The 70,843-nt window shown below is 46.1% G+C and overlaps 2 protein-coding genes across 8 annotated transcripts; one reads left to right on the top strand and one right to left on the bottom strand.

Moving 5' to 3' along the window:
* Positions 1 to 19,412: 19,412 nt before the first annotated feature.
* Positions 19,413 to 21,040, bottom strand: LOC105738931. The gene is made up of 3 exons (XM_030828719.1): positions 21,033 to 21,040; positions 20,627 to 20,980; positions 19,413 to 19,672 (listed from the first exon to the last, which is right to left on the bottom strand). Exons 1-3 carry the CDS (start codon positions 21,038 to 21,040, stop codon positions 19,474 to 19,476), a joined length of 561 nt encoding a protein of 186 aa, XP_030684579.1. The 3' UTR covers positions 19,413 to 19,473.
* Positions 20,940 to 68,698, top strand: WT1 (WT1 transcription factor). 7 transcript variants are annotated; one of them, XM_030828883.1, is made up of 10 exons: positions 20,940 to 21,773; positions 27,776 to 27,898; positions 28,338 to 28,440; positions 38,738 to 38,815; positions 39,851 to 39,901; positions 56,400 to 56,496; positions 60,026 to 60,176; positions 63,689 to 63,778; positions 64,381 to 64,464; positions 67,281 to 68,698. In XM_030828883.1, the coding sequence occupies exons 1-10, from the start codon at positions 21,332 to 21,334 to the stop codon at positions 67,400 to 67,402; spliced, it is 1,341 nt and encodes a 446-aa protein (XP_030684743.1). In that variant the 5' UTR covers positions 20,940 to 21,331; the 3' UTR covers positions 67,403 to 68,698. The 7 variants fall into 7 exon arrangements, with proteins under 7 accessions (XP_030684743.1, XP_030684742.1, XP_030684744.1 ...); XM_030828882.1 differs by having other exon boundaries at positions 64,381 to 64,473; XM_003254374.3 differs by lacking the exon at positions 20,940 to 21,773 and adding an exon at positions 25,640 to 25,927.
* The last annotated feature ends 2,145 nt before the right edge of the window (positions 68,699 to 70,843 follow it).

Here is a 70,843-nt window from a genome sequence, read left to right as displayed (position 1 = left end):
CCGCCACTGCACTCCAGCCTGGATGACAGAGTGAGACCCGTCTCAGAAAACAAAAAATAAATAAAAGAACTCTTGTGATTGCACTGGGCTCACTCAGGTAATCCAGGATAATCTCCCCATCTCAAAGCCCATGCCATATTCATACCTGCAAAGTCCCTTTCACCATGTAAAGTAACATATTCACGGGTTCCGGGGATTATGGCATGGATCTCTTGGCAGGGGACATTATTCTGCCTACCCCAGGGTCTAATGGCATCATGTGATGCGAGTGCTCATCTGGAACCAGGCTCTGTCTAGCCCTGAGAGCACAGGGACCCCAGTCTTACTTACTTTGGTATGTTTCATGTCTGCCATAATACATGTGCAAATCTTTGATGAATGAATGAATGAAAGAACTGATAAAGCAAATACACAGAGTAATAGGATATCTGTCTTGGGAATGTAAGAAAAAACTGCCACTTTTAACATGGAAAGTTGGAGAGGATCTTTTTTTAAATTTTAATGGGGATCCCATAGTTTGGGCAGTGCCAAAATTAATGGTGGTAACTGAGATTAATATATATATTGTTTTTTTAAGACACAGTCTCGCTCTGTCACCCAGGCTGGAGTACAGTGGCATGATTTCGGCTCACTGCAACTTCTGCCTCCCGAGTTCAAGCGATTCTCCTGCCTCAGCCTCCCAAGTAGCTGGGATTACAAGCACGTGCCACCACACCCGTCTGATTTTTATATTTTTAGTAGAGACAGCGTTTCACCATGTTAGCCAGGCTGGTCTCAAACTCCTGACCTCAGGTGATCCACCTGCCTCGGCCTCCCAAAGTGTTGGGATTACAGGTGTGAGCCACCACAGCCGGCCACTGAGATTAATATTAAGCAGATCTCAGTGCTGAATGAACTTCTGCATTTGCCAGTCTTTTCTTGACATCATTGTCGTTTAACTGGCCCATGGGGCAGAAGTCTGTAAAAGGAGAAGAACATAGAATCCATTCACTTCTATGGAAGATGCTGGGAAGAAGGGGTGAGAAATGAGCCCAGGAACAGGCTCAGTCTCCATGGGGAGAACACGTCTCCTTTCCTGGCTGCAGCAGCAGTTCTGCCTGGAGCCACACCACTCAGCCCCAGATAAAGTCAGGTCTTCCAGGAGCTCCCGCTCTGGTCAGGATTTAGTTCAAGATCTCTTAACATGATTTACAAGGCCCCACCTACTCTGACTCTTTTCTGCCTCTGCAGTCTTGCCCCACACACTGCCCAATCCTGTCACACTGGCCTCCCCATGAACACCCATGGCCAACCACCTTCCTGCCTCAGGGCCTTTGGACATGCAATTCCCCAATTCTGGAATACTCCTGCTATTTTCTTTTGCCCAGTTAATACCTACTTATCCTTGAGGCTTGGCCTAAAATCTCATCCTGAAAGTTGTTTTCTTTAAGCTTCAAATCTAAATCAGCACCCACTTCCTCACCCAGGTTATAAAAAACAAAATGGCATGGTATCAGGAACTTGGGGTGGGGACCCAGACTGACTTTGTATTCTAACTCCACCACTCCAGAGCTGTGTGACCTTGGGTGATACATGTAAACCTCCATGTCTCTATTCTTCATGTCTAAAATGGGGCTAATGGTAGTACCTAGTGCAGAGAATTGTTATGAGGATTAAATGAGATCATGCATGTAGAAAGTTTGGCAGAGTGCTACTATCAGTAGAAGCTACCATTTTCCTTTACAGCATTGATCAAAATTGCAATTATAAAATTATTATCATTATTTTTTGGAAGACAGAGTTTAGTTCTTGTTGCCCAGGCTAGAGTGCAATGGCACGATCTTGGCTCACTGCAACATCCTCCTCCCGGGTTCAAGTGATTCTCCTGCCTCAGCCTCCAGAGTATCTGGGATTACAGGTGCCCGTCCACCACACCCAGCTAATTTTTGTATTTTTGGTAGAGACAGGGTTTCACCCTGTTGGCCAGGCTGGTCTCAAACTCTATTATTTGTTTCATATCTGTTTTCCTACATATAGTAAACCCTACAGGGGCAACACAATATCCCTCCTGTCCTCCACTGTATCTGCAGTGCCCAGCACGCCACCTGCAATATTGTAGGCCTTCAGTAGATATATCTTGAATGGATGGATGAATGGGTGGATCGATGGATGTATTACCTGGGTTGAGTCCTGTGAAAAAGTGCCCCTGTCGGGAAATAATCAATATTATTAAAGAACATTATGTGGAAATTTTCGATTGTCAGAGTCTGGACTTATTAAAATTAGAACTTGTCAGGCACAATACTCACTGTCTCTCCGTTTCTGGGACCTGTTCTCATGCAGGGCCTTGTGATGCTCATTGCCAGGCAGATTTATGAAACATCTCGACAGGGCTTACATTCCATATGTTACAATTTACACATTCCTGCTGAGGTCAAGGTGGGGAATGGCATGCGTGCTAATAGCTGTGTTTCTCACATGAACTTTCACATAAACCCTTTTTCCAGCTCGTCTTACTGATATAATATACTTTTGTAAACGATTTTTTTCAAGGTCATAAATGAACGCTTCCTAATTTCCATTCTTCAGAGGATTACAAGTCTAGAAAGGGCAACTGGAGGTTTCTGAGCCTAGCTGCTTCCACTGGCAGCAACTTTATCTGAACCATCCTCAAAGATCTCCAAGGAGACAAAGGACCACATTTCTCAGTGGAGTCCCACAACCTCCCTCCAGTTCTGCCCTCCTCAGGTCTCAAGGATACTACTCCAGGGGATGATGGCAGTGTGTGGTGTCGATCCTGCAGATAAGAATGTTTGAAGTCCGAGAAAAAGTGCTCTTTTGTAGAAAACATCCAACAAAATTGCTCAAACAAAATGGCCAGTGTTGGGCCAGTTCGCATGTGGCTCGATGCCTCCCCCTGAGTTTTTGCTTCTTGGCAAGGAGGCCAACCAACATCAGTCTTCCTGTGCTGTAATTTTCCTTCTGACCTGAATTGTCAGTCACACTCTATCTTTGTTCCGTTTGTCAAAACGCCATTGTTCTCTCTCTTCCCTGTGGTAGTTTCTTTTCTATTGTTAAAAAAAAAAAAGTCAGAGCTGCTGCTGTGGGTCGATGGAAGCAGATCTTATTGGCTGTGCAGTTTGGCATGTGGCCTCAAGCCAGTCTCATCTTCGATGTTCACAGACCTTGGAAATCATCTCCTGCCAAATAACTCAGGCTCCACATAAGCCTACAACTCACAAAAGAGTTTCCATCACCAATTGTTCTGTGTCAGGGCCATGACATACTGAATGGTGGGTTCCTATAACAGGGCACATTCTCTTTCCAGATAAAATATATTTACATAAAATAGTAAGCTCAGTACAAAAAAAAATACATTATTTTTCTAAGAGAAATGTCTGGTAGGTCTGCTTTTTGAAGGGTCTGTTGCTCTAGAGACACGCGTTGTTTAGTGCTGACCTGGGCCTGTGTTCAGGAACCCCAATAACAATGTCATGTGAGGACAGGATAACTAAGACATTTTAGATGCTGAGGAGAAAATAATTCTGGATGCTCCCACGATCATGAATTGTTTTCTCCCCATTGTTAACATTATTTGCCCAAAGAATGCCATTTACAACAGAATTTACAATTCACGACCTATATTAGGTTGTGTTCTAAATGCTGCTTAAAGAGAAAAGTGATTTTTTCAAATATGAATAAGTAATACCTTTTTCTGTCCTTGTAAATTACCATTCTAAAATTTGTTGGGATCATTTACTAAATAGATCGATTCTTTTTTTTTTTTTTGAGACAGAGTCTCGCTCTGTCCCCCAGGTTGGAGTGCAGTGGTGCGATCTCGGCTCACTGCAACCTCCACTCCCGGGTTCACACCATTCTCCTGCCTCAGCCTCCGGATTAGCTGGGACGACAGGCTCCTGCCACCACACCCTGCTGATTTTTTTTGTATTTTCAGTAGAGATGGGGTTTCACCGTGTCTCGTTCTCCTGACCTTGTGATCCACCCGCCTCGGCCTCCCAAAGTGCTGGGATTACACGCATGAGCCACCGCACCCAGCCCGATTCTTTATTTTAAACAAGGATTATTGGGAACTGAATTGGGCAGTTTAGTGAACTCATGAAAAGAATATCCTATCAACTTCTAGAGAGAAAACCCTGGTTATACATATTGGTTCAAGATTCATAATGGATTTGGATTTCTCAAAAGCAATGCTAGAAGTTAACAGCAAAGAGCAATGTCTCCAAAGTCTGAGAAAAAAATTATGTTCAATGTATAACCATATAAACAGCTAAATATCAGTCAAGAAAAGGCTAGAATAAAGTTACTTTCAAATATACAAAGCTTCCTCAAGTGCATCCCCCCCTTTTTCATCCCACTCTGGGCCCCGGAGGCTGACCTGTATGGATTGCACCAGCGGACTTTTTAGCCTTCCACTTCCAGTAGGGTTTGGCCAATGGGAAATAGTGGCAGAGCCTGGAGGGAGAAAGAAGAATGAGGTCAGGCTCTGTGTTCCTTGGCTCCTTCCCTGCTAAGTCAGCTCAAGTTAACCATGTTCCTTTCAGAAGTTCGGCCTTTCTGTACAGTAGGCTTCTCCACTCTCTCCAGCAACTTCAATTCCTCTGTCTGGGTTCTAGAACCACTCCCTCTTCTTCCCTCCTCTCTCAGCCACAGGGATGGTAACAGACTCCCTGCAGTGTCTAGAGCCAGGGGACTTCACTACCCCTCACTCGTTTCCCTTAACCCTGCCCACACCTTTTAAAATAGATCCTTCATTACAGCCTGGCCACCATGGTGAAACTTTGCCTCTAATGAAAATATAAAAATTAGCTGGGCACGGTGGTGTATACCTGTAGTCACAGCCACTTGAGAGGCTGAGGCAGGAGAATTGCTCGAACCTGGGAGGCAGCGGTTGTACCACTACACTCCAGCCTGGGCTACATAGTGAGACTCTCTCTCAAAAAACAACCAACCAACCAAACAAACAAACAAGCAGACCGTTCATTAAGTGTTCCTCGAGTGCCCCATTTGAATGTGTTTCCACAGGAGCTTGACTAACACTGATACCTGGATGACAGGGAATGGTTTTACTCAGTCCTCTAAGACGCTATGCTATAGCAGTTAGCATCAAAGGCTTTAGAATCACTTCAACTGGAGCTCTGCCATTTTCTTTTCTTTTCTTTTCTTTTTTCTTTTTTTTTTTTTTTTTTTTTTTTTTGAGACAGAGTCTCCCTCTGTCGCCAGCCTGGAGTGCAGTGGCGTGATCTTGGCTCACTGCAACATCTGCCTCCTGGGTTCAAGCGATTCTTGTGCCTCAGCCTCTCAAGTAGCTGGGACCACAGGCATGTGCCACCACACCCCACTAATTTTTGTATTTTTAGTAGAGACAGGGTTTCACCATGTTGGCCAGGATGGTTTCGATCTCCTGACCTCGTGATCCACCCGCCTCGGCCTCCCAAAGTGCTGGAATTACAGGCGTGAGCCACTGTGGCTGGCCAGCTCTGCCATATTTTAGCTGTGGGACTTTGGACAAATGACAAGCTCTCCATGTCTCATTTATACAATGAAGACTTAAAAATGACTTTTCACCCAGGATTTTTGTGATGATCAAATGAGATAATCTAAGAAAACATGTAAAGCGGTGCCAGTCACTTAAAAAGCATCTATAAAGGGTTGTTACTCTTTATCATTAGTAGCCTCCTGCTGCTGCTAGCCTGCCAATGGCTGCCTGCTGTACAAATAGGCCAAATGGCCCAAAGGAAGTCCCAAAGTTTCATTTATGTATCCTAAAGGGGTGCAGAAGAAAGCTGGACCAAGTGGCAAGCTGCGTGCCTCTAACCCTCAAAGGGTGTCCTGGGTAAGGAACACTGCTGTTGCTTTTTTGGGTTAAACCCTGACAGGCAGGGTGGGGCATCCTCTGGCCCTGGCTCCAAATTCCACCCACAGTCCTTAGTTCATGACCCTGGTGCTCGTTGCCAGAGATAAAGGAGTAACTGGAACCAAGGCACATTTCTTAGAAGAGATGTGATCCCAAATACCTGACTGAGTATCTCTGGCTCTCTTCCTGAGGTTCTCAAACATGCAGAACTGTTTCGGCTTTGAGCATCTGACTCCCTGCCTGGGGTATCTAATCCCTCTATCTAACTACATGAGAAGCCCAGAAAATCAACCTTGATGGAGTTCTGTCTTTAAACGAATGTAGAAGGTGCCAATTTGCCCCTGTGAAGCCATTTTTCTTTTTTCTTTGCAATATTCCGTTAGCTCAATCCTTCAGGATTGCTTGTGTGATGGAAGGTGTAGAAGGGAGAGGTGAGAGTGAGAAGGCCCAGCTCAGTAAATGAGATGTCACTGTGAAAGGGAAGAGCAGAGACAGGATTCACGTTAAGAGCACAGAGAGAAAGGATGAAGATGTAGGCAACACACAGTCTGGCTCCCTTAATTCAGTGCTACATATGGGCTTCTGGGTTTTATAAATGCGGAAACCTCTGCATTTTCTTCTCCCTGTGACCATCAGAAACAGCGTAACTCTGAGATCTTCTGAGAGCTACCATGTTAAAAATCCAAGTGGATGGTTCAGTAGAGCTGGCTCTTGCTTTATTGAGATACAATATTGGTGTGCTCATGCATTCCACCCCTGCTCTACTAAACCCTGGAAGATGAAAATTCAAATTCGGAGAGAGGGAAAGAGAAGAATGATACTGAAGAAAAAAAACATCACCTTGGGATTCCTGGAAATAGCAAATTCTTCTTGTAACTCCCCCACAGTGCACTGGCACTGCTGTTCACTGTATTTAACAAAAAAAAATTAATTTCAGTGACACAGCACAGCCCTTGTACCAAGGAGATATGCTAGCATTTGATACAAACAAGAAGTAGGTGGATCTGGCTTTAGTTGACGTTGTACGGTGAAAACAGGTTCTGTGGCAATGCAATTTAATTGTACTTGGGGCTGTGGACATTGCCATCATTGGACCGCACAGTAGGTTTGACTCTGAGCACAAGCCATCCCAAGTGCTGGTGCCAAAGGGGTTCCCTGTTTCCTTATCTCCACCTCACTTCCTTCTGGAATTCTGATGCTGGGTCCTCCAAACTGAAGACTGCTACTCTGGCTACCCCGCATTCTAGATGGCTAACCATGGGAAATCCAAACCTCCCGGCCTCTGTTTTCTCATCTAGGAAATGGCAAACAAACTCTAATTGAAATGGTTGCTGTGAGAAGTGGAGGGAATGTACGAGAGAGCCTAGGCACTCAATTCGTGATGGCTAATAATAATAACTATTATTACGGAAAAAAAAAAGAGAAGGAGGAGGAGGGAAGGAGGAGGAAAAGGGGAGGACAGCAAATTTTAATTACATAAAGAAGTCACCCCCCAGAGCCATCTGGGCAGCATAAGAGTGATTTTATAGGATGCTTTAAAAAAAACTTAACGTTCTCTTAAATGAGTTTGCTAATTTTCTTGATAGGATTATTTCTTTGTTTCTAAACTTCTGCATTTTATTCTGTTTTAATTATATAATATTTTAGAGTTGACATCAAAAAGGGCATCATCTGTTTTTATCTTTTTCAGCCTCATCCACATCCTTGGTTACTGTTGCTCAGTAATCCTGGGGTCACCCAAAGTACTTTTGTTCTAGAGACATTTTAAAGGAAGCCAAGGCAGTGGTTTAGAAAATTTGTAGACAAAAATACATCAAAACAACCAAGGGAGTGATTCCTCTCTGGGATAATTATTTTTAATGCCTTACTGGACACGTTTGAAATGCTTTTCAGGTCTTTCGGGAGTCAAATTAGGAGATTTTTGTTGTTGTTGTTAGGAGAGATTTTTGTTTGATTTTTACATCTTGGAACTTGATCTTTGGTAAATGTCTGCATGTTTGCACATTGCGTAATACTCACTCCCCCTCGCACCCACCCCCACCCCAATGCTGTCAGGATTTCGTCAGCATCAAATAGGCAAATAACACAGGGTAAAGAAGATTAACAATTTCTGTGTGGCCCTCTGGTTATCTTCCTTTGACTGTGCTACTAAATGCAGCTCTAAAAGACGTGCTTTGGGATTTGATCAACCAGTCCCTTCAATTCAGTTCCAAACCAGAAGAGCTCCCCCTTCGGGTATCCTTGTTGCTAAACCCATACGAGGCATCATTGACTTAATTCAGGCAAAAAGATGCTGTCAGTACTTTAGGTATCTTTATATGTCAGGTACTCCTCTGTGAAGTATGAGGATGCTTTCCTAATTTTCACAATATAGTGATGAGCTAATTATTTACATATTCACCAGGAGCCTTCTCTGTAAAACTTAATGAAATGGTCTTCAGTATCCCTGAATAACATAGGGAGGAACTGGAGAGAATTCTTGGATCTGGTAAAAGTGAGGGTTGTTACAAGGATACTTTTTTTTAAAGACAGAGTTTCACTCTTGTTGCTCAGGCTGGAGTGCAGTGGCCCAATCTCAGCTCACTGCAACCTCCACCTTCTCGTTTCAAGTGATTCTCCTGCCTCAGCCTCCTGAGTAGCTGGGATTACAGGCACCCACGACCATGCCCGGCTAATTTTTGTATTTCTTAGAGACAGGTCTCACCATGTTGGCAAGGCTGGTCTCGAACTCCTGACCTCATGATCTGCCCACCTTGGCCTCCTAAAGTGCTGGGATTACAGGTGTGAGCCACTGCACCTGGCCACAAGGATACTTCTCACAAGAACTTGCACATCCTGCCTCAATGAAGATCAAGTCCTGAAGCACAGCCAGACTGTAAGCAGGTTGAGAGCCAGGTTTGTGCATCCTGGTTTACTTACTGGGCCTGTAAAAGGTGCTTGGTAAGTGCAAACCAATGAATGCTGTTCCAGAAAGACAGATTTTATTTCCTGGCCTTGGGTAAAACTCTGCCACTAACTAAGCGCATGATCTTGGGCAGATCGTATCAATAATGTCTTATCTGAAAAGTGAGGGATAGGATTAGAAGCTTTGTAAAGTCCCTTGCAGTTGTAACCTGCTGCAACCTGCCGATTCAGCCTGGTGAGAAATCATCCTCTGTATCCTGTGCCCACTGAGTGACAGCTGGAAAGGTGCCAGGCTGAGTTAGGACAAGAGAATGGTGACATTTCGATTCCTCTCGCCCCAAATAATTACTTAAAATATGTACATCATTGCTTTAAAAATGAAGGCCGGCTGATTCAAATATTTTCATCTTTTGACAATAGCTCAGCTGATGGGATTCAGAAGGGAACTGCAGTCTCTATGGTGCTCTCTAGGCATGTGACCCACCTCAGATGAGCAGGTGACTTTTTTTTTTCTTTTTAAAATCTGGTTTCCAAACACAGAGATGGTTAAGGAGCCGCTTTGGCATTATACACCCATCTCAGATCCATTTGTGATAGATATATGAGAACTGTGTTCAGGGACTCCAGTTGCCTTTAAGGAAATAGGGCAAACTTGACCTAACAGATGTTCATGTTTATCCAATAATAATAATGACACATTGTGTTTATTTGGAACATGACTAAATTGTTCATGCAACTTCAAGGTCCCAGTGCAAAATTCTGGATTCAGATGCTGTGGATTTATCACACCCACTGGGGGATATTGGCTTCACAAACCTCTGAATGGATTATCCTCTTCCATTAGAGTGGGCTCATCCTTTCCAAAAGATAACATCTTGCTTCTCTGGCCTGAATTTCCCTTGACTTCTTTCAAAACACAATTTGTGAAAACAATGTGTGAGAACACATGACAATGGGAAGTGCTCAGCGGGAATACCGTAATAAATATGTCAGGTATATAAACTAGCTGATGATATTTATTTGGTTCTTAAGAAACTTTCTTAAGAAGTATTGGGATACAATAAATTAAAATACTTTTTCAACATCTCAGATTTCTCCAGTAACGCATATATGCTGGCAGACCTTAGTGAATCACGTTAATTTATTTGTAAATCATCAAAGGAAAGCATAAAATATATGTCTCCAGGCAAGTGAATGGACTGGGAAGCCAAATTGGGCAACAGCAGTGTCTTCCTACGCCAGAAGTAAACATGTCAACATGGTGACGAGGGTTTTGTCCCACTCCTGGCTGAACTTTGAAGGGTGAGATGGCTAATATCGAGGGACCTGGCTTTGTAGTTCTTTCTCTCAAAGCATTCCACGAGTCAAGAGAAGGACAATCTGCAGCATGACACAGAGAACTGGGTCAGAATAATATTTCTTAATGGAGATTCCTATGATGTATTCATTACAGCAGTGGTTCAGAATTTTCTGTGCCTTGATAGGTTGTATTTTTAAGTAGGCACCCATTTTTAAATTTAATGTGATATAAAACTGAGTTCCAAGGAATCCCTATTATGTAAGTGGTAAAAAACGATGTGGAGGAGAGGAAGCAAAATACGTGCATATCCACATATACACTATAAGCCAGTATTCCAAAGATGATCTCTGGCAACATAAAAGTTTATGTTGCCCTTGATTTGTGTGGCTTTAAAAAATACCAGCAATATTTAGGGATCTTGGAGCATAACATCAGAACAGAAACTCTTTGCCCTAAACTTGCATGTGCTGTGCTATCTGGCTTTCTTTCTTATTGCTCTTCATGGATTCTTCCTCCTTTCTGGTTAAATGAGTTTATCCACAATTCCCTTTGTGGACTGCATTTCCACATGACTTGCCTCTTCTTGTGTTTTTTTCCCTGACATTTGCTGAGCTTGGGGAGAGACATCCTCCAGCTCCACTGGGTGGGATGGAGGAATCTAGCTCAAGCTCCCCTTCCTCATGAGGTTTTTTTTCTTTTGACTCCAGCTAAAAACAATGTCTCCATCCCTTCTTTTATTTATTTATTTACTTATTTATTTATTTATTTATTTATTGACAGATTCTCACTCTGTCACCCAGGCTGGAGTGCAGTGGTGCGATCTCAGCTCACTGCAAGCTCCGCCTGCCAGGTTCACACCATTCTCCTGCCTCAGCCTCCCAAGCAGCTGGGACTACAGGTGCCCACCACCATGCCCAGCTAATTTTTTGTATTTTTTTAGTAGAGACGGGGTTTCACCGTATTAATCAGGATGGTCTCGATCTCCTGACCTGGTGATCCGCCTGCCTGGTCTCCCAAAGTGCTGAGATTACAGGCGTGAGCCACCACGCCCAGCCCTCCATCTCTTCTTCTAACAGTACCCTGGGGCACGGTTTCTCAGTCTCGGCACTATTGACCTTTTAGGCTGGATAATTCTTTGTTCTGGGGGGTCTGTCCTGTGCATTACAGAATGTTTAACAGCATCCCTTGCGTCTACTCACTAGATGCCAGGACTGTGCATCTAGTGACCCTGTCTTACTGCAAGCCGTGATAAAAAATATCTCTAGACACTGCCAGATGTCTGCTGGGGAGCAAATCATCTCAGTTGAGAACAACCACTGCCCTAAAGCTCTCACCAAATAGTTCGCAGATTCTGGAGAACAATGGTCAGGTCCTTCGCAGCGTTTAGATTCGGGTTCAGGTTAACTGACGATTAACGAATAAAAGATACCTTTAAAAAATTACCGGGTCGGGCGTGGTGGCTCACGGCTGTAATCCCAGCATTTTGGGAGGCCAAGGCGGGTGGATCACCTGAAGTCAGGAGTTTAAGATCAGCCTGACCAACATGGTGAAACCCCATCTCTATTAAAAACACGAAAATTAGCCAGGCAGGGTGGTGGGTGCCTGTAATCCCTGCTACTTGGGAGGCTGAGGCAAGAGAATCGCTTGAACTCAGGTAGCGGAGGTTGTAGTGAGCCGAGATCGGGCAAGATTCTGCCGGATCGGGCAAGGCGACAGAGCAAGATTCTGCCTCAAAACAAACAAACAAACAAACAATAGGTACCTTCTAAAAATTAACAAATCAGGTTAATTTGAATCAGGTCAGATCCTCCAGAAAACTACAAAAAGGGACTATATTATTGCCTCTCTCCTCTTAGAGTTTACAGAACCATAATTTTAATGCTGTGGACATTGGGTTGAAATAAACTACCAGAGCATTATAGTTGAAGTCACTAACCATTGTCTGATAACTGTTATAGAAAGGCTAGTATGGTAAGTTCCTCTTGGAGTTTAGTACCAGAAAAAGTTCGTCTCCTCTGAAAAACTAGGTCTCTTCCCTTTATTACATCATGAAAGATACGTAACTAGTGCTATTTTCCCATTTCTTACTTGGCTGTCAGGAAGTTCAGAATTGCATTAATTGCATTATGCTCAATTATAGTAACTATCTGCATCCTTTGATTCTAATATGAATTCAATTTTTTTTCTTCTCATTAGCCCCACTTAGCCCATCTTTTACCCTTGCTCCAATGGCTTTCTTAAATCTATCATTTTTTAAATAAAATAAAATTTTAAGCAAGTGAAGTCTTTATTTACCATCAAAAGCAGAATACTTTGGGAGTAAAAGGAGAGTAATTAAGAATTAAGCTGGGACAACAGCTTAAGTTGAGACTGTCCTGGGCAAAATCAAAATGTGATGTCACTCTAGATACAAATAATAAATAAAACAGATAACATTTATGCCATTCCCAGGTTGGGGATAATTAAAGATAAACATGCGCCCTACATAGGGAATGAAAGCTAAGTTATGTGCTTCTTATTTATCTTGTGTCACATCTGTTGATTAGAGTTTAATATTTATTATGTCTTGGGAAATTTTGTAACTAGCCTCTATTTGTAGAGGAAAAAATATTGGGCTTTCTAAAATGTATTTAATTTCTATCAAAGTAAGGTGGGGGGGTCTTTTAGATTTGCAACTGTGATCACACTAGAAGTTTCATTTGTTTGCGATTTATGGAGACTTGGAATAAATGTACTATTGACCAGTGTCAGATTTCTAATGACTAGATCTTGTTTTTCCTAAGCAACTTCACATAAACTTCTGTCATATTTTGAACAGCAAGCTGATACTGTGTTCCAGAACGTTTACAGAGCTATTAATAAATGCTATGTGGTAACTCCAGGAAGAGGATCAAACTACTTTTTCTCCCCATTGGCTGAAACAAATTTCCTGCTTATTTTGAAAAACATGGAATTACCAATGTCCTTGACACACGCTGGGTATTTTGCAAAGAAACCATTAAAAATAAATGAGATTCAGAATTTTAACCTAAAGGGTTCATAGCCAAAAAGGAAATCCTTGTCAGTGCCTTGGTTGCAGTCTTTCATATGTGAAAGAGTGAGATTTCAGCGTAGTATAGGTGAGTTTAAAAGAAGATAGAAATTACTTTCTGCGTTTGTTCAGAATCATGCTGTAACTCAAGCTCTTGCAGGCTCACCTGTTTTAAGTCATAGCTAATATTGTCTGATTAGAAAAACTGTAGGTTTAATAACTACCAGTTATTGATTTCTTACTACATGCCAGGCACCATTAAAGCAATTTACATATGGTGTTTTAATTTGTTCTCACAACAACCCTGTGAGGTGACGGTATCATTAGCCCTGTTTTACAGTTATGAAAATTAAAGCTCAGAGAAAATAAGGAAGCCACCCAAAGCCATACAGAAAATAACTAGCGAAGAGGCTTTAAACCCCAGTCATCTGATCCCAAAGCCCTGCCTCTCTATACTATTGTAAACTTCTACAGTAAGAAGCTCTCTATGTGAAAATTATAAGGCTCAACCCTTGGCCCAACAAGATGGCCAGAGAACAGTAACAATAACCGTAGCAGTGACGCTTACATAGCACACCGTCTATGTTATGCATTGTTTTGAAAGTTTATATATATGATCTCACTTACTTATCACAACAGCCCTGCATGAAAGGTACTACACTCACTTAAAAATGAAGAACCCTGAGAGCAAGCAATGTGCCCCAGTGTTTTGAATAGACATTTTCCTTTCCACGTGTTCACATGTAACAATGTTATGATGGTCTTCTGCACCGTCCGGCACTTCATAGATCTCAAATCACCTATGGATGTTTTATTTCGTTTTACATTATCTCCATTTTACAGATAAAGCTACTGAAAATCTGAGAGCTGAAGCTGTTTCCCTAAGATCACAGTAACTGGCAGAGATAGGACTTGAGTTCAGGTGTTTTTATACCTACCCCAGAATTCTTTATCCTGGACAAGGCTGCAAACCTGAAATGTGGCTCTAAGGAACAATGCAATTCTAAGATTTTCAGTGCAATTCTAAGAGTTTCAGAACCTATAGACTTCTGTACTAAAAGAAGGAACCTAAGCTTGATTTTGAGGCAAAAGCCACATATTTCCTGTTTTAGGGTCCAGGTGTAGGGCAAAATGATTTAAATTTCCTTCTAGATGGCAACAACCGCGTTTAAGGTCAGATTCAGCAAAGGTTTCTCTTCCTGCTCTTCCTCCTGATGCAGCAAGAACAAAGACTGCCACCTTTTCTGAATTCACACCAATATCAATACTAAGCCTATAACTCATCAACTAATTGGAAACAAAGCATAGAATTTACATCTATATAGATAATAGCCAACATGTATTGAGTGCTTCCTAAAGGCTAAGAAATTTACATGCCTTACCTAATGTAGTCCTCATAACTTGCTGTTATTTTTTATCTTGAAGAGAAGAAAACTGAGTTTCTCAGGGGTTAAATAGCTTTCAGAGTCACTCAGCTAGTGGTGATTATTTTAAGCCAGCTATATAAAGAGCTGCCCTGCCGATTCCATAAAGTCCAGTTTTGTAGGCAGAGATTTATCCAGACCAACCATTCCAAATCCTTCAAACCCTTCCTGCATCTGGACAGTAAGGTGGAATACATCCTAAACACACTGAAATGTGGTAGTGTGGGCAGAAGGGCGGAAGGCAAAAGGAAGTGAGGGCTATCTGTTGCTCCTCATTCCCATCTCACCTTTAGTCATTCTCTAGTCTTACAGATCTCCTTGTTCTTTTATAGCAATTACTACTATATGAAAATATCTCATTTGTCTCCTTGTAATGTATCTGTCATACCTACTGGAATATAAACTGTGAGAGCAGGGTGAGCCTGTCATTACTTTATGCTCCTACTTGCGGCCACAATGCCCGACAATCTTTGTTGCATAGTGAATGAATGAATGAATGAATGGCACGGAAAGGATGAGGATATCCCTGCTTTAAAAAAAGAGTGGGGAAGGTGAGCTATTCCATTTTTCTGGTGGACAACTTGATTTTTTTTAAAAAAAAGTCTTGAAAACAATCATTGCCAAAATGCAAAGAATGTCCCGATTTGCCAAGATTTACGGAGAGCCATGGTTATGAACTTCACGAGCAATTGCTGCTTAAACATTGTGTCTGATTTTTGTCTTGGTAAGCCTCTGCCAGGAATTCTGTCCATTCCCCTTCCTCACTCCCGGGCGCTTTCCTCTTCTTCCACCACTAATGAATACACAACCTTCTGCTGACCAGCGGCTGCATATCCCAGTTCCCAGACGAAGACCCAGGTAGCTCTTCTCTACTGGCTAATCCATTACCTGTGTGAAGAGCCAGTGCCTCCTCTGGGTGGATTTTTGTGAAGCTAAACTGACCTTTGGGGGAAAAATGCATTCTACAGAAAGCAATGCCTTTCTCCCTCTAGTCATCTTTTTTTTCTCTTATTCCTTTGCTCTCAAATATATCCTGCATACCTTTCTTTAAAAACATATTATCTAAGAAGACTCCAAATGTAAACGGTTGAAATTTTTCCTTTCCATCATACTTCCTGAGCCACCACTATGTTAACAGACTGCTCTAAAGAATATCCCCTTCCTGCCCTGCTGCACCCTCCTCCTGTGTTCCTAACTCAACCTTGGATATTTTTACAACATATATTCAGTTTGAAAGATAATACTGATACCTTGTTTTATATGAACATTTATACACCAGGACCCTGGCAAGGGACTGACTTCATTGGGATACTTTATGGCTTAATACATCCGAATGATTTATATCTCGTTTTGTCTAAGCATTTATGCTAATAAATTTAACAGATTCTCCAGTACTGCCTGGTCCTTCATTTTCTTCAGGGGGTCAAAGTGAGAGGAAAATAAAGCAGGGTGTTACTAAAGAAAGAAGGAAGAAATTGCTAAACCAATTTAGAACACAAATAAAATTACTGCACAAATAAAATCTCTGCTTATGATTAAGCTGGAATGGCAGTCAAAAAAGAAAAGGGGGAAAAAAAGTTCCTAGACGCAGGTAGATTTCTATAATTAAGCCGTTTCTCAAAGGGGAAGTAAATGTGACAGAATATTTAGCAAGCTAATTTACTGAGGAATATTTTGTTCCTGTATAATTAAATTCAACACTGAGGTAAAACTGACAACTATTAAACTGAGGGCAGTTGGGAGAGGGAAAGGGGATGAGATAAAATCCAGTCTATAAAACATTCCATTATATTTTATAGGTTAAAAAACACAAAAGAAATACTTGGAAAGAATTGTCTAAGACGGAAAGATTTTAAGATTGTGTGACTTTTTTCATTTTTTTTTTTACAGGTGCAGAATAATTTTTTTTCCCTCTCTCGTGGTTTTTCTTTTCCCCATTTTTTTCCCCTGTTGTTTGCAAAGTTGAATCTGGGGTCAGGAGTTCTAATTGTAACCTCAGACTGGAATTCCAGATGGTGCGCTCAGGACTGGAAGCAACTCTCAGTTCATCAATTTCATGGGCCTACGTATCTGCTCTGGCCACGGCCTGGCCTCCATCCCCACTGTGGCATTAATGCAGAACAAATTGAGACATATCCTCTATATAATTAGTTCCAGAATTTAAGAAGATTTACGGTATAATAATAGAGGCAGTGCCGCGGAATCCTTTCATTGAGGACTCTCGGGGAGCTCGGGGACCATCTCGCGGTGGCATCAGAACAGATGGGTAACCCCGGCGGCTCCAGGCACTGCGAACTGGGGGAGAGGGGGAAATTTTGCAGCGCACTGGGCAGTACCTAATGGTTCCGGGCCCCTAGATACGGTCAGCGAGGAGAGTTAGGACCGTAAGTGGGGACTGGTTAAAAGAAAAATCGAGTTAATTTTGAAATGTTCAGAAGAAGCTGGGAGTAGTTATCACAAAGCCCCTCCCTTCCCCCCCCCCTTTTTTTTAATTAAAGAAATGACGTTGAAATTTTTACCGCCAGCGCGGGGCTGGGAACCATCCTAAACACTTGCCCTGCAGCCCCGAGTGGGCAGATTTCGAGGAGTTGGAGTCTGCGGGGAAGGGAGGAAAAGCTGTCGGGCTGTCTTGCGCATGGGGCTCGGGGCGCGGGCCCCGGGGAGAGGCGCTAGTCGCCTCTCTCGTGACAGGCGGCAGCGAGGTCGAGCCACTCTTTATTACGGCCTGCGGGCCCCGCGCGCAGTGTGCCTGTCCCCGCCCTTGACCGATCGCAGCGCTTTGGGGTGTTTAATCAGTTGTCCGCGGCCGCTGGATGACTCCCGGAAGGCGGCCCGGGCGTGCGCACTGGTCCCTGGGGTTGCGGCTGTAGCAGCCCAGCTCCGCGCTCCGTCAGATGCAGTGGACAGCGCCGGGGTGAAAGTAGGGGTTGAGAAATCCTCACTGCCCTGCTCCCACCCAGCCTCGATTTTTTCATATTGCAATAATCATGCACCTTCGAGGCCGGGATGTCTGCTTTTTGCCAGTGTATCAACGCCACATGGTTTTCCAGGGGCTGTCCTCGCCTCTGCATCCCATTAGCTCTGAAGAGGTAGAGGGGTGGTGGGTAAAACCTCCAACTGGACGTCGAGAGACCCGGGTTTCAGCTCGGCTTTGCCACTAACTTGCTTCCGGTCCTTAAACAGTAGTAGTAACAAAAACTGTAAAGTTGATTGAGTCAAAGGCCAACACTACTCTCCTATCTAATCCTCAGAACAACTCTATGAGGTGGGTGCTAGTATCCCATTATCTCGTTTGGCCAGTAAGGAAACTGAGGCTCAGAGAGACTGCGGAACTCCTCTAGGGTCACACAGCTGTTGGTTACCTGGCAGAGCTGAGGTTCCACTCTGGGGCCACCACTCCCTTGCTGTTTACCGCTGCGCTCCATAGACTGCCTCTCCTTCGGCTGTCTGGGCCTCAGTTTCCTTCTCTGTAAAACGAGAAGTTTAATCTGCAGCTTTCTTTGCCAATCGGTGGTTCAGACCAGGAACCTCTGCCACAGATTTCGGCGCTTACAGGGGTAAGAAGGTGGGTGAAAGAAGGGAGCACCCAGTTTTCCACAGCCTACTTTTCCCTGCGACCTCGCGAAGGGCGGGCCTCGCGAGCTAAAGGAGGTGCAGGAGAGCGCCTATCGTCCGCAGCGGGTGAAGGTGCTACCTGCCTTCGTGCTAGGCTGTTAAGTCCTGGTGCTTAGCTCAGGGCGCCAAGGCCAGTGTAGCGGGCGCGTCCCCCTTGGGTAACCTCAGGTCTCCCGCAGAGAACGTTACCCACAAGAAAGAAGAGGAGAGAGAGGCATGGAGAGCCCTGCGACTGCAGGAGTACGTAAGTTCCCCAGCGCTGGCTTAGTGTCGCCTGGGCTTCCGGGAATGTGGATCCGTGGGGGTCGTACGGAGACTTCCTGTCGAGTCCCTGGGGTCCTCCGACTGCGGCTCCTGAGCTTAGCATTTACTTCTCGGCCCCGCAGGCTGCAGGGAACTCCTCCCACCTCTTCAATCAGAGAAGTCCAAATTGGGCTAGGGGGCACCCCGGGGTTCGCACCGGTGCTCTTCCCCTCCCTGCCCCCACAAGAATTCTGAGAAAATACATGGCAGAGGAGAGAGGAGTTCTACATTTGCTTGGCTCCCCTTTCCTCCTACCCACCCCTACATCCCTCACCCCGGGGCAAAAACTTATTTTTTAAAAACGTTGGCAGAGATTTACGTGTCTTTGCCCTACCTGGGTTTCACAAACACAAAGACTCACATTCAAGCCAGACTCCCTTCAGAAAACCTCCTCTCCCCCCGCTAAAAGTGCCAAGGATGGTAAAAGAAGAAACAATCTCAATCTTTTCGTTTGGAAATGAAAGTCGCCGGCTTTTCATAAAGGGCTCCTCGTCCCTCACAGTGCTTGAGTCCTAGTTAAGAAAAACGACTTCCAAGTAGAAATAATAGGCGGGGAGAAGGAATGGAGATACAGGGATCTGGGGGGTTCTTAGGGCAACCGGCAGTGAATTTTGTCTCGAGAGTCCTTTCTCCACTCAAAAAACCAAACGCGCGAGCCCCGTGAAAGGTTTAGGGATAGAGCGTGTGGGAGAGGACTGAGCAGAGAGCGTAGGGGGCAGTGTCTTGTAGAATCCTTCTTTTCTTAATAATAATTTTAAAAGCTTCTGAGTGGAGACGAAGCAAAGTCAAGCAGCAAAGGTGGCCTGGGGGGCAAGCGGAGGGCTCAAGTTCCGTATCTTTACCCTCAGGGTCTCCTGCGCCTAAGGGATGCTCATCCCCAAGAAGTGCGCCCTTCGAGTAAGTCCTCCGCACACACTTCGGGTCCGCAGCCAGAATTTAATGGCGACAACGTTTACGCAATGCAAGCTAAAAACCAAAGCGTAAAAAATGACTATGTCATTTATTGAAACGCCATTCTTTGTCAAACTGCAACTACTTTGTTTCACATAAGTTTGGCCGGAAAGCTTGGAGCCCCAGACCGGGCCAGCCAGGTACAGGAGGCCGGACTGCAACCGGTTGCTTCCCTCCCGTCGCGCCTGGCGGTCCCACGCTGCGCCGTCATGATGCCTCCTGGCGCCCCTGGGATTTTATACGCACCTCTGAAACACGCTCCGCTCCGGGCTCCCGGTTCTTCTCCTTGCCTAGGGGTTGTTTCCCAATAGATCCTGACTCCTTTAGAAGATCCAAAAACCAAACCAAAACAACCACCCCCTCTCCCGCCCCAAACACCTGCTCTGGGGCGCGGGGGCTGCCAAACAGAGACTAGATGAAGGGAGTCAGATTTAGCGAAGCTCTTCTGAGTTCCCAAGGATTCGAATACTAACTCGCGCCCATGGGCCGATGGAGGTTCTCCCTACTCCACTCCTTGGTCCCCTTAACTGGTTTCCGCCTCCTGGTCAATCACTGAGCAACCGGAATGGTATCCTCGACCAGGGCCGCAGGCAGTGCTCGGCGGAGTGGCTCCAGGAGTTACCCTCTCCCTGCCGGGCTTCGTATCCAAACCCTCCCCTTCACCCCTCCTCCCCAAACTGGGCGCCAGGATGCTCCGGCCGGAATATACGCAGGCTTTGGGCGTTTGCCCAAGGGTTTTCTTCCCTCCCAAACTAGCCGCTGTTTTCCCGGCTTAACCGTAGAAGAATTAGATATTCCTCACTGGAAAGGGAAACTAAGTGCTGCTGACTCTGATTTTAGGGAGGCGGCAACCGCCCTCCGCCGGGCGCAAACCTCACCAAGTAAACAACTACTAGCCGATCCAAACATGCCCGGCTTATAACTGGTGCAACTCCCGGCCACCCAACTGAGGGACGTTCTCCTTCAGTCTCGACCTCTGGAACCCACAAAGGGCCACCTCTTTCCCCAGTGACCCCAAGATCATGGCCACCCCCCTACCCGATGGCTCTAGAAGCAAAAGCCAGACTCAAGGGTGCAAAGCAAGGGTATACGCTTCTTTGAAGCCTGAGAGAGTTCTCTCTGCGCTTTCCTGAAGTTCCCGCCCTCTTGGAACCCACTTGCCCCTCCCTCCAAACCACTCTCTTAGATTAACAACCCCATCTCTGCTCCCACCGCATTCGACCCTGCCCGGACTCACTGCTTACCTGAACGGACTCTCCAGTGACACAAGGCTCCCACACTGGCGAAGGCCAAGAAGGGGAGGTGGGGGGAGGGTTGTACCACACCGGCCAGCTGAGAGCGCGTGTTGGGTTGAAGAGGAGGGTGTCTCCGAGAGGGACGCTCCCTCGGACCCGCCCCCACCCCCGCTGCGAGGGCGCCCCCAAGGAGCAGCGCGCGCTGCCTGGCCGGGCTTGGGCTGCTGAGTGAATGGAGCGGCCGAGGCTCCTGGCTCCTCCTCCTCCCCGCGCCGCCGGCCCCTCTTATTTGAGCTTTGGGAAGCTGAGGGCAGCCAGGCAGCTGGGGTAAGGAGTTCAAGGCAGCGCCCACACCCGGGGACTCTCCGCAACCCGACCGCCTGTCCGCTCCCCCACTTCCCGCCCTCCCTCCCACCTACTCATTCACCCACCCACCCACCCAGAGCCGGGACGGCAGCCCAGGCGCCCGGGCCCCGCCGTCTCCTCGCCGCGATCCTGGACTTCCTCTTGCTGCAGGACCCGGCTTCCACGTGTGTCCCGGAGCCGGCGTCTCAGCACACGCTCCGCTCCGGGCCTGGGTGCCTACAGCAGCTAGAGCAGCAGGGAGTCCGGGACCCGGGCGGCCTCTGGGCCAAGTTAGGCGTGGCCGAGGCCAGCGCTGAACGTCTCCAGGGCCGGAGGAGCCGCGGGGCGTCCGGGTCTGAGCCGCAGCAAATGGGCTCCGACGTGCGGGACCTGAACGCGCTGCTGCCGGCCGTCCCCTCGCTGGGTGGCGGCGGCGGCTGTGCCCTGCCTGTGAGCGGCGCGGCGCAGTGGGCGCCGGTGCTGGACTTTGCGCCCCCGGGCGCTTCGGCTTACGGGTCGTTGGGCGGCCCCGCGCCGCCACCGGCTCCGCCGCCACCCCCGCCGCCGCCGCCTCACTCCTTCATCAAACAGGAGCCGAGCTGGGGCGGCGCGGAGCCGCACGAGGAGCAGTGCCTGAGCGCCTTCACTGTCCACTTTTCCGGCCAGTTCACTGGCACAGCCGGAGCCTGTCGTTACGGGCCCTTCGGTCCTCCTCCGCCCAGTCAGGCGTCATCCGGCCAGGCCAGGATGTTTCCTAACGCGCCCTACCTGCCCAGCTGCCTCGAGAGCCAGCCCGCTATCCGCAATCAAGGTAAGTAGGCCGGGGAGCGCCCCCTACGCGCGGGGCAGTGGCGCCAGGGGCTTGCCGCTCTAGGACACCCCCCTCTCCTACCCCTTTTGCCCGCAGCTCTTACCCAGCTGCTTCCCAAGGACCGGGAAGATAGCGGAAGCGGCGGCTGGGGAGGAGGCCGGGGAGTGGGTGCGCATGCAGGCACGGGCCCCCGACATCCTCCAAAGCCAGGCAGAGCTGGGAGCCTGACTGTTCGCATGAGCCGGGAGGGCGTCTGGGGCCCCTTAGAGTCCGAGAGATTCCGGGACTGCTAGTCCCCACGGGAGTGGAACCAGGAGACCGGCGCAGTGTCTGGCTCTGCCTCGGGGAGAAGTTTTGTTAATTAAGGCAACACCAAATTGTCACCAAGTGTTGGGCTTTTCAGACGTCTGGACTCTGGATTCCGAGTGGGACCAGCGGGGGGTGAGCGCCTGTGCTGTGCTGCCTTCGCCGCGGTAAAATGTCCAGGAGCACTTCCAGCCCTTATAATACGGTGTTGGCACACACTAGGTGCACATTAAGTATCGTAGAGAACTAGAACGAGCACACGCACCGCCAGTAACTAAATGGCTTTCTGGAACCGCGTCGTGTCCGCAGATAGCTCCCGCGTATGGTAAATACAGAAGTGGATCTTTACTGGGCTTCGCTCAGGCGGCGGCCACGCAGGTTCTGGGGATGGAACAGAACTTGACTTACCCGATTCCAAGCTATGCGGGACCAGCTTCTACCGCAGGCAGTGGAAGGAGGCACGAGTTTTGGCCTTTCTTTCAGCACATCTGGGGCGCCTCTTCATCTTGTAAACGCGGGTCTCAGCTGGGACAGTATTTCTTCAACACCTGGGGTTAGAACAAGGACAGGGTTATTCGCTGTGCTTAGTCGGGATACAAGGAGGGAACTCGGCACACGATAAGTATCAGGTTGGTTTCTCATGCCGCGGCGCCCGCCCACCTCTCTTTCGCCTGGGCGGCGCGGACCCGATCCTGCGGAGCCCCTGTAGTTTGCCCTCTTCATTTATTTTCAGTGGATTTCCGCGCTATTGAGAACCTAAGCCAGTTCGGTTTGATTCGGTAATTTAGTAAACGCTTTACTAACACAATGGCCGATGCTTTTCCTGGAGCAAAATTACTCGAGGGCCTAGGGACTGGGATGTTTTTGGAATGCGTGGGAAGCAGAGTGTATCTTTTGCGGGAGGTACCTTCCCCCAAGGCTCCGGAGAAGGGCTCTGCGCTTGTTGCCCGCCTTCATCCGCGCCTTCTAAACGCGCGTCTTCAGGCCTCTCCTACCTTAGCACCGGGCCCACTCGAAGCCTTGGAGAAATCGAAACTGCCCTTTTCTTCCGGAGAATCTGGGATCACTGTCCTGCGGAGGAACCGCAAGCAGACCCAAGGGTTGCCTCCACTCTGTCTTTAGTTAGTGAAATTAGTGTTTTGTACTCAAGGGGCGTTGGGACAACTTACTGGTCGCTGAGGCTTATGTTCTTTGATCAGATCGCCCCACCTTTGTTTAGCAGGCTGGTGTTACTTTTGGGGAGTTTCTAGGTCTCAGTGTCCCCGTCTATAAGAGGACAGCTAGGATGGACAACCTAGAGATTGGGTCCGGCTTGAAGTTATACGCCATAAATGGAGAAGCGCGACCCACCACCCTCTTGGGGCTTTAAATATGGAACTCGGCAACCCATCTAAACATCTGTGACTGAGAAACCATGAATCTCTGTCTGCATGTGTGCTATTTGGAGGGGGTTGAGAAACCATCGACTCCATGCCCCTGGGGTACAAAATACTACTATGCCATTATCTTTTTAGTACTTCTAGGGGATTTTTGAAACCTGGGTTCTGTCGCTTCAGTTTGGGTGCCTTGTCCAGCCCTTTTCAGGGCAGTTCTGGTGCCTGGGATCTTATCACACATCATGGGGGGTGGGACTGTGGGTTTTGCAGCCAGCAGGCATTACACTTCTGGAAGATATCTGGATTCCTCTGTAATATACAGGCGCGGCTGCCATAGAGAAAAAGTTAAAAGGGGACCAGGACTAGCAGGTGAATGTATCCTCCTTCTCCATCCTGGAGAAAAAGCCCAATGGAGAGAGGGCCCCAGATTCAAGTCAAATAGCCTGGAAGCACTATCTCCAGGTTTAAGTTTTGTCTTGCAATGAAAACAGATGGGTCCAGCTTACTCAGCCCTTGAGGCTCACTGGGCAGCTTGGATGTGAGAAGGGCTCCAGCTGCTATCCTGGAGTGGGCAACAAGAGTGGCCCTCGAGATTCTGGGTTTATTCTTTTGATTTCCAGGGTCTCTGCTGCTTCCCCAGGAATGCAGGACCTGGCCCAAGACTTGGGCTGTGAGAGGCAAGGGCATCAACTCTCTCAAAAATGTGGAAATGGCTATCAGAGCGCCAAGGCCAAACCCCAGGGGAGAGGAATCAAGGCCGTCTCTGGATCCCTAGGGCAGCCTAGCCATGGTGTACAGGCAGGGGCAATTGGTGGTACCCACTCACAACCGCCCAAAACTTCACAAGCATGTTCATATTTTAATTTCTTAAATATTATATCTGGCATCCTAATCTTGTAAACATTAATTTAGCAAACACCAATCGCCTACTTGGTCAGGCACTGGGTTGTGAATATTAATTAAGACAATGGCCTCAAGAACCTTTGCAAGAAGCTCACCAGCTAATCCTGGAGAAGCCCCTTGTTTTGGATGAGGAAATCCAGGTTCTATGAGATTAGGTGGCAGAGGTGGGATTTGAACCAGACCATTCTAGGGTGTTTCTACTCCTTTTCCAGGGATCTTGGCCCCACCGTTGAGATGGATTTCTTCTGGACCGCGGGAGGGGCACCAAACTCTTAGTCCGTGTGTGGGGGTTGACGGGTTTGTGAGGGCAGATGTGGCGTGAGGACTTGAGTAGCCCCAGACTAGATGCAAGGCTTAAGGAGGAGGGGAAAAAAGCTTGCTTGGGCCGGACGCGGTGGCTCAAGGCGGTTGGATCACCTGAGGTCAGGAGTTTGAGACGAGCCTGGCCAACATGGCAAAACCCTGTCTCTACTAAAAATACAAAAAAAAATTGGCCGTGCTTGGTGACAGGCGCCTATAATCCCAGCTACTCGGGAGGCTGAGGCACGATAATCGTTTGAACCCGGGAGGCTGAGGTTGAAATGAGCCGAGATCGTGCCACTGCATTGCAGCCTGGGCGACAGAGCGAAACTCCGTCTCACAAAAAAAAAAAAAAAAAAAAAAAAGAGGTTGCTTGCTAGTCTACTGATCCCGCAGCCCCGCAGGCTCGCAGAACCCAACACATGATTAGGCCTGGGATCATCAGGCCACCCTAGGGTCAGATGCGGAGGCCTGCGAAGCCCGAGGGCCAAAGGCTCCCCCTTCTGGTCACATAGGAGAGGGTATTTTGTTGGGGGACAGGTTTTCCCCAGTCACGGTGCAGCTGCAGTCATCGTTTTCAGCCTTCTGAGCACCTTCCTGGCTGAGCCTGCTGTCCATTTCACCCCTCAGCTCTCCCGGCCCGGCAGGGCCAGGCGGTTCCCCGCTTCTCTGCAGCCGCGGGCGGGGGAGGAGGGCACAGAGCGCGTCTCGCCTATTCACGCACGGTCAAGGTTGCGCTCCCCTCCTGGGCCGGGACTAACCGTGGGAAAGGCGCTACCTTGGCCACTCGATTCTCTCCCTCCAAGGCCTGTACAAGGAGCCTTTGAACACCCTGCTCCTTCCAGCCGGCAGCTGTGCCTCCCCTGGCCCCTGCCCCCGCACTCTCCGCGCCAGGCCCAGCGCTGGTCCCAGGGACAGCGCGCTCTAATCAAACCCGCGTCCGATAAGCTTCTAATTAAAGGATACCTCCCTCCGCTCCGCAGACGCTTTCACCACTGCCCCTCCCGGGGGGACCTGAAGGAGGGGGTTCGAGGCCGGTCTCTGCCCGCGGAGGTCTGCTTGTCCCGTCTGGGAGGGGGCCTAGGAGGCCTCGCGGGCCACAGGCATCCTTGGGCCCGAGTTCTGGGGTGCGGACGGACGTCTCGAGAGTGGGTGCCGCAACTCGAGACCCACGGCCCTCGCCGGGCACGGACAGTTGCGGAGCAGGGCTCTGAGGATTGTGCAGTGCCCTGGGTCCCTGCCTACTCTTCGGCTCAGGAATGGAGAAGGGTTCGTCTAGAGAAAACTTCTTCGTAGCTTCTATTTCGTCTCCCTCTCTCTCTGTCTCTCTCTCTCTCTTTTTAGTATCCTTTCAGAAATTTGGCCTTCCCTCCGGGCGATAGTGGGTGCGCGGAGCCAAATTTCGTTTGTAAGCTCATCTATAGGCCTCAAAGAGGGCCAGGCCTCAGGTTTCACAAGGAAGTCTCTGGAAGCCCAAACGTGCTCACCCACGCCGGGGAGCTAACGGGCCGGGGTTATCTTTGTCCACTTAGCAGGCGAGAAATGGAGGCCCTCGGGGTCATATGATAAAAGCTGGTGGCTTCTCAAATCCCCAACGTGTGGTGCTGAGCACTGTGTGACTTAAGCCTGGACCTGTACTATCCGGGAGTTAGGATTTGCCCCCTCCTTCCCTCCCTTGCACTCTGCCACACCATCCTCCAAGCTCATGCCTCTGTTGCCTCGAGAAGCTTTTTTTTTTTTTTTTTTTTCTGGGCGGGGGGTGGTGGTGGTGGTTTGTGTGAGTGTGCGTGTGTGTTTCGAAAATGCAGGTAACGATGCCCTGGGTCCTGCTCAGCGGCTGAGTCCCACTTAAGTCTTTGGAGGCACTTTGATCAAATCGTGCAAGAATGGGAGAATGGGTGCTGTTTGACCCAACTTACTCCTGAGAATTTTGTGAAGTTTGGAGACCCAGGGCAGTTGCTGGGCTAGGAGGATCGGAGGCTGGTGGGGTGGCTCTGCCAGGATCCCATAGGAGCAGCTCTCCTTTGCCATTGTGCCTGGACTTCAGGCCACAGACTCTGGAACTTGTAGAGGAATGGGACCCCACCCTTGGGTTCCGGGGCCAATGACGGATCTTTAGCCATAGGATCCTTTTCCCCAGAGGCAGCAACAGCTTTCCAGAAGCTTGTAGGGGTATATGTTTAAAGCAATTTAATAACAAAAATTATAAAAGACTATGTTTTCCAACTGAGGCTCCACGCTGTTTTTCTCACTTTGGGGGGGGGGGAAATGCCAGGATTTCTCTAGGGGGAAACTGAGGCAAAGGACCCAAGCACTACCATGGAGGGAATGGGAGATACAGTGTCAGGCACACTCTAAAGGAAACTGGTTGTCCAGCCTGGGGAGCGAGGAAGTTGGCTCCTACAGCAGTGGTCAGGGTCGGACCTCTGGGCGCAAGGTGGGTCCCATAGTGGGGAGGAGGAGGAGAGCACAGGGTCGCCATCTGAAGGCCCAACTGGAAGGGGCCCTTGTTTTCCCCCTCATCGGCTTTCCCTTGGGCCTCGGGTGTCATGGTGTCGGGTCGGGTAGTCCCAGACAGATAACATTACTCGGTAATTACTCTTCCCATTTTTAAGACCAGGCCATTTAACTGGCTCCGAGTAATTAATGAAAGTTGGTGCGCGGGCCCCTGATTTACAGCTCAGAGTCAGCTCGGGGTTAGCCCAGCGGATTCATTTCGCTTGCCCGCGCTGCTCCTGCGGGAGAGCTGCAGAGTTTGTTTTTTGGGGGTGAACAACTTTCTCTGTCGATCAGGCAACGAGTTTTATACTTAACTTGCCAGGGGCTCGCTGCCGAAGCGGCAGAGACCATAGAATACTGAGGCATAAATAAATTGGGAAAAAGCGAGGTCGGGGTTTTAGTCAGAAAAGGATGGAGAAGCCTGTCCCGAGGTCACATCCAGGGACTTGGGCCGTCTTCCTGCCGAAAGTCCTGGAGGCTGGTGGGGCTGGATGCTCCGCCGCTGGGGGTCCTAATGCGGGGTTCAGCGCACACCCCCCGCCCGTGGCTGGTTCAGACCCACTGCCCCGTCTTACGAGAGCCCGGCTGACACTGTGCTTCTCTCCGCCGCTCCCGCAGGTTACAGCACTGTCACCTTCGACGGGACGCCCAGCTACGGTCACACGCCCTCGCACCACGCCGCGCAGTTCCCCAACCACTCCTTCAAGCATGAGGATCCCATGGGCCAGCAGGGCTCGCTGGGTAAGCGAGTGGGAACCAAGTGGAGTCCTTCTCCCCTTCCTCCGTGCTATCCTCCTCTCCCCCAGGAATTCCCAACCCACAGCAAATTAGGCAAAGGAGGACATCTAAAAGGACCTTAGAAATCATTACCCCAGCGGCACTGTATTTAAAGGACAAGACTAGGTCTCCCTCCATCCCAAGTACGTTAGGGACATCGCCATCCAACTAAGTCTATGAATGCCCGGAGGGCCTTTTGGGTGCACCGCGCAGCGACTGCTAGGGGAATGCAAAGTGAGAGGCTTAGCTTCTTGCATTCTGGACGGCCTTGCTCCGTACGCTGCTCATCCAGGCCCCAGTGCCCCAGGCTCAGGATCTCGCGTCTCCCCCAACCCCTGCCCGCAGCCTCGCACCCCGAGCCCTTGGGGCGCACTCGCTCAACTGTCTTCGGTTCTCTCTGCAGGTGAGCAGCAGTACTCGGTGCCGCCCCCGGTCTATGGCTGCCACACCCCCACCGACAGCTGCACCGGCAGCCAGGCTTTGCTGCTGAGGACACCCTACAGCAGGTAGGAAGGCGCTGGGCTCTGCGTCTGGGTCCCTGGGACCCCGGAGGGGACTTGGGAACGCCCGAACCGGGCAGCCCCGAATGCGGGCATGCAGGGTCTTGGTGGCACGAGACGCCTCGACTCCACTCTACTACTTAGAGGAGATTAAAGCTGATCTCCCTGGTCTCTGAGTTGTTCTTATGTTGTATAAAAATGAGGACAATTATTGTTTCGAGCTGAAGAAGAAGCGGCGCTCAAGAAGTTATTATTATTTTTAGAAGGTCTTTGCTGGGAGGAATTTACCTTCATCGGGACTAAATATTAAACACAGAGTCCACTCCCACTCGGTTCTGAGCCCTCAAACCCATCCAATGGCCACACCGGCCAGGCTACCTCTAAGGCGAGTACCCTCGGCCACAGCCTTGGCCGCAGCCTTCTCCCCACCTCAACCCTCCAGGGTTTCGGCCCGTGGCAGCGCTTTGTGGACGTCGTTCCCAGCGCGCCTGCTACGCTCTGGGGTGGGCCCCCGGCCTGGGTGCGGGACGGAGGTCGGGTCGCAACAGGGCCCTGCGGGGAGGCTGCTCTGTCCCGCGTGGGACCTTCTTCCTGTGCGCAGGAGGCCCAAGGCCAGCTTCATTCCCTTCCAAGCTTTTCCCCGCTCTGTGCTTCCTCTTCTCGCCTCTCTCCACCTTCTCTCCCCCAAATTTCTTCTTCAACTTTGGGTGAACTTGGCCGGCCGCCCGCGTCTGCGATAGGGTTGCCTAGTAACTGCGGCGCACACCAGCCCGCACGAGGCTGGAAGTTGGGGCGGGGGCCGCGGAGCGGCAGCGCGCGGCCTGTGAGGCCCGGGATTGGGCGCGCATGACCTCATAGCCCCCTCCTCCCGGGTGCTCCGGGATCCTGACACCGGCTGCCCCCAAACCCATCGCCATCCTCCCGCCCCTCCGCGCGGGGACCCGGGGCTGACGTCAAGGGAAGGAGGTAGTGAGGTCATGAAGGAAGGAAAAGCGCCTGCCCTGGGAGATTGGGTGGGGGAGTGGCCGCGCCTGGGGAACTGTCCAGTCCCGCAGGTGGAGGAGGGGCGGGAGTCCTCGATCCGGAGCGAGGCGCAGCCCCAGGCCCTTGCTGCCCTTATAAGAGTGAGCCCGGGGCTGGCCTGGCTCTCGCATCTAAGGTTCTCCTTCCTGGGAGTTTCTAGAGAGGTGCAGGGACGCGCCCCTTCTATTTCTAACGCCTGAGGCGCGCGGACCTGGGAAACCTTTTTTTTTCTTTTTTTTCCCGAGAACATCCGGTTTAGCTATCCGAATCTTGGATTCCTCATCACACTTTTTTTTGGGCGGGGGGAGGCAGGCGGTGGGCAAGAACACCAAATGGTCGCACCTCCCCATCCTTCTTTTTCTGCGTCCCTAGCTAGAAATCATTCCTGTTCTGCACCACAGGCGCGGCATGCTGCCCCAAGCCTGCCACCTCAGCGCCTCCTTTCGGTGGGTCAGGTCTTTGGAATGGGGGCAGGATTCGCACCTATTCTCTGAGGTGAATCTCCTTCCCTAGCAAAACTGGCAGCGGGGCCATTGCCATTCTTCTTGAGTAGCTGCTCTCGCCCATTGCCAGGGTGTCATTGCTGTTATTCTAGTAGCCGTCAGGCGGGCTGTTGGAATGGTTCCCACGTAATGACCTTGGTCCATCCCTTCCTCCTTAGCTCCCTGTGGGCTCAGTTTGTGTGTCACACTAGGCTGAGAGAAGACCTTGATGCGGGAGCGGGTACTGTCGATATGGGAGGTGTTCTTGGGGGTTGGGGACTGGAAGACATTGCAGTCCGGTGCATCAGTGACTCGAAGCTACACACACATCCGTTACTCCCCTCTCCCAAGCCGAGACTCACCCTGTGGGACCCTAGGAAGGGGTCCATCAGAGCACCTGGCAGCCTTGAAAGAGGAGTCCAGGAAAAACCGATCATTACCACTGGTTTAATAGCAATTCTCCAGGGTGCCTATGGTGGATTTTGACTTAGGTCTGATTTTGTGGTTGCTAGGGAAGTAGGAAACATCACATAAATTTTCACGTTTTCTAATCTAGCTTCTGATTGGCCACCGTATTAAGCACTTCGTCAAATTCACCTTTCAGAAGTATTTGTTTACTTCTATCTTCCTTCTTTATAATTCAGGAACTTTCTTTGGTCCTGTTATTTTTACACAAATCCAATGAAAATACTATTTTTCCCTCTCACAGAAAATTTCCCAAGTAGTAACATCTCAAAAAAGAATTTGTGACCCCTGTAGGAAGAGTTTGTTCCCTTGGAATTTGTGCTGTCTGGATCTTGAAAGCTCCATTCACTCTAAATTAACATTTCCAATCAGTTTTTAAAGATCATGTGCCTCCCTTGCAGTCTAAAGATGAATGGGCAGGTGTAGGAATGTTTTAAACCTGGGTCTGTGCACCAACATTACTACAGTTATATGGTTTCCCTCTTTGCTATTCCTAAACAAGTTTGAAAGGGTATTTAAATGCTTTTGTGAATGCAATGTTTGAAGAAGCATAAAAAGTAGGACTAAACTTTAATTGCCTAACACCCTAACTTTTGGATTTTAGATATTCAGTGGTGCTTCTACTGGTCCCTGGTTTCATTCATTTTTCTCTCTAAAGTTTGGGACTTTCTGGGGAAAGCTTACTTGTATTTTGTTTGCCTTGCTGCATTTGACCCCCTGAGGCTGACTGCCCAGCTTTTTTCGCCCCCTCCCTCACCAAACTTCTTCCTCCCCAGTCTTTTTTTTTTTTTTTTTCTTTTCGATGCAGTCTCACTCTGTCGCCCAGGCTGGAGTGCAGTGGCACAATCTTGGCTCACTGCAACTCCATCTCCCAGGTTCAAGTGATTCTCGTGCCTCAGCCTCCCAAGTAGCTGGGATTATAGGTGTCAGCCACCATGCCCAGCTAATTTTTGTATTTTTAGTAGAGACGGGGTTTCACCATGTTGGCCAGGCTGGTCTCAAACTCCTGATCTCAGGTAATCTGCCCACCTTGACCTCGAAAAGTGCTGGGATTACAGGTGTGAGCCACTGTGCTGGGCCTCTTCCCAGTCTTTGGATATACTTTCCCTTGCCAGCCTAAAGAAAGGTAATGGTACAAATCTGACATTAAATAAGCAGAATACAGTGTGGAGTGTGCTTTGAGGACGTTCTCAGAATCCCAGTTCTTTCCTTGTCCCCTGCACAATTCCCTCCTTTCTCTCAGGTGACAGTTCTGAGGAGTTGCAGCTGCATATATATTTGTTGTGGGTATGAACAACAGTGAATAGAAAATGCACTCAATCAGCAACTTATGGGAAGTGACAGGAGGTGGTTTTCTCCATCCTCCTTACCCTCTCCTCTCCTATAGAAGGTGGGTGGAGTTTTGTGTAAAGATCACTAGGGTTTCTGAAACCAGGTGTCTGCCCTTATGGAACCCAGTGATCATTGTTGGATGAAAGCATGAGTCCTTATAACGTAATAACTGGAATTTGTTGCATGCTGACTATATGCTGCTGTGCATGATGTTGAATGGTTCACTCGGTTTACCCATTTAACCCTTTTGACTACTCTTTGAGGCAGGTACTATAATTTCTAGTTTACTGATGAGGAAATAAGTTCAGAGTCTCAAAGTAACTTGCTCAAGGTCACACAGCAAGTGAGAATCAGATTCAGGATTTGATCCTTAATCTCTCTGACTTCACAGCCCAGCTGTGCTCTGAATCACTGAGTGATACCAGACCACGCAGGATTCCCTATCTGATTACTCCCCGTGTATAGTCAATGTACCACTTTTTTTTTTTTTTGAGACGGCGTCTCGCTCTGTTGCAAGGCTGGAGTGCAATGGTGCAATCTCGGCTCACTGCAACCTCTGCCTGCCGGGTTCCAGAGATTCTCCTGCCTCAGCCTCCCAAGTAGCTGGGACTACAGGCATGTGCCACCACGCCCGGCTAATGTTTTGTATTTTTAGTAGAGAGGGGGTTTCACCGTGTTAGCCAGGATGGTCTCAAACTCCTGACCTTGTGATCCACCCGCCTTGGCCTCCCAAAGTGCTGGAATTACAGGCGTGAGCCACTGCGCCGGGCCAATGTATCACTTTTGCTCATAAATCATAAGAGCACATGCTTATGTAGACTTAACATGCACCAGGTACCACTGTAAGCACTTTACAAGTATTGACTTATTTAATCCACCTAGTGACTCTCTGAGGGACACAACAGGTTATCACTCCCATTTTACAGAGGAGGAAACTCAGGCCCTGAGAAGTAAATTTCCCCAGTGTGACACAGTTAAGGGACAGAAGTGGTGTTCAAATTCAGGCAATACAGCTCCAGAATCCATCCTCCTACCCTCTGCACTTGCTTTCTCGCTAGATGGATAAGTGCCATTCTCTTTGTGAAGGTGGCATCTGTCCTCAGTCTCATTCAAGGATGGTCTCCTATTTCCCACAGTTGTGACAGAAGTCAGTTATCCATTAGTTTTACCTGTAGCTTTCAATGGAAAGTTCTTAGTGGTTTGGGACAGCGTTTTCCCTGAAGGCCATTATCAGAAGCAGACGAGCATTCTCTTAAAGTTCTAACACACAGAGCAGTTGTCTTTCAAACTCCAGACTCCTCCAGTTTTGTTTTTACTACTGGGTGTGAACTGTTGGGGTGAAGTTCAACCCAGGCACCTAAAGAATTGCAGGGCAGAGACCTTTCTCCCTGTCCTTCCAGACCCAGAAAGAATGACTGCTTCCAGGACCACCCTGGTTTGGGCTTTCCCAGAGGGAAGGTCCCAGGGAAAAGTTCTTCTGTCAGTGTAGGGAGTAGTGGGGTCCAACCTTACTAGGCACAATTTCCCCCCTAATTTCTACCCAGAAAAGGCAGCTAGCTGGGCCTTTTCTGATGTCTTTCCTTCCCAGAGTCCCTTTGCCTCATCTGTTTGCGACTTCCTTGGAGACCCCAGTCCTTGACTATACCGACTTCACATATGATCCTCATAGCTACTTTGGAAAGTTCTGTGCACTGTGTTTGAAAAATATTCCGATGCACACTGATTGTTTCTTTTAGGCATTCTAGCCCTTTCCCTTTCCTTTTGCTCTTTTATTAGGTTTGCATATTCTTCTTTAGCAACTGTGCTACCAATTTAAATGAGGATATTTCCTTTTGCTGTACTTTTGCCTGTTAGCGGGTAAAACCACTCTGACTCTGGAAGCAATCATTTAATGTTAGTCTGTTTTGAACTGAATGTTGATGATTCACAAATGGTGACATTGACAGTGGAGCCTGTTACAAGTAGATTATTTTTCATATGAGAGAAACTTCCTTAGCAGCCATAGAGTTTCTGGGAAATCTTGGGTTCCACAACTCAGTGGGAAGTGCCGATCCACCACTTGGGTTGGCCTTCAACATAGACATAAATCAGATGACAGCCCATGCCCAAGAAAATAAAATTGTAATTAATAATGCCTCTTTTCACTTGTGTACCTATGTACATTTTACACTGTCTTTTCCCTTAGTACAAAATCAATATTTGTTTCCTGCATAGATAGGCAGAAGGTGGAAGGTCTGAAATGGCTTCCAGGGTGATGGGCAATGTTATCAAAGCCACAAGCTTGAATTAAACTCGTCTCCAGGGAGGAGGAAAAATCTAGTTCCAAATATTCCTGTAACTTTTGTGCTGACCAAGTGTTTATTAATAGAAATGGAATCCCCAGTGGGTTTTTCTTTGGTTAGCTGGTGAGCTTCAGAGAAATTACAATACCAAGAGAGTGACTGTGAAATAATTATTCATCATGGCCTGCTGGGCAGAAATTTCTAGGCAGGCAGGCTGCAAGGCACCTCAAAGGGAGGAGCACAGGAAAAGGGTGTGTGGAAGTCTGGCTGCAACCTCTGTTAAGTTATTAGGTAGAGGTACACCCACAGAGGCCTTTCTGTTGGTGTGGGGCACAGTTATTGCTGAAAAAGCTGGAAACATGAATTCTAATCACAGATGCCAGTTATGTCTACTTTGAGCCTTTTTATTTTTTATCCTCTGGGGGCAGCTCTTTACTTCTTCCAAGATGTTACCTGGCCAGCCAGCAACTACGTGGCAGAGGTGACCCTAATCTCAGCCAGGGTAGATGGTTCTATTCCCTTGATGACACGAATTATTCTGCTGAATATAATAAACAGACTTAAAGATGAAAATGTGCTTGAATCACACATGCATTTGAAGAGTGGAGGAGTTCTCGTCTAGATAATAGCTGAGGCTTTTTTTCTTCCTTTCCTTTTGTGCAGAGGTCGAGAACTTAATAATACTGCAGTTCAGGCCAAAACAAACTCTATATGATCTACTACTGATTTCCTTTTAAGCTCTCCCTTTTTGCTGGGACTAACTTCCTTTTATTTTACTCCAACTTGCATTAATCCCAGTTATAGAAGTTTCTTTCCTCTTTCCCTTGCCTCCAACTTCAAACATTCTTACATAGGAAACAAGTGACTTAAAAAAAATCTACTTAAAAAATATAAAGGACACCATGACGTTTGGAATACATTTTGGCAGCCTGCAATTTGAAAGTTCACTTCCGAACAGGCAGAGTTAGACGGTTGGAGCTGAAATGCCTACGTGACCACAGTGGTCGCTGTAAGCCAAACCACCTGCTTATCTGATCTCCTCTGGGAATGAGGTGGTGGCACCTACAGTGGTTATTGAGTAATTAGATGCTTCATTTGCCAGAGGCTCTATATTCTTTGAACGAAGCTGCCTCTTTCCATGGGCTTCCATGATGAGAGCTGGGTGTTGAGCGATTGCCCAAAGAGATCAGAGCCTGAGCATGCTTAGGCCCAGTATTTTTAGCTCCAGTTCACATTTTTGTCCTCTCCCCAGCAGCCGTTATTGTCATTGCTGTCATTGACTTCCATTTGAAAGGCCGTGCCAGCCAGGCCCACTGACTGAGCAGCTGAGGAGCCCCAGCCAGCAAAAGGCAGGATGTGGTTAAAACTGTGCTCTGATCCTATCTCTGGCCTCAGGAAACCTATTAGTAGCTTGGGGATTTTCTGAAAGTCCTTTTCTCCCATACATCCTCCCCACCTTCTCTCCTCTTCTGAGAGGTTGCAGGCTAAGCTTTCAGGAAAGCTAGAATGGCAAAGGGGGCTTCTATTGGGATCTTGGCACACTGTCCTTAGTGAGCTGAAGAGGACGCATGGGGCATCTTGCAGCATCGTCATTCTCTAGAGACTGAGTAGGTCACGTTGCTCCCTTGAGTATATTCTCTTTCACCTCCAGACTCTTGTCTGTATTATTGTTATCATTATTATTACATAAATGGTAATGAGAGGATGAGGCTCAGGATGCCTTCACAGGGGCAGGGCAGAGTGAGGGTGGGGGCACCAGGCATGGCAGCACTGGGCATCTCTCTGTGCCTCAACCCTCATCTAATAAATGGGGACTCAGAATTACATCTGCCTCACAAAGTTGTGAGCAGTATTGAGAATGTGTGAAAGTGCTGTGCAAAATTTGGTAGGTTAGAACAAATTAAAGTAATTAAAGTATATTATCTGTATCATCTTCAAAGGGCCATTGAGGGCATTACCTTCTATGGGCCTCACAACATTCCTGTACAGTTAGACTGATGGAGATTAATATTCCCGTTGAACAGACGAGAAAACTGAGGGGCAGGGAGCTGAACTGATTTGCTCAATGTCCCAAAACTTACAGAACATCACTGTCCAATAGAAACATAACACAAGCCATACATGTATTTGAAATTTGCTAGTAACCACATTCAAAAAATAAGAAGCTGTGAAATTAATTTTTCAAATAGCGTATTTGACTCAATATAGCAAAAAAATCTTATCAATTTAATGTGCGGCATGAGTCACATGTGGCCAGCGTATACCATATTAGACAGTACAGTATACACTAGAAAAAATCGTATATGTAAGACATAGACCCTGTATTTGAGAAGGTTTGCCTTCTGAGGGCCAAGAAAATGCCATTAAAAATATTGGCCGGGCACGGTGGCCCATGCCTGTAATCTCAGCACTTTGGGAGGCTGAGGCGGGTGGATCACCTGAGGTTAGGAGTTTGAAACCAGCCTGACCAACATGGTGAAACCCTGTCTCTACTAAAAATACAAAAATGAGCCAGGCATGGTGGCAGATGCCTGTAATCCCAGCTACTTGGGAGGCTGAGGCAGGAGAATCGCTTGCGCCTGGGAGACTGAAGTTGCAGTGAACTGAAATAGCACCACAGCGCTCTAGCCTGGGCGACAGAGTGAGACTCCGTCTAACGAAAAAAAATGTGTATTTTCTCTTTGGGGTACTTCCTTATAGAGACCTTAGGAATCAACCAGACTGTTCTTTAAGTCTGTGAGAAAATTTCCAACTCATAAAGTTAGATATTTGGGATTCATTCACCCTTCTGCATCAGCATCTGTCACTCATCTTTCTTTCCCAGCTCTCTTGAAAATTATGATTTTCTGAGTTGTGAAAGGATGAAATAATTTCAGAAAGATCCCATATCCCCAAAGGGCCTAGGAAAATTGTCAACTGGGGCTGAGTGATTTTAGTTGGTGGACAATTTTTTAAAAATTAGTGACAAAAATATAGAGCTGCCTGGGGAATACAATGCCTGTTGGCTGAGATTAATGGTAAGATTAATAAATGGATTGCTTGATGAAAAGGCGCAGGAGAACAAAAACCAGTAGAGAGATTGTGGAGGAGGCCGCTTATTAATGAACTGTCAGCCCAAAGAAAGTTCAAGAAACTCTCCTGAGGTAAATGCAGCAGGCTGGCACTTCTAATAAAAGTTGGGGTCCTTCAGGAATTAATTACTCCAGCCTTACAGAAAGAATTTGTGGAATTGCAAAATGCTGTGGCACAGACCAGTACGGGCTGCTGCTACAAATGGGGAAGCTGCAGGAGAAACTCATCATTTTTTTTTCATTGATATGTAGGATATTGTAGTAGCATAATAGCCAGTCAGACACGGGGATGAGTGACGGCGTCCAGATACACACTGACTAATGAAGCGGCACATACTTTGAGTTTGAAGTCACTTCACTTTTCATATGCAAAATTCCCTCCTGGAATCTGATTTCCTCCTTATCCTGTGTACCCACCACTAAGGAGTTCCAAATAATTTTCAGAGTTATTATATGAGAGTCAGATGGACTCTGCCATGATTTATCAAGCTATGCGGAAAGAGAGCACAGAATTCATTTATTCTGAGTTGCTGTAATTTCCCTCTCCCCTCCTCAAGTTCCCAGTTATGCTTGGCCTGAAAAAAGCCTTTCTGAATTAAAATTTGGTGTTGCCTCTGCCCAGTGAAGCAGCTTAAAAGAATGCCATGACCAGACGGAGATGGGCCGAGATCTGCAATCTGATACCACACATCGGATATTAAATGCCTCTTATCTTTTTTCATTTCTGCCATGAAGGTAGAGTGAAATTTTTCTTCTGTAAAGTGTTTAGACCAAGAGGTCCCAGACAAACTCTTGGTCTCTTGGGTCTCAAATTTCATAATTAACCATTTCAATTCAGGCATAAATTTATTCCTGATGGAGCTTGGTAATTTAGGAGATTTCTGGCAATTGATTCATGTGCTAATTTTCTAGGAATGAGATAAATACCGAAGGGACAGAACAGCTTTTGGTTGGCTTACATAGTGGTGTAAAACTTCTTTGGAGTCTTAATGTAAATGATAAGCCATTTCCCTCATAGAATCTTATAGAACTGGGCTCTTTTTTTTTTTTTTTACATTTGACTTGTACCAGGATTATAAAACATATAGAAAATGATTCCTTCAGCTGTGCATAGAGTTTATCATCATCTTTCTTCTGCTTGTCACATCCTTGCTTTTTAGACCATTCATCACCCATCACTCTTTGACTTTTCAGACCCTCATAATCCACATGATACTTATCCTTTTGATTAAAACAACTTAATGGCCTTTTCACGAATAATTAATCTGCTGTCTTTACTTTCAGCTCCAGGCTTTTAACTTTAATGTTGAGTTATCCAGCCTGTGTTGCCTTTCAAAGTTTCACTCCCCTTAGCCTTTTCCCCTCAAAGGTTTAACACTTCTTTAGAAACTTCAGTGGTTGCTATATAAAGGTTTTAAAAAATGCTTCCGAGTTACTCTCACATCCCTTCTGCTGTGTATGAAGTGTATAACTGTGCAGAGATCAGTGGGATGAAATGAAAATAATTTCAGATTTGCATATTCTGTCATTCTGGAAAATGTGGAGGCTTGCACTTCCAAGAAAAGTTAAAACTCCATTGCTTTTGAAGAAACAATTGTGTAGTATTTTAATGGTTATGTGTTTCTAACTCTGGATGTTTTTCTAACAGTGACAATTTATACCAAATGACCTCCCAGCTTGAATGCATGACCTGGAATCAGATGAACTTAGGAGCCACCTTAAAGGGGTAAGGTTTTCTCTATTCCATTGCCTTTCCACAGTAACTTATACCTGTTTGAACCATTTTAAAGGTGCTTAGAACTTATGAAGAGAGTACAGTTTTAGAAGAAAGGGCAAAGTTCTCTGTGACATTAGAATGCTTTCCTCCTTCCCCTAGTTGGTGAGTTGTGTTCAGTATTAAATTTTCAAAAACATAAATATGGGGTGTTTCTATCTGAAACAAGGAATATTGAGGACACTTATGGTCTTGTTGAATGTTTTATAATTCCTCAAAGGCCATTCAACCTCATTTAATAATTGTGTTTTACTATGATATCACAGTTGTTAACCATTCCACTATCTTATCAAGAAGTGCTTTGGGTGTGCAAAGTCCAGGATCCAAATTCGCATTTGTGTGATGCAGATCTGAGCAATCCACACTCAGATATGCCCATACCTGATTGCACCAACAGGGTTTTTCTTTCCATACTTGATAATACAACCATAATAGGGACAATACAGCCAGGAAACATCAGAAGGAGCTACTCTTTGCACCTAAAAATGAAAAAGAAAAAAAAAAAGAAGGCAGGTGGGACTTGCTTTCACCATTGAAAGAACTCACTTTTCATTTTCTAACAAGTGTGAAGAGATGGGCAGTAGCTTAGAACACTTGTGAAGTGCCTGCAGCCTGTCAGGTGCCCTTCCAGGTTACCTCATCTTATCTTCCCAACACTCTCATGAGAGCTAAGTACTGCTTGGTTTATAGATGAGTAAACCAAGCTCAGAGGGTTAAGTTACTTCCCAAGTTCTCATCCTCCTAAGCGCTAGAGCTGGGATTCCAAGTCCAGATCTGATTCCAAAGCCCAAGCTCTTTGCAGCCTCCGGTGGTGCCTTCCACCCCACCATTGGCCCCAGTGGGACTGGGGACTTAGTTCAGCAGTCTTGATAGCTAGCTTGATGTCTCTGTGTATTGAGGGGCTTTTCATTGGATTCTGGGATCTGGGGGGCTTGCCAGATCCATGCATGCTCCATTCCCCACTCCCCACCTCTTCTTCTCTTCTAGAGTTGCTGCTGGGAGCTCCAGCTCAGTGAAATGGACAGAAGGGCAGAGCAAGTGAGTGGACAATGCGGAGATGGCAAAGCAAATGGTGTAGGCCTTGTTGACTGGCACCTGGGGCAATGCAGGAGTTAGGACTGACGTGGGTAATCAGGGTAGCATTTGGTGGATGGGAAGAATCTCTCTCCCCCGCCCCCACCTCTTCTTGCTCATCGTACACATGCTGGGGACAAAATGGAGGGAGTGGCATTTCTCATCAACGTGCCCCTGGAAAACAATTTAAAAACTTATGCAGCATCCTGTTCATTTCTTTGTGAATATTTCACAAAATACTAAGTACTAAATTTGTGGCATTACAACCATAACACCACATGTTCCTGTTAGATCAGTCAAGCCTTTCAGTCTTAACTTACTTGCTTGTTCTTTATTTACCTTTAAATCTCTCAGGGAGAACTTACCTTAAGTGTGAGGCCAGGCTTTGAAAAGACTTGTGTTTTGTTGTTTTTCAAAGTTTGTTTTTATTCCCAAACATTCGCACCTTCCCCAGCCGTATATCCTGCACCTTGGGGCATTTCTGTAGCTGTTTCTTTTTCTTTTCTCTTCTTTAACTTCACAACCAGCCGCCCTCTTTTCTTCTTTCTTGTGTTGGCCCAGTCCTGTTATTTGGTTCATCCTTCAGTAATCGACAGAGTTGTATTTCATCTTCCAAGACTTACTGTTAGGTTCTTCACCTCGCCCCCGCCCCCAAATTTTTCAGCAGTTTTATCCAGATCTCCTCTTCCTCTCTCTGGACCTCAAAGAAAAGGCTTTCTGTTGTTTTACATTATTTCTCTCCTGTCTTCCATCTGGGGGGCTGCTGACAGTTTTAGTATTCTGTCTTTCTACCTGTTCTCTTTTCTTTTTGAGATGGAGTTTCGCTCTTGTCGACCACGCTGGAGTGCAATGGTGCCATCTTGGCTCACCGCAACCTCCGCCTCCCGGGTTCAAGTGATTCTCCTGCCTCGGCCTCCCCAGTAGCTGGGATTACAGGCATGCGCCACCACGCCCGGCTAATTTTGTATTTTTAGTAGAGATGGGGTTTCTCCATGTTGGTCAGTCTGGTGTCAAACTCCTGACCTCAGGTGATCCGCCCACCTCGGCCTCCCGAAGTGCTGGGGTTACAGGCGTGAGCCATCGCGCCTGGCTTTTCTACCTGTTCTTGACTTGTCTTAAGTTCCTCGGCTTCTTGGTCCCACCCTTTCTTTCTGGCTCCCTTCCTTTTCTCCTTTCGCCTCTCCTCAGAACTTGATAACCTTCCCCAGGCTAAACAGCAAGGATAGACAGAACATGATTGTGAAGTGAGCAGTACGTTTCTCAAAAACTTCTTCAGGCTGTAATACAGGGGCTTGTTTGTTCAGTTACAAAAATTACAGATAAGGAATTTTGGCATGTATTTGCAGCTGGATCTTTCCATAGTTGAGACAATTTCGATACTTTTTAAGGTCTTTAGACACGTACTGTTAGTCACTTGCTGAGGAGGCAGAAGCTGTATTATAAGGATGAAGCACAAAGTGTGAACAATTTGTTCTGTTCAATCCTGCATAAGAAAAAAATGAGAAGTTTTCATTGGTCTGTTACTTACATCTTGGAAAGGATTTCTGAAATAAAAATGTATTTCTTTTTTTTCTTTTTCTTTTTTTTTTTTGAAACGGAGTCCTACTCTGTCACCCAGGCTGGAGTGCAGTGGCACGATCTTGGCTCACTGGAACCTCTGCCTCCTGGGTTCAAGTGATTCTCCTGCCTCAGCCTCTTGAGTAGCTGGGATTACAGGCATCTGCCACCATACCCAGCTAATTTTTGTATTTTTGGTAGAGACAGGTTTTTGCCATGTTAACCAGGCTGGTCTCGAACACCTGACCTCAGGCGATCTGCCCCACTTGGCCTCCCAAAGTGCTGAGACGACAGGTATGAGCTGCTGCGCCCTGCCTAAAAATGTATTTCTTGGCCTGGCATGGTGGCTCATGCCTATAATCCCAGCACTTTGGGAGGCTGAGGTGGGTGGATCACTTGAGCTCAGGAGTTTGAGATCAGCTTGGACAACGTGGTGAAACACCTTCTCTACAAAAAATACAAAAAAATTAGCCAGACATGGTGGCACATTCCTGTAGCCCCAGCTACTTGGCATGCTGAGGTGGGTGGATTGCTTGAGCTTGGGAGGCGGAGGTTGCAGTGAGCCAAGATCAGGCCACTGCATTCCAGCCTGGACGATAGAGTGAGACCATTCCACAAAACAAAACAAACAAACAAAATATATATGTATATTTCTCGAATATTAACTTTATTCAGGGAGCTGTTATAAAAAGGGCTAGATGGCCCAACAGATAGTTCCACAAAAGAACAACTGTTTTGCAGAGCAAAAATTACAATTAGCTAATTGCCTACCATCTTCTTTCACACTGTGAATTTATCCCTGTAGAACATACTGTAAATCCACAAGTTTCCGCTTCCATTTTGTGAAGTGGACATTTATCTAAGGATGTATATAAACAGTATTGGGTGCCGTGTGAGGGGCTGTACATGTTTCCTCTTCTGATCTGATCTTACAGTACGCCCAGGACACTATGGCCACATCCATTTTTTTAGCTGAGGAGGTGGAGAGATGAAGCTACCTAACCAAGGTCACATAGTGAGTGAGTGGCAGAGCCATGTTGGAATCAGTTCTGTCTGACTCCAGGACCTGCGCCCTGGATTAGAGCTTCTTAAATGGGTGGAAACCTTTTAGACTGTGACCACAGTTAGAAATACCCTTTATAGTGAGATCCCATATACACACATGTGCACACACACACACACACAACATAGATTTTCACTGAGCAATACTCTTATGATATGCTGTGCCTGCTGACATTTTCTCTCTATCCCATTTCATTTTTTAAAATGCTGATTGTGATGTACTACATTGATTTTACAACCCACTGATGTGTCATGACCCACAGTTTGCCTCACTTTTAGCATTCAAACATGGTGACACCTTGGCTGTCTCCTCCAAACTCATGAACAGCCCAGAACTGGATTTAGTTGAATCTGTAATTCCAGTAGAAAGTTTGGCCTTTCCCCAGGGGAGACCAATCTGGGTTGGGGTCATTGTTCTCTGTGATACTGGATTTACTTTCTTTTGCCATGGTATGAAAAGTATTAATATGGAGAATACATTTGAGAAAAGATATTCCATGAAGACAAATTCAGACACGTAACTTTTTGCGTTCATTCATAACTAGTATCTTGACACTGTTTGAAATCAATGGTAAGAAAAATCATGTGACAAGGTAGATCTACTACAGGAAAACTGGTGATTTGACGCATGTTTTAGAGAAGAAAGATGTAATTTCTGTATCACTCCTAAAAAAGAGGCATTATCAATTTTTTATTAAAAGATCATGTACCTCAGACTAAACCCCACTAAATGCTGGTTCGGGTCTTCTTTCCTTGAAAATGTTTCTTTTTAAAAAAGTGGCTTCACAAAGAATAGGGTTGTTTCCTTGTATCCCAAGCAAGTCCACAGAGACATCTTTCATTAGATGTCAGGGAGCAGTGTTAAAATGGATGGGGATAGGATTTTATAAAGAACATGGGCAGATGAAATGAAAACTTGCTGTGTTAGAGGTGGGATATACTTGTGTGACTGAACTGCTCCTTTCTCCTCCTTCTCCCTTTACTCATTTTCTAATTTCTGTATACCCACTGGGATCACAGCTACTTTTATGACCTCCAATGGGAGAATGTATTTCAATTTAAGTCAATGAGAAGGTATTTTATGGAAAGAACCACTTTCTTCTCCCTCACCCCCCAAACAAATGAAATTAGATTTTTAAAGTGGGTCCCTGGGAGAAAACGTTGCTGGGGAATCTTTCTGAGTATGAGTCCACCATTTTGAAGCCTTCTATTGATGGTGCCTTGTGTTATCTGCTTTCTATTTCTTTGAAAACATTTTCTGTGTGTTCTCAATGGCTGCTGATTTCTGAACAAGCCTCTCCTACCCTGTTGGCCTCTGTTTTGTCTCTTCTGAAGAAAATATCCTGCAAAATGGAGAAACACATCAACCTTGACTGTGATCCAAGTTATTAAAACAAGGAAGAAGTTATTCTCTGGGGACTCGGGTAGGGGGAGTGGGAAATCGAACACAATAGAAATGTGAAAGGAGTGCTCAGCAAAATGAATGTCCCTTTGCTGGTCCAAGAAGTTCACAGGCTGTTGGGAACACGCAGTATTCAACCTGTGGATGCTTGAGAGGAAAAACAAAAAAGACTCAACAATGAGTGATGTATGGTGAAAACAAAGCTGTGCGTTTTGGTAGGGCCAAGGCTGTCGAATCTGGAGAAAATCCCCGCTAGACATGGTCTCATCCCTGAGAACCTGTGCCAAAAGAGATAGCTGTCTTCTCTGGCTGGGAGCTCCAATACACAGCCCAGCACCTTCCCTCGTGGGCTCGTGAACATAAGGTCCCCGTCCAAGAGATTTACTTCTTGGAAATAGATAGCTTGCTTTTAAGTGGCTCCTGGAGGCTGAGATGCAAAGTGAAGGTGGGGAGCCTCAGTTCTGTGAATATCAGCATTCCCGAGCCTACTCCTTCATCTCCACCCCCAGCAACAAGTTATTAATTTTCCCCCGTTTAAACAGTTTCATTTAATGCCGTTTAAAGAGTTTTTTTTTTCTTTATTATTGCCTTGCATTGGACTTGGCCTAGGGTCTGTTAACCCTGCCAGCCAGAAAGAAGAATGGGACTCCAGGGTTTGATAAAGATGGAGACTCGTGACTTAGCTCTGTGTCCCTCTCACTTAGTGTGGACTGATTCGGAAGCTTCTTTCCTTTGCTTCTCACTTTTCTCCTTCTTCTTTCCCCTCCCTGGCTGCTGGCCTTTTCTATCCTTTTATTTTTGGACATGCATTCGATGAATGTATTGAATTTTTTTTATTATGTAAGTAATGTGTATAAATTATAGAACAGTTAGAAAATATAACTACACAGAGAAGGAAATTAAAACTCCCCCCAAAAGCCCACATGAAACTGTGATGATAATGATGTTGCACACAATTTTAGACCCTTTCCTGTCCATGCATGTACATTTGTGTCATTTTCTTTCTTACAAAAATGATTGGCTTCAGGTGAGATTCAGTTCAGCAAATGCATATTTATAGGCCATCGCGAAGTTGTCATGATAGCCTTGACTTCTTGAAAATATTCTCAGCCTCTTAAAAAATATTTTTGGGCTCTGAAGACTTATCTCCATACCATGATTCTAACTATTTTATTTCAAAGCAAGGAATTATTTTCATCTTGTGGAGGTGAGGAAAAATGCTAGGTTTGTTTAGATCTGGAGAAGAAAGGAGCTGAATAGGAAAGCTAGGAAAGAAAGGTTGGGATGGAGAAGGGGCCAAGTTGGAAATGAGAAACACAGTGATTGTAGCACAGGGAGGTGAAGTGAGGTTAATGAGGATTGATGAAAGCATGTGTGTGTGTGTGTGTGTGTCTGTGTGTGTCTGTGTGTGTGTATTGGAGAGGGAGAGATTACATCAGATGAGTGGAAGATACCTTAATGATCCAAAGCAGTATTTGGACTTCTCCTATCCCTGATCTCTTCTGAGACCCTCTACTCACCATTTATCCTTCAGCCTGTCATCTGCCCAAGAAAAGATCATAACCTCTAAGTAGAAGAACATTGATCTGGAAGCTACACTAATAAAAAGTTATCCAGATAAGTGTTTTCTCTGAAACGAGGAGCTACTGCATATTTTAGTAGGAGTTTTTCTATTAAAAGCGAACCAGTTTATTTATTCTAGCTGTATTTCTGACTCTTCATTTTTAAAACAACAGATGTAGTTCTGTATGCCTAGATGGTGACTTTATCTAAAATGAAAACAGCTATTTTCTCCTTGATTATAAAAGTCACACAGGCTTATCATTTTTAAAAAAATTCAGACAGGACCAAAACATTATAAAGAGAAAAAGAAAATTCATCTGTCTTCTCACCATCCAGAGATAATGGTTTAAAAAAACATTTTGAGGTGTATTTATATCTTTGGAGAAAAAATTCTGGAAACATTTATCAGACTATTAATTGCAGTTACCTCTAAATATATTCGAGGGAAGAGACAAAAGCCTGAAACAGATGGGTTTAAGAGATGAGGAGAGGAGGTAAAGACCATGCTTTCATGGAGTTCTGCTGCAAAAGGGGGCAAAAAAATGGGGTTCTAGCTGGCTGGGGAAAGAAGGTCGGGAGAAGGAGTAGTTTTGCTTTAAATTGTTCTGCTTTTATTTAGTTATTTATCTTTAGATAGAAGTATCTGTATGTTTGTTTGCTGATGAGAATGATCAAGAGGAGGAAATAATGGGGCATGGTGGCTCACACCTGTAATCCCAGCACTTTGGGAGGCCGAGGCAGGTGGACCACTTGAGGTCAGGAGTTTGAGACCAGCCTGGCCAACATGGTGAAACCCCGTCTCTACAGAAATACAAAAATTAGCTCAGCATAGTTGCACACACCTGTAATCCTAGCTGCTCGGGAGGCTGAGGCAAGAGAATTGCTTGAACCCAGGAGGCGGAGGTTGCAGTGAGCTGAGATTGTGCCACTGCACAATTGTGTGGGCAACAGAGCAAGACTCTGTCTCAAAAAAACAACAATAAAAAAAGAAAAGGAAAAAAGAGGAGGGAAAAAATGGTCAATGGGAGGGGACAGAATCACTGGAACAGTGTCCTTGAAGGAGGTGGGAGAGAAGGGGCTCCATAGATAAGTTGGTGGGGCTGGCTTTAGCTAGAAGCTGGGATAGTTCATCTAGTAACAATATTAATTTATAAGAGTTCCTTCTGCCGGGCTTGGTGGCTCATGCTTGTGATCCCACCACTTTGGAAAGCTGAGGCAGGAATTCAAGACCAGCCTGGTCAATATAGCAAGATCTCATCTCTATAGAAAACAAAAAAATTAAAAAATTAGCTGGGCATGGTGGCACACCTATAGTCCCAGATACTTGGAAGGCTGAGGTGGGAGGATTGCTTGGGCCCAGAAGTTTGAGGCTGCAATGAGCTATGATGATGCCACTGCACTCCAGCCTGGGCAACAGAGACCATCTCTCTGAAAATAATAATAATAAAGAAAAAGTTCTTTGTTTATAAGAGTTATTTTGCTTGTCATATGTAATGAAAATATTTTCTCTGGTTTGTATTTTAATTCTGTTAATGGTTGTTTTCTGTCAGATATTTTTATTTTATGGGAAAAATAGTAAGTTTTTGTCTTATAGTTTCAAGTTTTTGACTTTTGGATCATGCTTAGATTTTTCCCATCCCAAGTGTTTTAAAATATTTAATTATTTCTGGTATTTTTAAAATTTTACTTTTTAAAATAAAGAGATGGAGCATGTCACACTCAAGCAAATAATAAAATAATATTTATGTTGATCTAGGGGCATCTGTGCCAGGTTGCCACCAGCTCTGAATGTGGATAATCCCAGTATCTATTCATTCCCCAAATAAGATCTGATAAGTGCATATGAAAGTGACTTTTGAAATTACTGTGGCTACAGGGAAATTGGATATGCATTGAGTAAAGTGTTAAACCTAAGCATTGTGGCATAACCACTGAGAATTCCTAGGGAATGCTCCTGGATCTTTTGGCCCTAAGTCCCTTAGGGCTGATTAATTCAAGTCCAGCAATCTGTGGTTCATACGAGTACACAGTGAGTACAGTATTTATGCGGAGATTTATTGTTTTGTTGTGTTTTGTTTTATTTGGTAGTTATCCTCTCCTAAGTCTAGCTTATATTATAACAGCCCCCTCCTCCCTTTTCTTCTCAGGCTGTTGGTTTATTGGAAATAGCAGGTCAGTTTTCTGGTAGAATATCCTACAATCTGGATTTGGCAGATTGCTTTATCTTACAGTCTTTTAAACTTGGGCCTCTCTCTCCTGTATTTCTTTTTTTCTGTTCTTTCTCTTTCTTCCTCTCTCTCTCTCTCTCTCATTCTTTCCCTCCCTCCCTCTGCCTTCCTTCGTTTCTTTTTTTCTTTTTTTTTTGAGACGTAGTCTCCTGTCACCCAGGCTGGAGTGAAATGGCCCAATCTTGGCTCACCACAACCTCCACCTCCTGGGTTCAAGCAATTCTCCTGCTTCAGCCTCCCAAGTAGCTGGGACTATAGGCGCGTGCCACCACACCTGGCTAATTTTTTGTATTTTTTAGTAGAGACGGGGTTTTACCATGTTAGCCAGGATGGTCTTGATCTCCTGAACTCAAGGGATCCGCCTGCCTCAGCCTCCCAAAGTGCTGGGATTACAGGCATGAACCACCACGCCTGGCCTCCCCTGTGTTTCCTAGAGGCTTGATTCGATTTGGGGTTCTTTTTTTATTTTCTTTTTTCCTTTTTCTTTCTTTCTTTTTTAGGTAAATGTAATTGATGTGTGGCACTGTGTTCAGCCTTTTCTCTTGTGTTTAAACTTTAAGGAAGCATAGTTTCTTAGCACAGATCCTTAAACAAGGGGGTGATGGTTCTCAAGGCTTACAGCGGCGTTTATTGTCAACACCGAAAAGAATCAGGCATTTCAGCATCTCACGTATGAGCCCTGAGTATCAAGGGTGGGGAGAGAAGAGGGGTTGATGGGTAAATTCCATGTTTTAGAGACACAAGGGTTTGAATGTCCCCAGGTGCTTCCCTTCAATCTGATTAACTCTGCAGAGGGGAGAAGACAGAGGTGAAGATGGGGGGATGCCTGCCTGGCCAATAACTAGAGGTGGGAGAGAGAAATGACAGGCCGAAGTTCCCCCTTTTTGAATATTCGTATGAATGCTAATTGCCTTCCAAAGGCTCTTTTTCTTTTCTCTCTTTTACTTCTTCTGTTGATAAGGGATTTCAGGGCGGCTCTGGTTTTCCTCATCTGTAAAACCTCAATTCCTTTTTATTAATCTTCATGTGCCTGTGGAATATCAAAGTTAATCATTTCTAAAGAAGCCACTCTTGCAATGTTAAGTGTTTTGTTTTTTGTTTTTCGTTTTTTTGTTTTTTTTTTTCCCAGGCCAAATCTCAGTGTACACGTTTTTGGCGTGAAGAGGGCTCACGATTTGTGTTATATGAGGGACATTTTTCTCTTTTTGCAAACTTTCTAAGGAAAGTGTGTATGCATTTTTTGTTTGTTTTTGTTTTTGTTTTTGAGACGGAGTCTCGCTCTGTCGCGAGGCTGGAGTGCAGTGGTGCGATCTCGGCTCACTGCAAACTCTGCCTCCCGGATTCAAGCGATTCTCTCAACTCAGCCTCCCAAGTAGCTGGGATTACAGGTGCCCACCATCCCACCCAGCTAATTTTTGTATTTTTAGTAGAGATGGGGTTTCACCATGTTGGCCAGGCTGGTCTTGAACTCCTGACCTCAGGTGATCCGCCCACCTCGGCCTCCCAAAGTGCTGGGATTACAAGCATGAGCCACCGCACCCGGCCGTGTTTATGCATTTTAAAGCTGTCTAGGAAAAGCAAATTTTCTCAGGATACATTTTTATGCATCTTAAAGCTGTTTAGGAAAATGTACAGTCCAGGCCACTGCCAGAAGTGAAGTGCCAAAGTGCATGCTCTGCTGATAACTGCTTCTGCTTATTTTCCCAGTTCTATAGAAATAAATTTTTTTTTTTTTTTGGTGGAGGGTAAACATCGTGCTCTGTTGCACATAAGCAGCTATTTCCATCAGTTAGCCTTGTGCTTTCTTTATACCAAAGGTCCCTAACCCCTGGGCCATGGACCGGTAGTGGTCTGTGGCCAGTTAGGAATTGGGCCTTGCAGCAGGAGTGAGTGGCAGGTGAGGTAGCAAAGCTTCATCTGTATTTATAGCCACACCATCCCTCGAATTACTGCCTGAGCTCCACCTTCTGTCAGATCAGTGGCGACATTAGATTCTCATGGCAGTGTGAACCCTATTGCGAACTGCGCATGTGAGGGATCTAGGTTGCACGCTTCTTATAAGAATCTAACTAATGCCCGATGATCTGAGGTGGAACAATTTCATCCCCAAACCACCCCCCCCCCACCCGCCCGGTCTGTGGAAAAATGATCTTCCAGAAAACTGGTCCCTGGTGCCAAAAACATTGGGAACCATTGCTTTATACAAAACTACATGTTGTGCCTCCAAGTAGAAGATGAAGAAGGCTAAAGAGGGAATGTTTCAAACCTGTCCCTCCCCACTCCCTTAACTCTCCTCTACCTTAGTCCTTTCCCTCTACCCCAGTTCACCTTTAAAACCTTCAGCGTGCCTAATTTCATTCATCCCGCTGGAAAAAGCTGGGAGTCATTCAAGTGTCATGATGATAAAAGTGAACTTGTAGGGTGGGGTTAATGCCACCAGGATTATCCAGCTCATTTGGAAGGAAGAACAGCACTGACCTGGACTGAAACTCTAGCTCTGCCACTTGCCATCCGACTGTGGGCAAATAATGCAATGTCTCCTTAAACCTCAGTATTCTTTGCTATAAAATGGGGATAATACTATATAAGCAACAGTTTAACACTTATTGAGTGCATACCAAGCACTGTGATTTACTTACCTGACCTATTGCATCAGTCTGATGGGGGAAGTGCTGTTATTTTCATTTTACATGAAGCTGAGGCCAGGGAGGAAGTTATGTCATTTGTGTAAGGTGATGGAACTTAATGAATGACTCCTAGGGTTCTACAGATTGAAAAATATATATATTTATGTATAAGTATATATTCTCTATATATTTATATATTCAACATATATTTTATTATACATTTATGAATATATTATATGTAACATATATGTATATTAAAAATATATATATATTTTTTACAGACAGAGTCTTACTCTTGTCACCCAGGCTAGAGTGCAGCGGTGCCATCATGGCTCACTGCAGCCTTGAACTCCTGGGCACAAGTGATCTTCCCATGTTAGCCTCCCAACTAGCTGGGACTATAGGTGCACAACAACATGCTCAGTGTTTTTTTAATTTTAATTTTAATTGTTTTGTAGAGACAGGGTCTTACCATGATATTGCCCAGACTGGTCTGAACTCCTGGGGCTCAAGTGATCCTCCAGCCTCGGCCTCCCAAAAGTGATGAGATTATAGGCGTGAGCCACCCACATGCCCTAAAGACATAAATTTTATTGATCTCAATCACCAGACTCATGAGATGCATACAATAAGTTGCAGATTGGTGGCCCTTGGGCCAGATGTGTGTTTTATTTGACCTGAAAGTGATTCTTTAAAATTTCAATTATTTGCAAGAACTTATAACTCAGGTGCTCTCAAAAAAGTCCAGATTTCCTACTTTTCTTTGAGAATGGAAAGGTATAGCAATGCTGGGTTCACACTGTTTACAGTTATTGGCTGGGGGAGCTGAGTCATGGCTGCCTCTGTTGGTCAGAGGGTGATGTGGCCAGGGTAGCCCTCCCTGTGAGTTCAATGTCATCTCATTCTTTAGGGTCGCCTTTATTTTACTTGTCTTACTTGGCCTCTGTAGGAATATTTGAGTTCATGGCTCTGTTTTAAATTAAAAAGAGTCAAATCCATATTCTTACCAATTTAGCAAACACATAAAATAACTGCCTCCTTGTCCAATAACCTGGAAATTCATAGAGAATAACAGAGGTGACCGAAGAGTTGAGACAGATAAATGTCTTAGTTTTCAAGTAGGAAAAATACCCAGTGGATTCTGGAAACCACAGAGTTAGCATGAATTCTTGGAAAAGTTATTAAGCCAGATCTTTGAGAACAGGCTGGGGAGAAAACAGGGATCATTACCAAGGTTGGTTAGTGGTATGCAAGACACGTGCCCAAGTCCGTTTCTTTTTGGGTAGAATTACCAGTCCAATAGTGGAAGTTCACTAATATAGTGGTTCTTCATTGCAAAAGATATTTGATATTTTTGGTGTCCTTGTGGACAAGGTAGGGGATGATGGGCTAAATGCTTAAATGGATGATTTGTGCTTGGTTGAACAATAAAACCAAAGGAACTGTTGTCTAAAGTATCTTTGTTAAGTTGGAGAGTGGCTTCTGGCACAGAGTGGTCTCTGTGGCAGGACAGGAGAAGCAGTCATATTACCCTGAACCTCCTCTCCCGTGAATTTACCTGCCTGCCTCAGACTCACCGTTCTTTTCCCCACTTGGAACCATACGCTCATGACACCTTGCTGTCAATTCCTGTGATCTTCCTGACTATCTTGGCCAAGGACTCATAAATCCCTTCTCCCTGTCATTCAGCAGAGTCAATTATCTTATGTCTCAAAAAGAAGTCTACTAGGAAACAAAACAGAAAAACGTGAAAACTGTTTGAAATCTTTTTTTTTTTTTTTTTTTTTGAGACAGAGTCTCGCTCTGTCACCCAGGCTGGAGTGCAATGGCACGATCTCAGCTCACTGCAACTCCGCCTCCCAGGTTCAAGCGATTCTCCTGCCTCAGCCTCCCAAGTAGATAGGATTACAGGCACGTGCCACCATGCCCAACTAATTTTTGTATTTTTGTAGAGATGGGTTTCACCATGGTGGCCAGGCTGGTCTCGATCTCCTGACCTCGTGATCCGCCTGCCTCGGCCTCCCAAAGTGCTGGGATTATAGGCGTGAGCCACCATATCCGGCCTCAGTCACTGAGTTTAGAGGATGCAGAGAGGAGCAGAGAGTCTTTGTATTCAAGGCCAAGTTTACAATGGGGCAGAGGAGATACACACAGATGGCTGTAAAATAGTAATATTTGCGGCTGGCCGTGGTGTGGTGGCTCACGCCTGTAATCCCAGCACGTTGGGAGCCGAGGCGGGAGGATCATGAGGTCAGGAGATTAAGACCATCCTGGAACACGGTGAACACCCCGTCTCTACTAAAACTACAAAAAATTTAGCTGGGCATGGTGGCGGGTGCCTGCAGTCCCAGCTGCTCAGGAGACTGAGGCAGGAGAACGGCATGAACCCGGGAGGTGGGGGTTGCAGTGAGCTGACTTCGTGCCACTGCACTCCAGCCTGGGTGACAGAGTGAGACTCTGTCTCAAAAAAAAAAAAAAAAAAAAAAATTAGCCCAGTTGTTCTCCAGGAGTCAGAAATGAGAAGGCAGATTTCAGCTTGTTTTTAAAGCTCCCTAAAATGGAATGGGTTCTCTTGAAAACTAGTCACCAGTCATGTTGATCAACTGTTGGGCAAAAGCTGGAAGAGATTTCTGCTTCGAATGGGTGTTAGTGTAGACGGCCTTTCTAGATCCTTTCTATCTCTGTTAGTCTGTGGTTCCCAGACCACCGAGTTGCTTTTTAAAAACTTATTTAGAGAGAATTGTTACCACATCAGATGCCAGTACGTTGTACTTGGTGCTCTGGGCACACTACATTGGGAAGTGTTGAACTGCAGGTTTCCACAATGTGGAATTGCATTGGTGTGTTTGTCTTTTGGAGACCCAAGTCCCCATAGGCGGGGGCCTGGCTGTTTTTTTTTTTTCCTCATGGACCTTGTAGGAGAATCCACTGGCATATTTGGCAGGTACAGTCTTGTTGCTTGTTGCTTCTTTTGTTTGTGGTTTGCATCTGGGTGTGCAGATTGCTGTTCCCCTCGAGTGTCACATCACTTCACTTCATGAGACAATTGTCTTCAGGAAAGTCTGTTCCCATGCCCCCACCCTCCAGGAACCCAGCTAACACCTAGAGCTTAGCTGTCAAGAGAGATTTCTAATTTTTACCCTTCGATGGCAGAAATTTCATGTTGTGTCCCTAGAAATCCTTCAGCCCTAGAAAATGTGGAAAGTAGGCCAGGTGCAGTGGCTCACTCCTGTGATCCTGGCCCTTTGGGAGGCCAAGGTGGGAGAATCACTTGAGCCCAGGAGTTTGAGACCGTTCTATGGAGGACATAGCAAGACCCTGTTTCTACAAAGATAAAAATAAAAATCAGCTGGGCATGGTGGGGGGCACCTATAGTCCTAGCTCTTTGGGAGATGGAAGCAGGAGGGACACTTGAGCCTGGGAATTCAAGGCCACAGTGAGCTATGATCGCACCACTACATTCCAGCCTGGGCAATAGAGCAAGCTCTAAAAAAGAAAAAGGAAGAAAATGTGTAAGTCACGTTGTGGCTCCATTCAGATGACTGAAGCAAGCAAAGGCAGCTTCTCTTCACAGGCTTTGAGGCAAAATGTTCTGGCAGCACCATGGCACCATTCTGGTCCTGCCCTCTTTCTGCTGCCAAATGGCCGTTGTCATCACCTCTCACTTTCCCACTGTCTGTACCAAGTAATTGTAAGGAAGGCAGACGCAGCCTCTTTCTCCTGGCAAACACATTCTAAGGGTCAGAAGGGCATATGTTCTTTGGGTTTGGCATTTTTGCCCAATTTTTGCATGTTTGACCCTGGGGCTACTTCTTTGAGACATTCCCCCTGCCCTAGATAAGTCAAAAATTACTTGAAGGATGTGGAGACAAGATATGGTAGGTTAGAGGGGCAGGCAGTTCTTTCTAAAATGCTTGGAGCCAGAAGTAAATGTGAAACCCTACAGCTTCTGTGGCCCTAGAGGGTGTGGACATTTCAGTTGTCCTGGCAGACGCTCTTCAGTTGTCCTGGCAGACGCTCTTCCCTTCCAGGCACTCTCTCCTCTGGATGAGTGAGTATTGGGTCAACTCCAGGCTTCCCCACACCACATCAGATGGAGTGGGCTGATCCACCCACCAGCTTACCTGCCTCCCTGCCCAGGATCCCTGGAACCAACTGTTAGAGTAATGGAGGCAGAGAATGGCATTCTCAGTGCTGACAGCCAGTTTAATCCCACCTGCAGGCTTTTAAAAATGCTGATGCGGCTGGGCCTGGTGGCTCACACCTGTAATCCCCGCACTTTGGGAGGCCGAGATGGGTGGATCATTTAAGGCCAGGAGTTCGAGACTCCTGGTGAAACCCCGTCTCTACTAAAAGTACAAAAATGAACCAGGTGTGGTGATGTGCACCTGTAATCCCAGCTACTCCGGAGGCTGAGGCATGAGAATTGCTTGAACCTGGGAGGCAGTGGTTGCAGTGAGCCAAGATCGCACCACTGCACTCCAGCCTGGGTGATAAAGCGAGACTCCATCTCAAAATAAATAAATAAATATACTGATGCATCCCTCTCAGACCACCCCCGACACTGATAATTTTTTAAAAGCAGATTTATAGATTTCATGGACCATATGATTCACTGATTTAGAGTGTACAATGCAATGGTTTTTAGTATATTCACAGTTGTATGACCATTACCACAATTTTAGGACATTTTCAGCAGTCATTTTCTTTGTCTTTCCAACTCCCCCAGTTCAAGGCACCCAACCACTAATCTAGCTTCTGTCCCTATAGATTTGCTTATTCCGGACATTTTATAGAAATGCAATCATACTACATGTGGTCTTCTGTGAATGGCTTCTTTTACTTAGCACGATATTTTAAAGGTTCATCCATATTGTAGCATGTATTGGTACTTTATTCCTTTTCATTGCTGAATAATATTCCATCGTATTAAGATATTCTCTTTGATTTATCCATTCATCAGCTGATGGACATTTGGGTTGATTCTACTTTTTGGCTCTTAGGAATAATGCTGCTAATGCACAATGTATACAAGTTTTTGTGTGGACATCTGTTTTCATTTCCCTTGGGAATATCCCTAAGAGTGGGATTTCTGGGTCATATGTTAACTTTATGTCTAACCTTTTGAGGAACTGCCAGATATTTTGCAAAGCAGCTGCATCATTTCACAGAGCTATTTCGTAAGAACTCTCCTCGGTGCCTCTAGATGTGATTCTAATGTGCTGCTGGTGCGGGTGAAAAACCTGTCTGCCTCATCTCATCTGGAAGTAAAATAACTGTAGAGCAGATAGAGGCATTGTATCTGAAGGAGAGAATAATTTTAGAGCAGAACATTCATGCCTTCCAAGTTGTCCTTTTCAGCTCTTCCTATGTAGTCGAAGCTTAACCTGAGCACCAGTTAGGGAACTAGTCAGTCGAATGCCGGAGGAAGATTCTCCAGTGCTCACTTACAGCACAGGCTGGCTACCAAGAGTTAAGCTGATCTGGAAAACTGACCTGTCATTTAAGCAGAGTGGGGCTACAGATATGTAATCCCCACTTCTGAGGACACATCTCTTTTTTCGTCATCACTTTTTTGGTGCTATCTGGTAAAAACTGAGTCATGAGGTGCCGACAAAAATTTAGTGCACTTAACGTGAAGCTTGAGGCATTCTGCTCATTCCTGAGATACTTGCAGCTGTCAGCCCTGCCGTCTAGATGGTAAACAACTTGCCGAGGATGAAACCCTTCCACTGTGGTTTTCCTCGGCTTGTCTGAGCGAGACCTAGACGGCGACGGTGCACGCCTAGGTCTCGCTCGCATCGGAGGATGAGGGAGGGGCTGCGAGGTGGCGGCCCCAGGATCCAGCGGCCTCGCCCGCCGCAGAACCCTGCATCTAAAGTGGCCCCATGGAGGGAGGCAAAAACCAACTATCTTTGTTCTGTGAGCTTTACAAACCATCATTCCCTCCTGACTGCAGATAAGCATTTCCAAATGGCGACTGTGAGCCACCCTGAGCCTTTTTCCCTTCTTTGTGTTTGCAGCCACGGCACAGGGTACGAGAGCGATAACCACACAACGCCCATCCTCTGCGGCGCCCAGTACAGAATACACACGCACGGTGTCTTCAGAGGCATTCAGGTGAGCACACAGAGAGGCCCCAGCGGGAAGGGGGCCGCACTGCCTCTTCCTCCTTACCGGCCCTTTAGTTCCTTACTGATGGACTCTTTGGCCCTGGCAAGCCTCTTCTTAATTGCAGGCTCCTTTAACATCAGGGACCCCTGCTCGTCCCCTGGGTCTGATAAGGCGGCTGTGTCCTCTGCTAGAGAGGCTGCCCCGCTGCCTGACGCTGCCCAAGATGCGTCCTCCAGAATCCTCTCCTTTCTGCCTTTACTGCTCCATTTGACTTCTCCAGGGCGGGCTGTGCGGCTTTTGTATTTGAGCTAATTGGGCTTGAATTAACCGCCCGGACCTCTTTGACTTCTAAGATGTGGGCTACGTCGTAAAGTGCCCACAGGTAGACTCACATCTTGCCAAGTGTTGATGATAATCATCCTAACTGTACCGCCTACGGCTGGACATTTTCTATATTATAGGCATTGTGCTAAGTTTTATACACGGACTTTAAAAAAATGGACTTTACCCTATTAGTACCATTTTGTATTGATGTGGTACATTTGTTATAATTGATGAGCCAATATTGATAAATTATTGTTAACCAAAGCCCATAGTTTACATTAGGGTTCACTTTTTGTATTGTACAGTTCTATGGGTTTTGAAAAATGCATAATGCCATGTACCTATCATTCTAGTATCGTACAGAATAGTTTCACTGCCCTTAAAATTCCCTACACACTCCACCTGTTCTTCCCTCCCTCTCCTTCTCTTCCCAGTAATCACCGGTCTTTTTCTTGTTCTTTTTTTTTTTTTTTTTTGAGGTGGAGGCTTGCTCTGTCACCTAGGCTGGAGTGCAGCCGCGCTATCTCGGCTCACTGCAAGCTCCGCCTCCAGGGTTCACGCCATTCTTCTGCCTCAGACTCCTGAGTAGCTAGGACTACAGGCGCCTGCCACCACGTCCGGCTAATTTTTTGTATTTTTAGTGGAGACGGGGTTTCACAGTGTTAGCCAGGGTGGTCTCGATCTCCTGACCTCGTGATCCACTCGCCTCGGCCTCCCAAAGTGCTGGGATTACAGGCGTGAGCCACTGCGCCCAGCCCAGTCTTTTTTCAGAATGTCATATAGTTGGAATCACACCAGATGTAGCATTTTCAGGCTGACTTCTTTCTCTTAGCAATATGCATGTAAGGTTTCTCCGTGTCTATTTGTGGCCTTTCCCCCTTCATTTCATCTGCAATACATCCTTATGAGGTAGGTACTGTTATTCTCTCCATTTCATGGATGGTGAAATTGAAGCCCAGAGGTGATGAATAATGTGTCCAGAATCAGATCGCTAGTAAATATTGGAGCCGAGACTAATAACACAGGTCTTGCCTGACTTCAGACCCCCTGTTTATACCTACCTCATGATAATGCTTCTTATGGAGGCAGAGGATGGTGGACAGTTTGTGGGAGGGGGAAGTCTCCAAGGAGCATGAAGAAAGTAAAGTATAAAGGTAAAAGTTTCGGAGAATTCAATAGACACTTTTGGTCTGCCACCTCCATAGACCTTCAGTCTGCCTTCCCTGCAGAGTCTCTATTTTGGGTGGTCAGAAGCACACACAGTTACTGAGGTTTCATTTATGGCTTATAAACATCAATCCGTGTGAGTAACAGCAGTGATACTTTCACCAGAATGGTCAGTACTCTAGAAATAAGTTGTATCTGGGCCAGACCCCACATGATATGTGGGGCAAGTAGCTCTGAGATGTTCTGATTAATGTTTCCAGAAGTGTCATGAAGAAAGAACAGTGTGCTCTCTACTCCCAAGCCTTTCAATGGAGAGGAATAAAGGCAAGGGTTACAAAAATATGGAAATCTGATGACGGTTTGGGGAGACATCAAGCCTCTCCCCTGACGCATACCATCAGAATCCTTCACCAGGACCCTTACTGAGATCAACAACTCCTGTTCCCATGTGCACTGCTTCTAGGATGAATTAAGGGAAATGGAAAATGCTTCCTTTGCTTTCTTTCCCATCAAGCCCAGTTTGTCAGGCTCACTTGCCATGGCCTCTAAAAAACTCCAGACCGGACAGGTATTGAGTATTCCAATCCAATAGCTGGCTTACCATTTAATTTTATGCCACCATTATCCCTGAGACACTATGGCCTATTAACATCAATGTTGTGTTGTATGTCACTACAGCATTTTTTCTCCCAAAAAGGAAAGTGACCTTTCAGTGCAGGGCAATGCGAAATAGGGACTAGAACATAAGCATGGGGTAGAGTGGAAAATGCACAGGGCGAGGAGTTGGTTATATTCAGAAGTGGTTCCAGGTCTTAGCACAAAGCATGGATGCACTTTAGGCCAGGCATGGTGGCTCACACCTGTAATCCCAGCACTCTAGGAGGCCAAGGTAGAAGGATCCTTTCAGCTTGAGAGTTTGAGACCAGCCTAAGCAACATAGGGAGACCCTATCTCTACCAAAAAAAAAAATTAGCTGGGCGTGATGACTCTTACCTGTTGTCCCAGCTGTTCAGGAGGCTGAAGTGGGAGGATTACTTGAGCTGGTGAGGTCGAGGCTGCAGGAGCCCCGATCGTGCCACTGCACTCCAGCCTGGGCAACAGAATAAGATCCTGTCTTAAGAACAAACAAAACCAAAAGATGGACGCGCTCTTGTGTCAGCATCTCACCCCCTTTGGAGTTGATTTGCTCATCTGTAAAGGAATGAGGAGAATTTAGTGGCCACTCAGGCACTTGCTCAGCTCCCATTTATGACTCCCTGACCCCAAGAAGAGGAAGGGGAGCTTGCCTCTTTGTTTTCCTCCAGTTCTTATTCTTGGAAGACTGACAACACACACACTGCACTTCCACAAGATAAAGGGGAGCAACAGATGCCCTGCAAAGGACGTGTGCAGTGCACAGAAGGCAGACGGATTCCAGTGCTTTCTGGCCTCACTATTAAAGGTTTTGCTGGCTTCACCATGGCCTTCTGGTGGGTTTTGCTTCCTTTCACAGATGGGACCCCCGAATCCAGAGGCTCCTTCTTCCTTGTTATTTGCTTATACTTGGACGATCTGGTCAGCATGGGGCTCATTCATTATCCCACTTTGTTCTAATAAGGATGTTCCCACCCATTGCAGATTGGCTCTGGGTCATGTGATCATGTCTCCAAGTGGGAGGGAGTAGTTAGACTTTGGGACTTTGGACTTGCAGACATCACTACCTCAAGAGGAGAAGCTGAGAGATAGAAAGGATTGGGAGCTCTTCCAGGTACCAGCATTTCTTTTGCAGAGGCTCTGGGACAGCCATTTCTTGTAGGTTTCATCCCAAGAGCCACTTCTGGTTGCTCAGTAGTGATGATCTTAGAGCACTGCATTGTAGAATGTCCCAATTTAGCATCCATTACTGATGTCTGCCATGGGGATCTGGAGTGTGAATGGGAGTGGTTTTAGGTCTGCACCTGCCACCCGTTCTTTGGATATATTCCAGTTCTCACTCTCCCTCAAGACCTACGTGAATGTTCACATGTGGCTTAAAGCCTCCCTTCCTCTTACTCTCTGCCTGCAGGATGTGCGGCGTGTGCCTGGAGTAGCCCCGACTCTTGTGCGGTCGGCATCTGAGACCAGTGAGAAACGCCCCTTCATGTGTGCTTACCCAGGCTGCAATAAGAGATATTTTAAGCTGTCCCACTTACAGATGCACAGCAGGAAGCACACTGGTAAGTGTGCCCACCGTCCAGCCTTGGGCAAACATGGTTCAAGAGCTCCTTTTCCAGGCTCTCACACTGCTAAGGACCCAGGTCATTTCCAGGATGGAAAGTAAGCACTGCTTTGAAAGGTCTGATCCAGGTGATGTAAAGAGGCTGTGGGGCCATTTTGCATTCTGATTATCCATCCTTTATTACAGAGGTCAGTAAACTGTCTTCCAGAAGGGCAGAGCAGAGTGGTAGAGACAAAGTGCCACAGAATTAAAGAGACCTGTGTGGGAATCGTGTTGGTGTTAGAATACTATTAGCATTTCTAAGGAGAGAGGAGCTAGCCTGGGAATACAGTCATCAGATGGTTTTAAGAGGTCAATGGGCAAGATCATTGTGAAATTTTAGAAGAGATGGTCCAAGGAAAAACTTATCTGCTTGGGTCAGTAATAATCAACCAGACAGGAAAGGGAAAATTGATTGTTAGTTTGATTTTTTTGTGATCACTTTAAAAAAAAAAAAAAAGGTCAGGCGTGGGGGCTCACGCCTGTAATCCCAGCACTTTGGGAGGCCGAGGTGGGTGGATCACCCAAGGTCAGGAGTTGGAGACCAGCCTGGCCAACAAGGTGAAACCCTGTCTCTACTAAAAATACAAAAATGAGCCTGGTGTGGTGGCACGCACCTGTAATCCCAGCTACTCGGGAGGCTGAGGCAGGAGAATTGCTTGAACCTAGGAGGCAGAGGTTGCAGTGAGCCGAGATCTCACTACTGTACTCCAGCCTGGGCGACAGAGCAAGACTGCCAAAAAAAAAAGAGAGAGAGCGAGAGAGATGATGATTTTTGATTTTTGAAGATAATGCCAATGAAACTGGATGTTCCCCCAGGTCAAGGAGGCTGCTTCTGGGAAACAGAGAACTGGCATTGTCTGGTGTTGGCCACCTTGAATGTGGACAGCCATGTCACAGAACGTTTGCTCTGAGCCTTGTGGGCACTAGGTGGGAGTGTGGGAGTGTGGTGAAACCCAGGTTTTCCTACAGAGGAGCTACTGCTGCCTTTTCCACAATCGAAGAGCAGCATTATGATAGGATCACTGTTACAACTGTATTATTACTGCTGATTTTGCTCTTGGGAAGCTGGAGAAAAAAGTGAGCTGCATTCAGATTTCCTTAGACCATTGGATTTTGCTAATTCACTGTGTCCAGAGGATGCAATTCTGGTATCAACCCGAGTTTGCACTCAGTGGGCCACAGACTTTGAGGCTAAAGAGGAGGGGACCAGTGGCATGTTATATTTTTACGCATTTCCCCAAATGGGATCATTTGAAAAGTGACTGTCAAGGTTATAAGGAAAATGAAAAAGTAAAATCCTGCCTGAAAAATGCAAGGGAATAAATGAAGGCAATATGGTTGTAGAACTTTTAATGGGAGAGAAGCACTTAGAATGCAGTGAGGGTTAGACAACTGTGGGAAGGGAAGGCAGTGAACAAGACAGCCAAAACCCCAGACCCACTGGAGCCTTTAAGAAACTCTTCCTTGCAGAAGATGAGCGCAGGTTGGTATTTAACAATCCTACAGTCCCCCTTGAAAGAGAGCAGTATTTTCTTATTTATTTATAACAGTACGGACTGTTATATTAAGTACTTTTTGGGTGTCAGGCTCTCTACATATAGATTTCATTTAATCCTCACTCACAAAACATTTATGAAGAGGATAGGATATAGCAGAAAGAGGACTCAAACTCCTGCTTTTTAACTGCAGGTTATAATCCTCCTTCTCAAAGAGTTCATGGTTTGTTTGGGAGCTAGGATATAAACAAATGAAAAGTGACTAAGAGAGTACATGATCATGTACTAAATCAGAGACAGGAGGCACCGAGGAGTTCGGAGGGTATCAGTTTGAATTAGGGTCATCCGAGACAGTTTCTCAGTGGAAGAACGGCTTGGGTTAGCCAGTGGAGGCTGGTAGTTTGGGCGGAGAAAGTGATAGATGAGCAGAAGCTCAAAGGCAGGGGAAGGAAATCAGACTCAATAGGGGTATCGACTTCTCCAGCTCACAGAGATGAAACATAAGGCACCAAGCTGGATACAAATACAAAGAAAGGGGCCAGGCGCAGTGGCTCACACCTGTAATCCCAGGATGTTGGGAGGCGTAGGAGGGAGGATTGCTTAAGGGGTTCAAGACCAGCCTGGGCGATATAGTGAGACCCTGTCTCTACAAAAAATATTTTAAAAAATTTAGCCAAGGGTGCTGGTGTATGCCTGTAGTCCCAGCTACTCAGGAGGCTGATGTGGGAGGATTGCTTGTGCCCACGGTTTTGAGGCTGCAGTGAGCTAGGCTCACACCACTGCACTTCAGTCTGGGCAACAGAGAGAGACTCTTGTCTCTGAGAAAAAATAAAAATAAAAAGGCTCCAGCCCTCAGGATTTTCCAGCCCACTGAAGAGTTGCAGAATTGTAGATCCAGACACAGCTCACCACATTAGACACCCTGGAATAAATGTCATGAGGGAAGGAAGGGAGATTGGCCCATGCAGTTTCCAAGCAGGCATTGCAGAAGAAGGAGACACCCAGGAGACTTTTTGATGTGGAGATAGGGATGGGGGACATTTAGTGTGAGCAGAGTGCAAGGAGGACTTCAGGATGTGAGCTCTGGCATAGTGGGGAATAGAGATTCATGAGGGAAATGGCAGAGGCTTTGAGGTTGGAAACGTAACAGGGGGCTGCCCTGCAACAGAAAGACCTGACTGATTCTGGAATGGATTGTTTCCATCCCAGATGCCTGTGACTCAGGATTCTCCCAGGAAGGTGGGAAGGCCTGGGGTTGCTCACTTCTCTTGGGGCTCAGGTCCCAGTATTTGGCTGAACTTTCTCTAGGGGGGGACAGGGGTGAGGCTTCTCCATTCTGAGACAGGAGGTTGGGTAATCCCACTACTGACTTCTCTTGGATAAAGCACACCAAAAACTTTCTCAGGGCTTTTGGTGTGTCTTGAGGGTCTCACAACCATGGAGTCATATTTGCTTGACTCAAGAAGAAGGAGTCAGCAGCAGAGAACACCAGATCTTCGGGCCGTAAAACATAAGACTCTTATTTCATGAGGTTGACCTCAAGGCGCGTGCATCCCAGAATTCTGCCTCAGATTCTGCCTGCGAGTTAAAGATTCTGTTTTTTATTTGCTAATATTTTTTGAGCACTCCTTCTGTGCTAGGCCATGGGCTGAGCCCTTTATGTGAAGGTCATAAATCCTTTGAAGTTGTTGGATTATTGGACCCATTTTACAATAAAGAAACCACACCTCACCCAGGGCTTTTTTTTTTTTTTTTAATGGCAGAGCTAGATGTGAGTCTCGGGGCAGAATCCTCTGGCCCCTGAGCTCCCATTCATTTGTAACTTGCAAGTTGGGGATCATCCTCCCCTAACAAGCTCCAGCGAAGTGCCTTAGGCATTTTGGGATCTGTTCAGTCCTAGTAGGAGAGGTTGCCTTTAATGAGATCCCCTTTTCCAGTATCCTTTTCAAATAGAACATGTGTCTTCCCCAAGGTGAGAAACCATACCAGTGTGACTTCAAGGACTGTGAGCGAAGGTTTTCTCGTTCAGACCAGCTCAAAAGACACCAAAGGAGACATACAGGTTTGTAGGTTCACTTCTCATTGCTGGCAGCTGTGTTCCCTTGGGCTAGGATTGATTTCATGATTCTCTTCGTTGTTGAATATGAATGAGAGAGTCAGCCATGTATTTAGTTTTTCCAGTATTTTTCCCCCATAATCTCTGGAGATGTTCCTCCCCTTAAATAAAGAAAAAGAAAGAAAAGGAAACACCCCACATTTCCCCTGCAAACCACAGAACAGTGAGATCCCACTAGCAGTGGGCTGATGATACGCTGAACATCAGCAAAGAATGAGGGTGATGGAGAGCGGAATCCAACTTGCAGTGTGTGATTCACTTTTCCTGTCTCTGACACAGCTGAGATCTTCCAGCTGGTGAGAAGCTGGACCCCTGTGGTTAAGGAATGGTTGTTCCCAAGACAGAAGCAGGTCCTTGAAGATTACTGTGCAGAATCAGTGATTCTTGTTGGGCCTGGGGGACTGGGGAAATCTAAGGGTGAGGCAGATGCAGACGTTGCAGGCATGGCTGGAAATGCTGGGCTCCTCCAGCTGCCGGAAGTCAGCCTTGTGGGCCTCACTGTGCCCCACATTGTTAGGGCCGAGGCTAGACCTTCTCTGTCCATTTAGGTGTGAAACCATTCCAGTGTAAAACTTGTCAGCGAAAGTTCTCCCGGTCCGACCACCTGAAGACCCACACCAGGACTCATACAGGTAAAACAAGTGCGTAAACTTTTCTTCACATTTATTTTTCATTATTTTTTTAAACTATTGTGGAATGAAATTGTGATGAGAGGGATTGGAAAAGACTAGTGTAAAAGTTCTAAGGTTTAGACTCAGTTGAGAGAAGGAATAGTGCATGGCTATCTTTAAATAATAAATAATAACATTTTTTAAAGAAGGGGAGGGTGGAAATACAGAGAAGGAGAAAGATGGGAAAAGAATGGCTGGTGTGTGCAGAATGAAAATGAAGAGATAAGCCAGGTCCCTACTGTTTCCAGTTTGTTGCGTCACACATTTTGTCACTCTGTTTGATATGATAATCAACTTTACAGAAAAGCAGCAGAAATTCTAGAAAGCCAAACATTTATTCTTCTGAGAGCACATGTTTCATGGCACTATTTTCAGAGAACTGAGTCCTTGCTCTGCTGAAAGTTAATGCCCCAGGAGCGGTCTTGGTTTCTGCTGGACCAGTATCAGTGTGTGGATATTATTTCCTTCATACTAGTACAGAGAGAAGAATAGGGCATTTATTTACTGGCTGCTGAAGGTTTTTGCTTTCTTCAAGTCTGGTGTGATTCATAATAAAAATAGCACCGCCATTGTTGCATATCTTCTACCTTTGGAAAGAGGGTTAATGTTTAGCTTATCTAAATCTATCTCCACAACATGCTTGTAAGTAGAGTAAGGTAAGACCAGCTGTGGTGGCTCATGCCTGTAATCCCAGCTCTTTGGGAGGTTGAGGTGGGTGGGTCGCTTGAGCCCAGGAGTTCAAGACCAGCCTGGGCAACATGGCAAAACCCTGTCTCTACGAAAAATGCAAAAACTAGCTGGGCATGGTGGTGTGCACCTGTAGTCCCAGCTATTTGGGGGAGGCTGAGGTAGGACGATCACTAGAGCTTGCTTGGGAGGCTAAGGCTGCAGTGAGCTGTGATCCCACCACTGTACTCCAGCCCAAGCAACAGAGCAAGACCCTGTCTCAAAACAAAACAAAACAAACAAAAAAAGTAAGGTAGGCATGTTTTATTCCCATCTTACAGATGAGGAGACTGAGGCAATAGTAATTCAATGGCTTATCTAAAGTCACAAAGCTAGTAAGTAGCAAATCCAGTTCTGTCTGCTTCCAGCCCACCTTGTCCCACTTGCTTCTTTATTGGAGAAGGGGCAGGCATTTACTCTGCAGTCCAGGGAGCATGGAGAGTCAAGTAGAGAGTCAAAGTCAGCAAAGCTGAACACCACTGAGAGACCGAGAGGAATGAAGATGATGAGAGACAGAGTTGGGATTTGTCCATTAGGAGCCAGCCCTTAATGGCACTGCTGGAGGTGGGGTTGGAGAGTGGGAGCCAGGCCGGGAAGAGCAGAGGAACAGCGAGTGAAGGAAAACACGACATCACAAACCCCTGGGCAGCCCCAGATTCTTCGCCCAAACTGGCTGCATTTAAAAACCGAGCCAAGACACCTGTGGCCCATGGTTGGTGGGATGGGATCTTGCTTCCCTTCCTCAGGTGACTTTGACGCTTCTTTGACTTAGTCCTGAGCTCACAATTTGGTGGCAAAGTGTTATACTCCCTTGTACGCTGCTGTCACACTCCCCAAGTAAGTGTGACATGACCTGTTTTGCCAGCAGACTGTTTAATACCACATTTGATTGGCCTCCAGTCTGACTCTGGGACACCAGCCCTCCTGAGACATTTCTCAGTGCTTGTCCCAACCGGTAGTTCTCAGAGAAGGCCAAGTGGGACCAGCAGTATCTGAGAAGATCCGTCAGGTGGTACAGGGTTTGGCTTCTGTGCATTCTTCCTTAAGATGGAGCCGCAGCTGCTTTTCCATCATGGCTAGGCCTGGGAGGTGTGATACAGGAAAGAGCATGGGCTCTGGAATTCGACAGACCTGGAGATTTGAGTTCTGCCTGGATCCGCCCTCAATAGATGTCCTACCTCATCTGTAGAGTGGGGATAATAACGCTTCCCCTACGGGCTGTTGTAAGGCATACATGAGGGTGTGTGTGTGTGTGTGTGTGTGTGTGTGTGTGTGTGAAGCCCAGCACAAGGCTTGGCATATGTTAAGCATCAAATAAATGATAGTTATTCTCCCTAGTAAGAATGAGGCTTGGAAAGAATGTCTGAGGGCTCTTTGGGTGGAGAAGCCTCAATCTTTTGGCAAGCTTATTAAAAATCTAAGAACCACGCCCCAACTAGAATCTTCCATATAACAGGATTATGCTCTCAGTAACACTTGAAGAGAAAAAAAAACCAACACATAACATGTAAACTGGTATCAGTGATTTATTTTAAAGTATCCAGCCCATCCAGGGTATCTACACAGATAGAAGTGTTAAAAGCTTCAGTCACAGTTGAGATCCCTGGACAGTGATCACTCAGTAATACCCTGGGTAGATGACCCGGAGGCTTCTGCAGCCCAGTTCATCTCAGTTCCCAACTTACTCAACAAGGGGAGAAATTTACACAGTTCACAAAACATTCTATCAGCAGAAACTGAAACAAACGTTTTTCCCCTTAATTATGAATTGCTCAGACATTTCCCTCAACTTGACTCATTCTTTATCTCCCACTTTCCAAGTTTTCTGACCTAAGAATATAACTTTTTACAATATTTCGATCCTTAAAGCCCCCCCAGAGGTGCTGCCGTTTCAAGGCTGCCTGGGAAATGAGCTCAGTTGGTTAGCGCAGGGATGGAATGATGGGAAATTCAGAGTGGGTGCCTTGTGATGACTTCACTCGGGCCTTGATAGTTGAACTTGTGCCTGTCTCTTCGTTGCAAGTGTCTCTGACTGGCAATTGTGTCAACAGGTGAAAAGCCCTTCAGCTGTCGGTGGCCAAGTTGTCAGAAAAAGTTTGCCCGGTCAGATGAATTAGTCCGCCATCACAACATGCATCAGAGAAACATGACCAAGCTCCAGCTGGCGCTTTGAGGGGTCTCCCTCGGGGACCGTTCAGTGTCCCAGGCAGCACAGTGTGTGAACTGCTTTCAAGTCTGACTCTCCACTCCTCCTCACTAAGAAGGAAACTTCAGTTGATCTTCTTCATCCAACTTCCAAGACAAGATACCGGTGCTTCTGGAAACCACCAGGTGTGCCTGGAAGAGTTGGTCTCTGCCCTGCCTACTTTTAGTTGAGTCACAGGCCCTGGAGAAGTGGCTAACAATGTCCAGTTAGTTAAAAGCCCATTGCCATTTGGTCTGGATTTTCTACTGTAAGAAGAGCCATAGCTGATCTTGTCCCCCTGACCCTTCCCTTCTTTTTTTATGCTCGTTTTCGCTGGGGATGGAATTATTGTACCATTTTCTATCATGGAATATTTATAGGCCAGGGCATGTGTATGTGTCTGCTAATGTAAACTTTGTCATGGTTTCCATTTACTAACAGCAACAGCAAGAAATAAATCAGAGAGCAAGGCATCGGGGGTGAGTCTTGTCTAACATTCCCGAGGTCAGCCAGGCTGCTAACCTGGAAAGCAGGATGTAGTTCTGCCAGGCAACTTTTAAAGCTCATGCATTTCAAGCAGCTGAAGAAAGAATCAGAACTAACCAGTACCTCTGTATAGAAATCTAAAAGAATTTTACCGTTCAGTTAATTCAATGTGAACATTGGCACACTGCTCTTAAGAAACTATGAAGATCTGAGATTTTTTTGTGTATGTTTTTGACTCTTTTGAGTGGTAATCATATGTGTCTTCATAGATGTACATATCTCCTTGCACAAACGGAGGGGAATTCATTTTCATCATTGGGGGTGTCCTTAGTGTATAAAAACCATGCTGGTTATGTGGCTTCAAGTTGTAAAAATGAAAGTGACTTTAAAAGAAAATAGGGGATGGTCTAGGATCTCCACTGATAAGACTGTTTTTAAGTAAATTAAGTAACTTTGGGTCTACAAGTATATGTGAAAAAAATGAGACTTACTGGGTGAGGAAATCCATTGTTTAAAGGTGGTTGTGTGTGTGTGTGTGCGTGTGTGTGTGTGTGCATGTGTGTGTGTGTTCTGTTGTGTTTTGTTTTTTAAGGGAGGGAATTTATTATTTACTGTTGCTTGAAATTACTGTGTAAATATATGTCTGATAATGATTTGCTCTTTGACAACTAAAATTAGGACTGTATAAGTACTAGATGCATCACTGGGTGTTGATCTTACAAGATATTGATGATAACACTTAAAATTGTAACCTGCATTTTTCGCTTTGCTCTCAATTAAAGTCTATTCAAAAGGAAAGTGGCAAGATTCCATCAGCTGTATTGTGTTCAAATCTCAAGGCCACTGAGCCTCTCTTAAACAGGTAAGAGAAGACGCCACCGACATCGATGGCTACTAGTGAGCCTATCCAGGTCCTGACCACAATTTATTTCTCTCTGTCAAACTTCAGGAGGGACTTATATGTCCTAGAAGCAGCAGAGAATACCCTCACCTTGCATTACAGAGTTATTGTGCTCGTGCTGTGGTTGGATGGGGTTTGTGGAAGATGTGGTGATTATGTTTTAAGGTTTTAAGGTTTATTTTAAGCAGATTATCATTGCATCCCATCATTCCAGATCAGCAAAAGAAAACAGAGAGATGTTAATGGTAACTAGTCCTTTTGAAAAGTTCACAGATACATCACTGGGAGGGCATAGGCTGAACACCTAGTACAGTTGAATTTACAACTGTCCTTGCTATAAATCAGCTCAGCAGATTGACAACTGCTCAGCCTTTCCAGGGCAACTGAGTGTGAAAGCAAAGATCTATATGATCTATAAACTATAAACTCTCTTTCTGTTCTGGTGTATGGTTTTTGAATTGTAAATAAGGAGATTAATTTGGTGCAGCCCCTCTCAGCTCCCTTATCTTGGGGCTCGCATGCATTCCGGGTTTTATGTCTTCATTTAAAATGCGTCTCAAACAGACAGAAGCCTAGCCGTGGAGACTGTTTTACATTGAAGTGCAGCTCAAAGTTTGGGCAGCCTAAAAGTCAGGTCCGGAGGCCCCTCTTATTTTGCATCTGGCTCTTGCATCACTGTTAATTATAGCGAGTGTGGTGACTCATTTATATCAGCCGTTTTTATCTTTTCCTGCCAGAAGACAGCATTTCTCTGGAGAAGCTCAGGACAAGCATGGCAAACGTCAGCGAGTCGGAAAGAGCCAGGTCTTACAACAAAAGTACAGCCACATTGATTGTTTCAACTGCACAGGGAAGAACAGAGATTCTCAGACGACCCTGTAAGTTTAGCTTGCAGTTAAGATCGTGGGCTATGGCAAGCAGACCAACCTGGCTTCAAATTCTAAATCTCCAGTTTCCTTATCTGTGAAGTGGGGACAAAAGTCCCTGCCTGATAGGATCATAGTGAGGTTTAATTTTTTTTAAGTATGAAAACATCAAGTACATAGCACAGGCTTATAAACGTTATCTAGGAAAACTATTACCCAAGAACTTACTGGCTTATTTCTTTTACCACTCCCTCCTCCAGGCATCCTCTTGCAGTGTCTAGCCATCCTCACAGGTCAGCTCTGAAAAATGGTAAAAAGTCCATTGCCCTCTACCCCAACTCAGAGTTAATAACTTTCGCAGCAATTGAGCTTCTTGCCAGCCTTGCCACGGAGACCATCTCTGCTTGCTGTGTGTCTTCTGTAAAGCACTTGTGAACGCTGTATGTGTTTCTGAGACCCACTGTGTTGCTCTTCCACAGACTGTGAGGAGTTAGTGGGTGAAAGTAGGTCAGTGTACCCTGTGGCCCGGGCTTGAGGCGGTGTTGGGTGCAGTGGTCAGCATGTGCACTTCTCCATCTTGCTTTATTTACTGCGGCACCTGGTTTAGCATATGACTCAGTACTCCCAGCTCCCCAACTCCCTCTGCTGGATCTTCCCAGACTCTTCCAGTCACCCGGAGCCCTCTCCTCTCTGAACCTCTGTAGCATTTAGAGTACATTTAACATTAAATAGTACTTTAGATCAGAATAGTGCTTTCCTATCCTTTTTGATCTTTAGGACAATCCTGTAAGGTAGACAGGGCAAGTGTTATTCCCACTTTACAGATGAGGAAACTGAGGCTCAGTAGAAGTAAGTGGCTAAGGCAGCACTTAGTTTTGGTCTTCAGCATCCAGTTGTCCTCCCAAAACATGCTTGGTGGTGTAGACTTGCACTCTGCTCCCTTGCCTCATTTTTATATATCCTTTTTTTTTTGGCTGGAGTGTAATGGTGTGACCTCGGCTCACTGCAACCTCTGCCTGCTGGGTTCAAGCGATTCTCCTGCCTCAGCCTCCCAAGTAGCTGGGATTACAGGCTCATGGCATCATGCCCAGCTAATTTTGTGTGTGTGTGTGTGTGTGTGTGTTTGTGTGTGTATTTTTTTTTTTTTTGAGATGGAATCTCTCTCTGTTGCCCAGG

Source organism: Nomascus leucogenys, chromosome 15, assembly GCF_006542625.1.
Source record: "Nomascus leucogenys isolate Asia chromosome 15, Asia_NLE_v1, whole genome shotgun sequence".
NCBI lineage: Eukaryota > Metazoa > Chordata > Mammalia > Primates > Hylobatidae > Nomascus > Nomascus leucogenys.
The sequence above is the reverse complement of the archived record's forward strand: the minus strand, read 5'-3'. Positions and strand labels throughout refer to the sequence as shown.

Coding starts and splice junctions, on each gene's coding strand:
- LOC105738931 (XM_030828719.1), bottom strand. Junction 19,673..20,626: donor TCACTGGAGAGTCCGTTCAG/GTAAGCAGTGAG, acceptor AACAACCCCTAG/GCAAGGAGAAGAACCGGGAG.
- WT1 (XM_030828882.1), top strand. CDS start 21,332: ATGGGCTCCGACGTGCGGGACCTGAACGCGCTGCTGCCGGCCGTCCCC. Junction 56,497..60,025: donor GTGTCTTCAGAGGCATTCAG/GTGAGCACACAG, acceptor CTCTGCCTGCAG/GATGTGCGGCGTGTGCCTGG. Junction 60,177..63,688: donor GCACAGCAGGAAGCACACTG/GTAAGTGTGCCC, acceptor GTCTTCCCCAAG/GTGAGAAACCATACCAGTGT.